At 37.6% G+C, this 72089-nt stretch overlaps 1 protein-coding gene across 3 annotated transcripts; it reads right to left on the minus strand.

The window, feature by feature from the left end:
- Positions 1 to 7464: 7464 nt before the first annotated feature.
- Positions 7465 to 37776, minus strand: LOC147475620 (protein ACCELERATED CELL DEATH 6-like). Of its 3 annotated transcripts, none has more exons than XM_086584735.1 (3): positions 36677 to 37776; positions 8979 to 9391; positions 7465 to 8221 (listed from the first exon to the last, which is right to left on the minus strand). In XM_086584735.1, exons 1-3 carry the CDS (start codon positions 37395 to 37397, stop codon positions 7547 to 7549), a joined length of 1809 nt encoding a protein of 602 aa, XP_086440861.1. In that variant the 5' UTR covers positions 37398 to 37776; the 3' UTR covers positions 7465 to 7546. The 3 variants fall into 3 exon arrangements, with proteins under 3 accessions (XP_086440861.1, XP_086440860.1, XP_086440863.1); XM_086584734.1 differs by having other exon boundaries at positions 8865 to 9391; positions 36677 to 37771; XM_086584737.1 differs by having other exon boundaries at positions 8029 to 8186; positions 8865 to 9391; positions 36677 to 37684.
- Positions 37777 to 72089: the final 34313 nt, after the last annotated feature.

Below are 72089 nucleotides of genomic sequence, written 5' to 3' on the forward strand. Positions count from 1 at the left end.
TAGGGATTAGGAAGAACCAATTGTTCTGCGTAGCAGTTCAATTTGGATTACGACGATTCGTCGTTATTGAGTTAAGTTGAGTTAAGGTGGAATCAATCCCCCCTAATTCCTTATTATAGAATCAACGTAGTATTTCCGTAGTTGAATCAATTATAGTATGTATCTTGTGGGTAGTTGCATCGTAGTATAATTCCCCCTCGTAAAACTCTCATTAGACTTAAGACCGATTAATTAGACTAGAAAACATTCCATGCTAGAGAACTAGGAGTGGAACGAACTTGTTACTCCACTTTATTTCAATAGAATTGAGAGTAGAAACTTTAATAAACATAGACACGTAAAAAAGTTTTAGTTTACTTACGTTTTGAGTTTCATCGTTCATTTCGTAGGTAAACTATTCATTTTATGTTTTATCATTAAATGCATGAATAACAAGAGTGGATTGAACACGATTAATCCCTAGTCAACAACATGTTTAGAGAGTAGTTTATTAAGTAATAATGGTAGGATAAGTACTATTTTTACATCTTCCTATTTATAATTTATCAGTGTATATCCATGAGAACCTTAAGAAAACAAAACTAAATTCAGAAGTGGTGTGAATAATGGGAACAAAAATCTATATATTTGGAAAGCTAAATAACCTATGTTGGGATCATTGTGTGTTTTGTACTTTTGTGGTGTTTTGGAGTGAAATTCTATATAATTCAAAAGTTGGACAACTTGTGTTGTGTTGTGTATATGATATAAAGTTAAGGGGGATTATGGGTGACGGTTGCGCCAAGGTGTTGTTCCCTTACCTCTTCGCTTAGGACGAATAGAGCTACTCCCAAAATATACAAAGCCATATTTTATCCTTCCAGTTGAATTAAGGGATAATATTTTGTAGATATGATCTCCCCACCATGAATAACATGCCCACCAAATTTTGGTTCATTCCAATATGTCTACGCTAATCAAATGTTATTATAAAATTGGAAAATTATGTACCATTAGATAAACAGTCAAAATTATATTGAACACTAGTTTTCGCAAGGTTAAACATATCCAAATAGGATGAAATTTTGCGGGCATGCTATCCATTGTGAGAAGATCATATCCATAAAAAATCGGGTCTTAATGCTATTTGTAAGTCGATGAAGTGTCTCTATCTATATATATATATATATATATGTATACACACACACACACACCTTAATGTGTATTAGTCCCGCTTCTTCCCCCTCTTAGAAGTACATATTTTTTTAACTTAAAATAAACACATGAGTTAAAACTTCACTTAGAAAATGAATTCACACCTAATTATTTTTGTGAATACGATGTACTCACCATAAAGATCATCTTCACAAAATTTCAACCCATTTAGAAACATCTAACCGAGAAAAAAATTGTCGTTGTCGCTAAAAAGACATCTAACGGTCTAGAAATGTTGAGTTTTTGCAATCATCTTTTGCCTAGATTAGAGGATTCCAAATGAGATGAAATTTTGTGGAGATAATTTTTATGGTGAGTATATTATATCCACAAACAATTAGGTTTAAATTCATTTAAAAATAAGTATGTACTTCTAAGAGCGGGACTGTAATATATATATAGTCACTCTTGAGCCACTCCCAAAATGTACAAAGCCATATCTCATAATACCAGTTGAATTAAAGACTGATATTTTGTAGATATGATCTCCTCACTATGAATAGCATCTCACCAAATTTTGGCTCATTCAAATATGTCTAACCTAATCAAATGTTATTATGAAATCAGAAAATTCTAGACCGTTAGATAAACGTTCAAAATTGAGCACTAGTTTTCGCAAAATTAAACATATCCAAATAGGATGAAATTTTGTGGGCATACTACCCATTGTGAGAAGATCATATCCACAAAAAATTAGGTCTTAATTCGAGTTGTAAGTCGATGGAGTGGCTCTAATGGGAATGGCTCTATCCCTCCCCTTAATAATATTTTGTTTAAGTAAATTATGTGTATAATAAATATGGTTTTCACGTTTTTACAAGTTTTAGTGTTTAAATGAAGATAGATTAGAAAACTAGCATTCTAGCATGAAGTTATGGACAAAACATTGCTTGGAAATGAACCCATGAAGAAAAGCTCAAAAAGGCCTAATCAAAGGCCCACACTAAAGCCCATAAAGAAAAGCCTAAGCTAAAGCCCATGGAGGAAAGTCCAATTAGGTTGCTTCTCAACCAAGTAAAGTCCAAGACCAATGTAAACCATATATATAGAAACCTCAACCTAATAATTATCATTATCTAATTTTCTAGTCTAGTTCATTATTATTGAACCTAGTTAGTTTAGCTAACTTTTTCTTCCCCCATTAATGTCTTTAAAGATTTCTTTATTATCTTTTCATCTTCTTCTTAGTTTCATTTATTTCATACCTCAAGTACAACTAGTTACTAATGATGCTAAGTTAACTCTCCTTTATGAGGAGAGTTAATGAAGCCTAGTTGAAGTGTGTTGACTTAATTGGGTTTCTTTTACATATTGTATTAGCTTAATAATAACTTGTCCTCTCCTCCCAACTCCAAAATAGTTTTGAAGAAAATGATGAGTAGGAAATGAGTAGAACACTTAGAGGTGAGGTTCAACTCATCTCCTCATGCTTGCATGGAGACATGGAGCGGATTTAGATACCCTTTTAGACCACAAACCTTCTTGATTTGTCTATGAATCAAGAAGGGGTAGTCTATCTAGCAAGTAAAGATTCATCCTAAAATATCTAATTTATTTATATCAACCAACATCTTAGATAGATATGAGTAATTGTCCGTCAAAACTCAAATCTATTCTAATGTTTACTGAGGCCTTTTGAGTATGAAAACCTCACACCCATATTATGTAGGCTTTGGACCCTAGGCCTTTGGGTGATATAAGTGGCGGAGGACATCATTAACATAGGGTAGTAGGGTCGTTATAGAGGCAGATATTGTTATTATTATTATTATTAAGTTATAATTTTTGTATTTTTTTTTAAGAAAAAAATATTTTATTGAATATCAAAAGAAAAAACATATACAAAGGTAATAGGGGCAGGCACGCAACAAGTTACACAACTAGCCTTTATGAATAGAAAACCTTATTCTTCTAAATTCATACTCATTGAAGCTACCTGACATTTTCCATTACCTTCTACACCACCTTTCAAGAGTTCAACTACTTACGGTGCTAAAACCCAAATGTATCAAAAGCAAAAGGTATGAAGTTGTGTTGGTTAGCTTCACATGCACCCTCGTGTTTCTCCACCTTTGCTGACATTGATGGCTGCTTGTCCCACCTTAAAGATGACATTACCAAATCTGACCATTAGATATACTCTAGTAATGTCTTCGCATGTGTGTTTACCTTTGGACCAATTATAGATCAAGATATCCATTTGAGCGGGCGGTGTTGATCTACCTTCTCTATGGTCTAGGAAATTAACTATAGCCTCTTTCTTTACATGTATATATACCTACCCACCAAACCACAACATATAAATATATCACGCGTAGTCATGCCTTATTTGAAGCTAACCCTAGGAAGTGCTTGCAATGTCTTTAAGTGGTCCATAAAGGAGTCAAGTTGAACCTTCTTGCATATAGGACAAAGAACAATATATGTATACATTGGGATCATAAGAAGGTAACAAATGATAGCATGGTAATGAATTGGTGACATATGTTGCCCAAGACCTTCCATATGAATAGCTAGGAGAAAATCTTTGGAGTGTCCGTGATCAGAACAAATCTATCAATAACAGCTTTCTGACAAGCTGACAACTCAAATCCCCTTCAAGCTCTGTAATAATCCTGATATAGTAAGCTTCCGCTAAAACATGTATGATGTGGGTTACGGGGGCGACAGCCTCTAAAGCTAGAGTACTAAGGTCGAAATCAGGAAGATATAGAAGTAGTTCAATAGTGGCACTGTCAAAAACATCACTTATAAGAATGTGGTTCTAGAGCTCCTCACTTTGAATCTGTGAGGCTACAAAGAAAACAATGATATCATTGGTTGCATAACAGATGTTGAGGCTGTAGGAACCGTTATGGTTGCATGTCATTGTTTATAAACCGTGAAAACCCATGCGCGGCGGAATAAGGGTGTTCACAATTTTGATTAGGAATCATACCTTTTGATCAGCTGTGATATCTCTGAGAATCCAAGCTTTACGAATCAACAACCTCTTGATCTTCTGTTATATTTCTATCCTTGGAATGGACGTTGTGTGGGCAACGATCTACCAGCCCCTTCTTTCTCTCTTGGCCTCTCTCACTCACAAGGTTAGAACCGAATTTAGGAACTCATTTTGCTTGAGCAATAACTCAGTTTTTTTGCCAGGAAAGAAAGGTTTCCTTATATAGGCTACAACAGGGACCATGAGAAGAAATTAGGGTTAGGTCTCCTGACGGGCTTGGACTTCCCATGTTCGCCCAGAACACACGGCCCAAGTCTATCAACAAATAGCTTATTCCACTACCGCCCTAATCCCAAATTACGTGTATTACGTTTATGGGCTCAATATTATATGCTTGTTGATCTCCCCGTGTTAAGATATCGAATGCCCGTTGATTAAGTCAAGTTACTGACAACTACATTAATCAACTTCTTATGTCCTTTAGTAGTACCACTCAATCTCATTGTCATGTCAGATTAAATTTACCTGCAGGGTTTACATGACAATCCTTATGAGCTCCTCAAGGGGACATCATCAACCCGACTTCTTGCGGGTCACGGATTCCTTCTATAATCAACAGCACACCTTACATATAATGTCATTACCCAATCCATCGAGTTTGTTGATTCACAAATGAATCTCACTCATTGATGATTTTTATCTAGATTAAGAGGACAAACATCCATAATAACAGAGGTGTTTGTTTTCTTTTATAGTCAGTATAAAGAGAAACAACCTCACTTGGTCCTGTTCAATACACACAAAGTGTACTAGTGTAATAATGTAGTCAAGATAGACTAATACCAGATTATACGACAACCGTACCAATGGTTTGTCCAAATCCATCTAGGTTGTGAGTGTTTACTTATACTTTATAAGGTACTGATGATATGATCTTCAGTGTGTCACCACACACTATATCATCTACAACATAAAGTATTAGACGCATGCATATAACTAATAACATATATAATATGCATAGCATTTGCCCATATGATTCTCATTCAAAATATGAAGAATTAGAGTTAATACAAAAGTAATGCTTTTAGTATATAACCCTATCAGATGCCACCAAGATAGCGTGGGAGGTCACCAGACGCCATTGGAGATCACTACAATTCCTTGAAGAGTCGATCAAAGGCCGTGATAAAAAGAAATAAATTAAAGAAGAAGGAAGGTCAGCTGCTTCCATAAAATAAGATGGTGGGCAAGTACGTAGAGCATAAATCAGCTGTGGTAAGCCCCCACAGGCTTGTAAAAATGTCAGTTAACATTGTGGGTCCTTCAGCTGAGCTAGTGAATCCCACATCTTAAGGTTTTTATCAACACGCTTGTGAACAACTCCCTTGGTAAACAACGTGTCCATACTGACTACTCCTTCAAGCATCTTGACCCCAGCTGTGGGCGAGATATATTAGCTAGGAAGAGACGAGAGTGGGTTAGAGCAGCGTGGATCGACCTGATGGCCAAAAAAATTCAGTCTTACACTCTTAGCCACATTAAGAATAACTGATAGCTTCCGTAGGGTTGTCTTTTGGAATCAGGGCATAAAGGTGGCTTGGTGGTTATTTTCTATTACAAAATTACAATGTAGCACACGTCATTCATCAATATTCTAATATTGGTCTTAACAGCTTCTAATACTCTATCATAGCACCAATTCAAAGCCTTGAAATAAGATGTCACAATTTGGACTCTTTGTCATCTGCTTTCATTCTTGTTTCAAACAGAAAAGTGATGAATCATTCTCCTCTCCCAACATGGCAACCTATGTTTCTGGACGAACTAACCAACTTCATGGTCACTGTTGAACGAGCTCATCTTTGGTCTCACCCCTCCCACTATGATTATTGTTGTTCTGGCACTTATTCTTTCTATTCTTCTTCAGACAAGCAGAAATACAAGATGTCTAGCTTATACCGTCCATCGAAAGCCACAGTTGTTTATATACAAACGCCCACGCGATCCAAAGATTTGTAAGCATCGACAGTGGGCTTTCTTAAATCGGTTGCTTATATTTCAGGGTATCTTTCATTCTCGTGTACTGAAAGGAGTTCTGCATTTGAAGAAATGAATTATGTACGTATGTGACCTTCCTGATACTTCTTCTGTTGCCTAAAAATCACTATATATGCATAATCCTTGTTCATTTGTTAATACCTGCTTTCATTTAAGTTTTCCTAAGTTTTTGTTGTAGTGTTTTGATAGCACAATGTTGTACTCAAAATCCAATCCATATAGATTGATTTGAGAGGAAGAATGGTTAAGCAAGAAGTTGATTAGTCTAGCTTATACTTTTTCAAATCTACTATCATCATTCTGATATCTCCACGTCCTTTCCCAATAATTGTACATAATTAAGGCGATAAGCAAATGCATCCTCGGGCTGCAATTTCTTTTTCCAGTAGCCTATTATATTCAGGCTGCATTTGGCTGGCGTTGCATAAAATTTTACAAGCAGCTATATATTATCTTGATTCAAATGACATATGTACATATACTGTAGAGTCAATAGTCTATAACTCTATATGTGATGTGCGTTACTTGAAACCATGGCCATTCTAGCTTTACTACATGTCTGAATCATTGTAGAAGTGTCATTTAGAAACTCTTGCACTTGTTGCCTTCCAAGAAATTTTGGCATACCAAATTGAATATGTAAATTTTCTACGCCAAACAGTTCATTCAATAATTTATTTGGGCTCTGCATTTCCAGTAACTTCACTTTTTCTGTGTAAGCCCCAAGGCCCAATATAAAGTCCAATATGTTCTTTTGATAATTAACAAAAGGGTTAACCAATATTAACTCCCACTAGATGAGCCAATTAGGATTTCCTCTCCACTAGATGGGAAATTAGGGTCTTCTCCCTAAATACACAAAAAAAAAAAAGTCTAATTGGGTTGACCAAATTTTTTTTGTGTGTATTTAGAGGAAAGACCCTAATTTCCCATCTAGTAGGAGGAAATCCTAATTGGCTAATCTAGTAGGGGGTAACACTAGTTCACCCTTAACAAAAACAAAAACTTGGGAACAATCTCTCTTTCTTGTGTTTAGAGAGAAAATCATTGAGAGAAAACATTTTCGCTCAATAACGTTTTGGGAGCGAAGTTGTGCTCATTTCAAGCATGTTCCTCTACAGTTTACTTCCATACATGACGATTTTCGTTTCGTGATTATTTGAGTTTCTTTTACTGGTGAAACTGTGAAAGTCCTACATGTTGTTCATATTGTCTCTCATTTACATATATGCAGCATTTCCATTTTGTAGAGTGCATTACAATCGTAATTAAGCCAAATTCAACTTTAAGTATATTTACTGCGAAGAAAAGCTAGAATTTTTCAATGATACACATTTTGAGGCTCAATGACTAAGAAAATAAGAAAGACATATCATTTCGCCTGTGACCTTGCCTATTTGTATCGGATGATCTGAAAACCTCTCCAGAGATTTGGTTGACCCATGACCGGAAGCGAATGAATCCTGGAAAAATATACATTGCTGTAGGTAGGAACTGAATGACAGTGGCTAAACCGATAAAGTAAAATGTGTATCCGAGTCTTGACATGCTTTGGCTCAGACTGCTATTTTCTACCAGCGTCAAGCTTAGTCCTGAAACAAATGCTAGTGCCATGCACTCAAGTGCGAAAACAGTAAGAACTTGTGAGCAATGCAACAAAAGGAATGTTGGTGGCAGATGCTGGACGAACTGTACCCAGACAAGGAAAATCACGGCAACCATGGAGAAAAACAAGGCCATTGCATCCCACCAGACAAATTCTTCAAACTTTTGATGATTCACTAGAGTAGGCATTCCTTGGCGTGAACCATCACTTTGGTATCCCCCTGGCATTGTGAATCCTGCCGCAAACGCAACTGTAGTTACAAGGGTTGCGACCACCATGAGTGTGTTGGCTCTATCTTTGTACCAGTCAACTGACATTATTCTTTGATTCATGCCGCAGCGTAACATTTCAATTCTGACTCTTCCCCAGCTACACCACGGTGACCTATCAAAATACAGCAGTGTTGCTAATACTAATTGCTGCAAATAAAGTCAGAAAATCAAACTACGGATAGACATGAAATCAAATTATCAAAAAATAAAAAATAAAATAATAATAGTAGTGTCTTTTTGTAATTCAATCAAACGGATTTGAAGTAAGAAATGATGTTTTAACACTCGTGTCTTTTTGTAATTTCTTTATATTGTTTAACACATTGGACATATATTATCATCCTCTTTGTCTAAATCTCATTTCCGACACAATGAACTAAGGGCTGACCTATTGTGCACATGATCTGATGATCTATCCGCCCACCTTGTAGATCCTCCTTACTATCAGGTTATTCGGAAAGTTTTAACTTGGTTAAAAGAAGTTGCAGATTTTGAGAAACATTGGACTACCTCTCATCATTTATCTTCTTACTATGTGATAAATTAGAAATCTTCTCTGTCTATAAATCGGTATGGGCCTAAAGAAAGAATTTTCTCCAGAAATAATCAGGCCTTAATTCGTTGTGTTGTACGTCACCTTTAATTATGCGATGTACAAAGATCAATCCTAGAACTTAGGAAATGATCGATGTTTCCAAGTTAAGGATGTATTCATAAAGAAAGGAGATACGTACATGACAGCAGATAGACAAATAGGAAGTTTCTTATTCTTCACTGAAAGGGTACATACCTTTTGGTCTTCCTTACTTTCATAACTTTGCGACCTTGCGATATCTAATGCTGTCACCAATTTTCTATTTAACATGGTGATATCTACTCTCTTATCTCTGACCTGAAGATTTACCATGTGAGGGTAACTATTGATAGATGCACAGTGCAAAGGAGTATTCCCCTCTTTATCGGTTCCATTTATAAGGTTCTCAAGCTTCTTCTCTTGTAATATGTATCTAATCACATGTACTTGCCGAAATTCAATCGCAATATGAAGTATATTTTGGCCTTTTCTATTGACCAAATCTTTTAGATCTGGGAAGCACCTTAATGCCAATTTTATTACGCTAATCTGGCCAAAATGAACTGACATGTGAATTGGAGCACATCCATCTTTGTCAAAGGAATAGGCTGTGGAAGAATCAGACTCCAATAGCATCTCTACCAACTTAAGGAACCCAAATGTTGATGCGAAGTGAAGAGGGGTTCTTCTAAAGTTGTCCGCCTTTTTCACGAGCTCTGGCTTTAGCAACAATTTGGCTATACCTGAATTGTAGTGAACATGGAGCAGGATTAATTAACAAGCTCGTAATATACATTCTTATCAAAATTAAAGCGAGTAATATGTGATAAGTATTTGTATTTGCATCGACACCATAGGTTTCTATGGCCTTCAACCAATAGACCTTTTTTTTTTCGGTAAACTAACCAACCAATAGAGCTCTAGTATACAGATCAATGACGGATGACAGAGACAAAGTGTGATAGTACAACACAAAGTCACAAACTATCAGTACGTAGTTAGTAGTTACTTAATTAATATATATAAATCTGAACTTAAATAGCATATATGCTTTGAGGTTTCAATGAATTTGAAAAAACTGACATGTACTCATCCGTTGGTCGTCTAATGCGCACTTGGGCAGGAATCTCACTAGGAACAAGGTGTGGGATTCTATCTGGCATGGCATGGCATGGAAAAGCCCCAGTGCTACTTTGATCGAGGGAGGTTCAATTCACTATAAAATGTGACTACTTCATATCTTCGTGAAGTGGCATAACTGTAGTGGGCAAATATCGTACCTATAAACATGTTCATTTCAGTATTTTAAAACTCGAGATATTGGCATAAAGGCCAATATCTCGGTAAATCTCGTGGGTGTTTAAATTGTGTTGTAGGTAGAATGCGGGAAATGAGAAAGAAAGACAAGGGAGACGCGTTAAAGATTTACTGGGTCAAAGCCAAATCATGACACTATACAAAGACTGGAAGAGCATCAGAAAGGGATTCATGTATTCAATCGATCCAGATGACAAAAAACTGTAAAAACAGGAGAGATAAATAGAGAGACAGAGAGATTGTAAACATCTATCGCCAATCAATAAAACTTTGGTTCAATTCATCTTCTTCATTCTTTTCATTCATTCTGATTCATTATTAAAATTGTGTGATCTTAGAATACTTAAGAAAGATGTTCTTAGACATCATATTGGCGCTGTCTGTGGGGATCTAGAACAAGAAAATTTTCGATTTTCTTCTTCTAAGATCAAGAATCCATATGATTTCTACAGATTTGAGTGAAGGGAGTGTGTTAGAAGAATCTAAGTTCGGTCACAATGGCTCCGAGGAAGAAAGCAAATAGTAAGAGAATGGATAATGATAATCAATCACATACAAGGAATACAATAGCTTCAGTAAGTCGGAGATATCAGGAAGAAAATATTGAGGTTGAAGTTTCACTTCAGGAAGTATTGAAAAGATTGAAGGAGGTGGAAAGACAGAATGTTGTTTTACGTAAGGAGAACCAAGAGATGAAGAAGGGATGTCCAAGTAATACAGTAAGGGATCTTCATGAGGAAGAGGAGGAGTGTAGTTCGAGGTCAGGTAGTCATTATACTGGAAAGGCATCAGCAAGAAAGGAAAGAGCTGCAGAAGTATCACCAATATCGGAAATTCCAATACCACAACCCATCACCAAGGAGATGATACAAGAAATGATGATAAAGCAACTGGGAAATCAAGTGCTCGAAAGGACTTCAGTGTCAATAAGAAAATTGGCGGATGATGTTAGTAAAAATCCGATACATCAAAGTATCGAGATGATGCCTGTTCCACCGAAATTCAAACTGCCTAAGTTCACTCAATATGATGGGTCATCGGATCCGATGGACCATCTATTCGCATATCGGCATCAGTTTTCGATATATAAGGGAACTGCGTATATGGATTCATTCTTATGCAAATCCTTTTCTTCAAGTCTGAAGGGGAAGGCTTTAAAGTGGTTTTGTTCTTTTTAAGAGGGATCAATATCAGGTTATAGGGAGATTGAAGAAAAATTTCTGACCAATTATGGGCATCAGCGAGTGAAACCAAAGCAGGTGTCGACTTTGTGCAAAGAACCTTTGAAAGGTTTTTTATCCCGATTCAAAGCAGAAGCGCAGTTAGTAGAACATCTGGATGAGTTAGAAATGACAGCTGATAACAGTAAAATGTATAGTCTACCTACGAAATGAACGATGAATTCAATCCGTAAGTAAACTAAAACTATATTTTACTATCTCAATTATCAAAGCTTCTACTCTCGATGCGATTGCACTAAGTGGAGTAAGAAGTTCGTTCCACTCCTAGTTCCCTAGCATGGATTGTCTTCTAAGTCTAAGAAATCAGTCTTAAGTCAATGAGAGCTTTACGAAATGTTATGCTAACAAGACGCGTTATTTTAAATAACAAGATATAATAAATAACAAGATAAAATATAAACTAAAGTTAATCTACGGCTACGAAATCTGATTGTTGACTCTAGATAAAGAAATAGAGGGAATTAAATCCACCTCGAATCCAACTTAATAACCTAGTATAGATTGTCGTATCTCGATTCTTACGTTTTCACGGCAAGAATTTCGAGTCTAATCCCTAGTGTTCATGGCATTCCTACCGGATACTAACTAGCATGTGAGGTCGTCCACCCATTCTCATGGCGAAACACGACATTCTAGAGTGGAATAGATTCTACTACCAATTCTATACTAACCACTAAGTTTTCATCAAGGCTTCATCAACCCCTCTAATGGAGGTTTTAGCCTTGAGTCATCAAACTAACATTTTCCATTGAATCTAAACTAAACATAATGTAAGAAATTGAGATTTACTTAATTCAACAATAATGAATCTAATTTAATGGCTGGAATGGAATAAGAATAAGAATTTAAATTAGATCTAGAATGGAAATGACAAGAACGAAATTGAATAATAACTATTTTATTTATCTAATCAATCAAGAACAATCATTCAAGAATTTAATCTAAAACAAGAATTGTAATGGAACTAAAACTTAATTAATTAATTAAAACAGATCTAGAATTCTATATATTAATTTAGGTCTAACTAGCTACCATTAACAAATAGCTAAGCTTTTGTTTTTATACATTCAGATCCAAAAATCGTGCATGGGCTTGGAGCCATGTTTTGGGCCAGAGAATCAGGCCCAAAACCCAATTCTTTCAGTCCAAAAAGGCCTCTTCAGCTACAGTTGGCTTCCACAGACTTTTCGTCCACTTCTGCTACTCTGATTGGGTCAAGGCTAGGACCATTGGAAAGCTCTTTCCGAGCCGGTCGCTTTGACATAAGGTAGGCCCAATTCCGAGGTCTGAGTCTAAAGATATGGTCTTCGGAAGTTCTGTTGACTTTGTGCACTGTTTCTGCCTGCGTAGACTTTGACTTTTCATCTTTTGACCAGGCTTTACAAAGGCTTCGTCTTCTTGAATCTTGGCCTTTAATCACCGAACTCCTTAGTAACCAACCATTGCTCCTTTATCTCATCAAAGTGGCACATTCCTGCACATAATTGACTTTGAAGCCTGAAATACATGAAAACACGTAATCAGTATTAACTCTTACTTATTACTCACATAATTGGTCTAAAAGTATGACTGCTAAGGGGTTAAAACTACAGTTTTTGGCTCTTATCAAACCACCCCCAAACAGCATTTTGCTTGTCCTCAAGCAAAGATGAGAAATTAGAATAAGTGACCAAAAATGGAGTTCTAACTACTCTCGTTTAAGCTAAGTCGCGATTGCATTGACCATATGCAACAAGGCCTTAAACCACTAGGAATTCCCTAGTGGACGAAGTTATAGCCTCGTGAGAGTTTTCCAGTGAAGGTACTCACAAACTTCATCTATACTACAAATCGACTAAGAAATAAAACTATTGTTTTCTCGTTCATGTCTCAACTATCTATACATCTCACTAGCAAATACATAAGAATAACCCAGTCAGAACCCTAAGCTAATATATGCATAATAATCAATCATCTAAAATAAACATATAACAATGAGTAATACTATGAAATGTAATAGCAGGTCCGTTTCTGAAAACTCGGAATAGCGTCCTTAAGTAGGTCCTCACATAAATGTCAAGACAAAAACCACTCTGATTTTTCCACTCAAGTTTCGCTGCTCCAGTGTGCAGTGGGCACACTTTACCTTACAATCTCAATGACAACAAGGAAGCCGGAGTCGATCAAACACATCTGCCACTTACTATCACACTAACCTATTCCTAATTGAGCTAGAGGTCTTTATTAGGTGTTGCGGGGATTAGGAGATGGTTTAAGAAGGAAGGAAATGGATATTCAAAAAGGACAAGTCTGAGATAATAGAGTCTTCATATTATGTAACTAGAGAAACCTTGTTATTTACTTTTGCTTCTACACTTTGTTTCCATCCTTAGCCATATTTTTTTTTTTTCTTTCTTTGGCTTTTGACTCCCTTTATTCTATTTTTGGAGTTTTGATTTATTTCTATTTTTTTTTTTTTTTTTGGATGGAAACTTCTTTTCTTTATTTTTCTGAAGCAACTAACTAATTTTTGTTTACACAATGTTTTTCTCTTTTTCTTTCTTCCTCATTCTATTCTCAGACTTATTCTAAAATGGGTAGGTTGATTTATTCTCTTTTCTTTTTTTATTTTGTTTTTGTTTTGTAACAGGGTAAAGGAATTGTGGTTTATGGAAGGCTAAAGGAAGGCTCTCGAGGGGCTAATTAGCGGAAAATAATTCATAGGTTTGAATTTCTGGCTATATCGATCCAAAGAGGGCCTAAATTCTCGCTTAGGATATGGCATAGTGATCAAGCAAGTGGACGTGTGATTTCTCTATCCGGATTTTACTTCTCCCTTGTGTCATTTCTCGAATGTTTCGCTCATATAAGGCTTTAGGCTATATTCTCACAGGATTTGTAGAATAAGTACTCTAGCCTAGATTTCAGAAACTTACTGCTAACAATCATAGATACTCATGTAATAAATTTATAGATAGATGCAAAGATTATTACCTACATATTAACCTAAGTTTCTAACATTTATTCTGATGCAAAAGCTATGTGAGCGAGACTTCTAAATTGTTAAGAGCATAGAGAAAGAAAACAATACCAATATTCCTAAGTGTATAGCATACTTTTTTTTTATTTATATTTTTGAATTTTTGAAATTTTAACTAGAAAACAAGTGCATATTATACATATCTATATCCTAACAGATGCCTTAATTACACGTGTTTCTATGCCCCCCCCCCCCAAACAAGAAGCATGCTTTGTCCTCAAAGCATTTAAATAAGGAGGGTAGGAAAAATACCATTGAAGTCGCGGAAATTCGGAACATCTGCAAAACAAAGTTAAAACATACAAATATAGTAATAAAAAAAACGAACTCTATAAAGAGTTCCACCCATTATGGGGTTAACAATTAAATTGCTTGGGACATAAGCAAACACTAACTTAACTAAAACTTACCTGCACCCCAAAGATTTACTCGTCATCCTCCTCTTCTATATGAGGTTCTTTTCGCATCCCCGCCATGCCATAACAACTTGCCACGCCTTCCGTGTATCATCAACTAGTGCTAACCTCTCTAGTGTTATTTGGTCCGATGGGGTGTAAGGGGCAACCAAATGTGGTTGCAGACTGCCATCCCGCCAAGTCATGGCTCGGAATGATCTTACCACCGCGATTGGTGGGTCTCATGATTTCGACCCTTTCCCAATCTGGTAATCGCGGTACGCAATATGGGTAGGCAAGCCAAGATAATGCGGCAAACCAAGACAGGCATAAGAAGGTACTTATGCCTCAAGGTATGGCCTCGCTTCAGAGTAGCAACTAAAACTCGGGGAATGTCATACCGACGACGTCCCTCAGCTAAAGCAAGGAAAACGTCACCAGCGATATTATTGGCGTATAAACCGCCGTTCCCTAGAATGTTCATCATGATGAACAACATGGTTGTGCCTACATTCAGCGATAGGCTACTCAGGGCGATGTTATATTGGTCTTGGTCCATGATACGAAACACCCCTCCCCCATAATACTCATGGAAATAGGCATATTCATATAGGTATGAGTTATCTGTCATATATCCCCACGTGTGCATAGGGTCAGGTAATGGCAACCCCGAAACCAAAGCTATCAATTGCTTCAATTTCATAGTCGTGCCATCAATAGCAAGGGAAAATTTTTGTTCTCCTTCTTGGGTACAATAAAAAGTAATATTATTATAGAAGAATTCAGTTAGCTTAGGTGAAAAAGAATCGTCATCACTTACCAGAAAATGCCGCCATCCTAACTGCACGATCCGGCCATGAACGATGCTCCATAGGTATCGGTTCCCATCAAGTCTTCAAATGACTGTTCAGGAATCACTATAGGAAGTGTCATCTCAAAACTACTCTGTAGAACAGGTGCGAAAACCTGGAAGAAACCTAAGAAAATCGGAATTTCCCGGTATTTATTACGGAAGGAGGCGGGCTGGCGATATAGATAGGCGCGTCGGTCTCGTTTTAGGTTTTTGAATTACGATGTTTGAGCGCTGGTCGCTGCTTGAAGCGCCTTGGCGCTTTTTTGAGTTTTCGATTTACAGTGTTTTAGGGCGAAGTCGCTGCTCTGCTTGCTGGCGCTCTCTGAACAAAATTCGACAAAAGTGTAAAAGCAGCGCTCCTCTGCAGAACGCTCGCCAAAGTTCGTAAACGAGTTTACAAGAAAAACAAGTTGAAAAAAGCTTGGAGTGAAAGGTGAGAGATGATTGTGGGGTGTAGTGTGGGTTGTGAGTGTAGAATGATGGAAGTTTAAATAGGTTCCGGTTTCCAAAACGAATCGGCAAGTTGCCAAATTGTTTTAAGGCAATTTCGAAAATAGAAAAACTGCCAAACCCGAAAACGAAACTAACCATAGTTTTGATTTCCTAACAACCCCGGTATCTTTTAAACTTGGTTTAGAATAGTAACTTCTAAACTCTCCTACATATCATGCTATCACTACAAAAATCATAGATATGCCGATATCGGCCTAATTTTCAACTTTGACTCCAAGACAACCTTACGAAAAGATGATCAAAATAAATTATATTAAAATAATATGAAATCCAAGCAATCTAAAACAAACAACTTAATATTTAAATCTAACTACTGAAATAAAATTCCACTAACAAAACAATAAAAACAATGAAATAACAGGACACAACCGATGGTGAACACCTAGGCGTGTGAAGAAGATGGTCCCCGAGATGGAGATCGGTTCTATGGTGAAGAATGGCTTGAGCCATCCGTCAGTGGGCGACGACGCCATGCCTCTCGGACTCACCGAGACGGACTCATCCACGAAGTGGCATACGTCAGAGCATCTCTATCCCGAACAAAGCCACCGCTTCCATCTCGATCTTGAGTAATCGCGATATCGGGCTTGGTGATTCTCGGTGGATAATCTTCAAGTTAGACAAGATATCTTCCCCGACTTTCGAAAGCATTTCAACTCGCCGAAAGTTCGTTTGCTTATTTCGAATTACAATTTGTCTATGTCGGATATCTTCACGATACGATAACTGCGATCGCAAAACCAGTTTGCAAAAGATTATCATTCGCTTCTAAATTAGAAGTATGACTATCGAAATTATCCTCAACCAACCATGTCATATCTTAGCCTTCATTATTCGACTCAACTTTATTCTCTGCAGACAACGGCCAAGTCTCTTGGATGCATTCCTTATAAATACTTGCATTAGAATGCAATTTGATCTTAATAGGAACAGATTTAGCGACGGCTCTAAATGAGAGCATAATCTTAGTGATCAATACGGGAAGAGGCCATGCTCTTTCCCACCCTCTAATCACATTCAAAATTACATCGAGGATGCAGAAATTACACTCATTCGCTTGCAAAATCCAGAGAACGCGTCGCATTAATCAAGTCCGATGTCGCCGACTTTGTCTTTGCCGAGGGCGTTCCTACCAATCCACCGAAGCTGCCCGGTTTGATTGGTTCTCGTGGTCGTCCGCGGACGAATGAGATATCGTATTGTATTCTATGACCGTATCTTTCATCAAAGCAGGAACTGCGATAATCTTTGGGATTCCTGAATGGTCGTATCTAGGTTGGTTACTGGCGTGATTCCTAATAGCTCACCAACAACCGTCTCGTTACTTCCCTCCTCGCCCTGCTATCCTAATGAAAATCCTATTTCCCTCCAATTCGTTTCTTATAAAACTGTTCTACCAAATCATAGTGATAGAACTCCTCTGTCGAATACCACACCGTTCTAATCCCTCTTAATCATATTGGCCGTAAAATGGTGCGAAATGGTCGGCCTCAAACGCGTGCTCGGCAACATTCTTCGTCGTAAATACCATTGAAGTTTCAACCGATTTGGGGTTTGTAGATGGAGGTGGATGCAAGTTTGATGAAAAACAACGAGAAACAATGGTGGTGGCGGTGGTGGTTACGGTGGCGTGTTTGAAAACTTGAATTGGTGGGTGTTTTCTTGGTGGAAACGGTTGGAGATTGTGTTGGTGTTTCACAAAGGGTGGGTGGTGTTTCTATTTTGATGTATTCTATTTTTTTTTATTATTATTTTTTTATTTTGGTTGCTAGGGTTTGAATTTAAATTTGTGACAAGCGGTTGGAGAAGATGAACTTCGCGATTGGGTTTTGGAAAGGGCGCTGGCTAGGTGGTGATGAGTTGGGCCCAAAGCCCAATTCGATTTTTCGACTTTTCGTCGATTTTTAAGCAGAACTTCAAACTAAATTTTCCGCCGTTATCGGTCCGATTTTCTCGAATGAGATATGGAAATGATCAGAGAGAATTTCCAATCCATTGATCCATAAACTACTCTATTCCGACCGTGGGTGACATATAAGATAGTGGAAAACGCCTCGAAGTGCGTGCATGACGTAAGTTATGCGAACGAATGAACACTAAATTAGATGACGTCAACCCCAATGAACTATACTAATGGACCTAAGCAACACAAATAGAAAGTTCGAGCAATCCGGATGGAAAGATCGAAGTTCCACCCCAAACAAATTTTTAAACACAAAATTTGTTTTAACATGGGTCGTTTAAAGTCAGATTCCCAAGACTTGTTGGATTGCTAGTTCTATGGGTTTAGATATATATCTATATCTAAAAATGAAAACAATTATTATTATTATTATTATTATTATTTTTTTTTTTTTTATTTATTATTATTTTTTTTTTATTTTTTTTTTTTTTAATAAGCAAAAACATTAAGCAAATAAAGACATAATTCACACCATAGAGAAGCATGACTAAAAAATCCGAGAAAACATGCAAGAGTGGAAAACGTGAAATATGTGAACCGTGGACTTAGGATCCGGTACTTACAGCCACACACTCCATAGGGAGGGCCCGGTTACCTTAATGGTGTACTTACCATTAAATGGAAGTGAAAGGAAGTACACCAATGACAAGGGTCATTCCTCATATATAGGGTCCCCGTAAAAGGACTTCCTCTATATCGTGGGACGTAAGTTTCGTGAAAATGTTTTAATCGTTGACCGTTAACTTGAAAGGTACTTGTTGTCCTTGGGATTTACCAAGGTAATTGCCCCGTAAGGGTGACTTCATAACGAAAAAGGACCGCACTAACGGGTTTTAGTTTCCACAAAATATGTAGACGGAGTTGTAAAGCAAAACCTTTTGTCCCGACCACAAACTCTTTTGCGCCAAGATATGTTTATCATGAACACGTTTCATGTTAGCTTTATAATCCTTCGCGAGATCGTAAGAATCGCTACGGATTTCTTCAAGCTCATTTAATTGTAACTTGCGTTTGACACCCGCCTCATCAATATTGAAGTTAAGGCTTTTTATAGCCCACAGAGCACGGTGCTCTAATTCAACGGGCAAATGACATGGTTTCCCAAATACAAGTCTAAAGGGAGACATACCTATAGGAGTTTTGAAAGCAGTTCTATACGCCCATAAGGCATCCGATAGACGCTTCGACCAGTCTTTCCTATCAGGGTTTACTGTTGTTTCTAAAAATCTTTTGATTTCCTATTAGAAACTTCTACTTGGCCGCTAGTTTGTGGATGATAAGGAGTTGCAACTTTGTGTGTAACTCCATACTTTTTCACTAGGGATGCAACAACTCTGTTGCAAAAATGTGTTCCACCATCACTAATGATGGCTTTAGGAATGCCAAACCCGAGAAAATATATTCTTTAATAAAAAATACAACGGTTTTATGGTCATTGCTACGGCAAGCTAGGGCCTCTATCCATTTAGACACGTAGTCCACGGCAACTAGAATATAAATATAACCGTGGGAAACAGGGAAAGGGCCCATGAAATTAATACCCCAAACATCAAAAATTTCTACTATCAAGATTGGATTTAATGGCATCATATTACGCTTCGTGATTCGCCCAAGTTGTTGGCAACGAATACACGTCTTGCAATGCACTTGGGCATCCTTCAAAAGCAGGTTAGTTAAAGGCCTAGCTATTTTCGAAAAATCTTTAATGAAACGCCTATAAAACCCTGCATGGCCTAGAAAGGCTTTAATCTCACGGACAGTCCGTGGTTTAGGTAGGGTCGTTATCTTATCTAGTTTGGCTTTATCTACTTCGATGCCATCACTAGATACAATATGACCTAGTACTATGCCTTTTTTGACCATGAAATGACACTTTTCCCAATTTAAAACGAGGCTCTTTTCTTCACACCGTGTCAAGATCTTAGACAGGTTAGACAAACATTCTATAAAGGAGTCTCCATAGATAGAAAAATCATCCATGAACACTTCCATAAAGCACTCTACCATGTCACTAAATATATGAAGCATACATCGCTGGAAGGTACCAGGGGCATTACAAAGGCCAAAAGGCATTCGTTTATAGGCATATGTTCCGAAGGGACATGTGAAGGTTGTCTTTTCTTGGTCATCAATATCAATAATAATCTGAAAATAGCCGAGTAGCCATCCAGAAAACAATAAAAAGCATGAACAACCTAGACCTTCTAGCATCTGATCTATAAATGGTAAGGGAAAGTGATCCTTTCGTGTCATAGCATTTAAACGTCCTCAGAATCAATACAGATTCTCCATTTCATAGGACCTTGAGTGACAACATAGTCACCCTTCCCGCTACGCACCATGGTAACTCCCGATTTCTTAGGAACTATATGAATGGGACTTACCCATTCGCTATCGGAGATTGGGTATATAATACCCAAGATCGAAGTAATCGCAAAGACTTCTTCCCTAACCACCTCTTTCATGGCGGGGTTCAAGCGACGCCGAGGTTCGCGAAGTCTTCGCGTTATCCTCCAAATGGATACGATGAGTGCAAACATTGGGGTCAATTCCCCTTAATGTCGGCTAGGGACCAACCAATCGCAGACCGATGTTCCCTAATCACCCTTATTAAACATGTCTCTTCATCCTTAGTTAACAGAGAAGATATAATTATCGGTGACTACCATCCGGATCAAGTTGAATATATTTTAACTCCGGGGAAGAGGTTTAAGCTTCGGTGGACCGGAATGTCCATTGATGTTTCATAAGTGTCCTTATCTTGCGAATGAAGACTTGCTTAGGTAGCAAGTCTTCGTAATCGATATATGGAGCAACCGACGGTCTACAATTGGTGTGGACTCCGGGATGGTGTTGACTTCCTCTAAGTAGAGTCATTTACAAAATCTGAAGTTCCAAAAGAAAGGAATTTGTACATATTGTTTTCGGAAACGTGTTGTTAAAATAATCTTGAGCTAAACTCTCGATCATGCTAACCTCCCCATCTACGCATCGAATCTGGTAACTGTTTCATAATTTTAAAACATTTACCTCGACGAAAAAGATGGCCAAAAGATAAGGACATCTTTCCATCGCGACAATTTATAAGCGCGTTGGCGGTTGCCAAGAAGGGGCGCCCTAAAATGATCGGTGAGAGTCATTAGCTTACTTTCAGATCGAGGATAACAAAATCAGCGGGATAGTAGAAATCCTGAACCTTAACAAGCACGCTTCCACTACACCTTTAGGATACTTAATTGACTCGTCCGCTAATTGCAACGTTATTTTTGTAGGTTGCATTTCCTATATACCTATTTGTTTATACAAGTAATACGGGGAGTAAGGTAACACTCGCCCGTGTCTAATAAGGCGGTCGTCGTGTAGGAATCTCCTAAGGTGCATTTTACAATGGGGATCTAACCGTGGTCCTTGTACTTAACAATTCCATTATTTTCGGATAAAGTTGGGAACCGCTCAGCTTAAAGAAAGCCTTTTAGGTATATTGGTCTTATACTTAGTAGTGCACAACTCTTTAAGAAACTTAAGCGTGGTTAGGTAGCTTTTAATAGCTTCGAAAAAAGGAAGGTTTATCGTTAGATTCTTGAAAACGCTCCTAATTTCCTCAAAGTTTGTATCCCCGGTTAGCATGGCTAATTTTTTAGGGAACGGTGGTTTCGCTTCTATATTTCGTGATATGGCTCTACTTGGTCGTGTAACCTTGGCTTTCGGTTTCTTTGGTTGTGATTTAACCGGTACCTCTACCGTGGTAGGCTCCTCGGTTCTATTGTATCTAGTTCGATGTCCGGTGTAGAGAGTAATGATGGGGTAACTATAGGCGTAGTTACTTTGTTATCAACCACTCTTCCGTAATCCAGAGTGGTGATGGCATTTAGGTCACCTACGATTGTAGTTTCCGTACTAGAATTACCGCTTACCTCAAAGGTCGTGGTTTGCTGTTTTAGGGTTTGGTATTGCTTGTCCCGAAACACGCCTTTTGGTTGGGCTTTCGCTTGGGCTAACCGTTGTATGCCCCGATTTATGGATTGTAAAATCTGTTGGTTTGATTGAGTCATTGTCCGAAAAGTTGTTGGGTAACTTGTATAAAGGCGATACAATCCGGTTGTGTAGGTGTAGTAGTCACGGGTGGTGTGATCGAACTATCTCTCGCTTGATTATTTATGGGTGGGTTGTGATAGTTATTATTATTAACCTAACGATACCTTATTGGTATTATAATTATTATAATTATTCGACCTTGTGCTTGACCTTGTCGTGGTTGGGCGCTTTGGTTGTTATAATTATTATAATTCCCTTGACCTTGTCCTTGTCCTTGTCTAGGTGGAGCTTGGTTATAATTGTTTGCTTGCCTAACGCTTTGATTATTGTACCACGGAGGTGTTACTTGTTGATTATTTCTCCAACCGAAGTTGGGATGTTGTCTCCAAGGGGCGTTAGGAATAGGATAGTTATTAATAGAGTAAACATTATCTTGTTCCGTGGTTGTTGTTCATAAGCTAGAGGACAATAATCGCCGTGGTGCTCTGACTCAAACAAAATTACATGGGTTGGAGTTTACATTCATGACGGGATAGGCTTTTGTTGAGCGAAATAGCCTCTACTTTTTAGTTAGAGATTCGATTAAATTTTTAAGTTCGATCGGTTTTCGCCTCAAACATACCGCGCCTTTACCGCTGAAGAAGAACTAGTTGAAATGGGATATATCACACTACCCCAATTATTATTCCGCTTAGTTTGGTCTTCTAAAATTTGTAAGCCTCCTCGGCTCCTTTACTTAGGAAACTACCCCCATTCATTATGTCAAGGACTTCTTTATGATGGTGTAGAAGACCTTTGAAAAAGGCACGAACTAACGTGTCTTTAAGCTAAGTTATGATGTGGACACTCTATAAGGAGATCGGTGAAACGATTCCATGCCTCGAAAATGATTCATGAGGATTCCGCCGGAAAAAAAATGAATCTTGGAAAGCATTTCATCCGTCTTTTAGGGGTGGGTAAAATGTTCCATAAACAACTCAACAAGTTTAGCCCACGAAGTCCACGCAATTAGGCCCAGGCAGTTAACCAAGACGCCGCCTTTATCGGCTAATGTGAAAGGGAATACCCTCGGTTTAATTTGTTTCGCACCTACCGTAGGATGATGGAATGTTGTAATGACTTGTTCAATCCTACGATGTAGCGATAAGGTTTTTCATGGTCTAACCCATGAAAAGCGGGTAACAAATTAAATATGTTTGGGGATTCAAAATCCCCACCGGGTCCGCTAGAACGATGCACGATTTAGGGCTATCGCCAAGGCTTTGTAAAAGCCGGAGAGAGGAGTCTCTCTTTCTTCGCCCATTATGTCGGTATGGTGTGTGTGATAGTAGTTAGAGGTGTCGGGGTGGTGTACTAGATAGACTTGTTTGTTGTCGGTAATTACGCTTTGTTGTTTTTGTTCGACCGCACCTTAATCTCATGCAAGACTAAGTTGAGCTTAACTAAACATGCAACACTCCAAACAATTCGATATACTAGTAGAAAACCTCTAACCGGAAATGCGAGGTATGGAAGAAAGGAATACCTGATTAAGGCCCTTGCTTCGCTTTATGAATAGCGCCTTGTTTACGCTTTGTTCGTATATATAGCGAGTTAGAACACTGAAAAATATGAAAGATCAAAGTTCGAATCAAACCTGTGGAAATCGGAAATTTTAACACCGGCGCCAAGGCTCGAGTATTTTCAGATTACGTTGTTTTTAGGGCTGGTCACGCCGTAATGGGCGGTCGCTTCGGAAGTCGAAGTTCCAGTGTTTGAGCTGGTCGCGCTTTGGTATGGCGCTGGCGCTTCAGGGTAGACGAAATTCCAAGAACTTAGCTGGTCGCCTCCTTGCTGGCGCCCGTATTTTCTCGCCCGAATTTGTCACGCTGAAATGGGCAACCACAAGATGAAACAAACAAGGGTGGGTGGGTTTAATGGGACTTAAAATGACTACTTCTACTATGAAAACAATGCTAAAGTGTAACTAAGATGGCAAATACCATTTGATAACAAGAAAATATATAGTCTACCTACGAAATGAACGATGAATTCAATCCGTAAGTAAACTAAAACTATCTTTTACTATCTCAATTATCAAAGCTTCTACTCTCGATGCGATTGCACTAAGTGGAGTAAGAAGTTCGTTCCACTCCTAGTTCCCTAGCATGGAATGTTTTCTAAGTCTAAGAAATCAGTCTTAAGTCAATGAGAGCTTTACGAAATGTTATGCTAACAAGACGCGTTATTTTAAATAACAAGATAAAATATAAACTAAAGTTAATCTACGAAGCTACGGAAATACGATTGTTGACTCTAGATAAAGAAATAGAGGGGAATTAAATCCACCTCGAATCCAACTTAATAACCTAGTATAGATTGTCGTGATCTCGATTCTTACGCTTTCACCACGGCAAGAATTTCGAGTCTAATCCCTAGTGTTCATGGCATTCCTACCGGATACTAACTAGCATGTGAGGTCGCCCACCCATTCTCATGGCTAAACACACGACCTTCTAGAGTGGAATAGATTCTACTACCAATTCTATACTAACCACTAAGTTTTCATCAAGGCTTCATCAACCCCTCTAATTGAGGTTTTAGCCTTGAGTCATCAAACTAACATTTTCCATTGAATCTAAACTAAACATAATGTAAGAAATTGAGATTTACTTAATTCAACAATAATGAATCTAATTTAATGGCTGGAATGGAATAAGAACAAGAATTTAAATTAGATCTAGAATGGAAATGACAAGAACGAAATTGAATAATAACTATTTTATTTATCTAATCAATCAAGAACAATCATTCAAGAATTTAATCTAAAACAAGAATTGTAATGGAACTAAAACTTAATTAATTAATTAAAACAGATCTAGAATTCTATATATTAATTTAGGTCTAACTAGCTACCATTAACAAAGAGCTAAGCTTTTGTTTTTATACATTCAGATCCAAAAATCGTGCATGGGCTTGGAGCCATGTTTTGGGCCAGAGAATCAGGCCCAAAACCCAATTCTTTCGAAATCAAAAGGCCTCTTCAGCTGCAGTTGGCTTCCACAGACTTTTCGTCCACTTCTGCTCCTCTGATTGGGTCAAGGCTTGGACCATTGGAAAGTTCTTTCCGAGCCGGTCGTGTTGACATAAGGTAGGCCCAATTCCGAGGTCTGAGTCTAAAGATATGGTCTTTCGAAGTTCTGTTGACTTTGTGCAATCAAGCTTACCTCTGCGTGGACTTTGACTTTTCATCTTTTGACCAGGCTTTACAAAGGCTTCGCCTTCTTGAATCTTGGCCTTTAATCACCTAACTCCTTAGTAACCAACCATTGCTCCTTTATCTCATCAAAGTGGCACATTCCTCGCATTATAATTGACTTTGAAGCCCGAAATACATGAAAACACGTAATCAGTATTAACTCTTACTTATTACTCACATAATTGGTCTAAAAGTATGACTGCTAAGGGGTTAAAACTACAGTTTTGGGCTCTTATCAACAGCAGTAATGGCATTTCAAACAGGACTCATTCCTGCGTCTGATATGCACAAATATATACTTCGGAAGGATATTAAGACTTTGAGAGAGCTCTATGATAAAGCCGAGAAAGATGTGCAAGTTGAAGAGGGGGTTATGTCAGCTTTAGTTCAACCTGTGTTACAAGTATCGGAGGCAAGTAATTCAGCCAAAGAAGAGACCCATCATAAATCCGATAAGCGAAAGGCGAATGATTCTTAGTTAAAATCTGACGGTCAACCTTCACAGAAGAAGAAATTCGATAGGTCATTAAGAGGGGAGTTAGATCCATCCAATTATATCGCTATTAATACTACATTGGAAGATATCTTGAGAAGGGTTGGGAAAGAGCCTTATTTCCAACATCCGACTCATAAGCCTCGGGAGATAGACGATAACCCTTTTGTAATTTTGACAAGGTGAAGAATCATGAGACAAACAAATGTCTTCAATTGCTCAGGGAAGTAGATCGATTAATGAGAGATGGAAAACTCAGGGAATTTAGAGCTGATGCCAGACCATAGGTTGCGGCGGTGATGAATGATAAACCTTTAGGGGTGATCAATATGATATACAAGGGGGTTATTCCACAGAAGAAAATCATAAAGGATAAAATTCGAAAGATATCAACAGTCAAGGAGGTGCTGGAAGTAAATGTGAAACTGATACCAGTAGACCCGGCTCTCATATCGGCAAGTATACCTAGAGCTATTATGTTTGTACCTGACGATCTGTCAAAGGTAATGTTTTTTTTTAAAAGATAAGCTAGGGTTAGGCTGACCCTCACCTGCATTAATTAACCATATCTTACATAGATAGTACCTCGTGCATCCTCCTCTCTATTAGTTTTTGCAATTCTCTATCTAAAGGAGGAATAAACACTGATAACTCATTACATAAAGATGGGTTTAGCCCAGCAAGTAAGTCTGCCGGCTGGTTAACTTCCCTAAATACATGCGAGAAGGAACAAAAAGTAAAATGTTCAGTCAAAGGTAATGTTGCCTCATGATAATGCTCTGTTGATTACATTAAGAATATCAGGTTATAATGTGCAAAAGATATTGGTGGATTGTGGTATTTTCGTCAATATTTTGTTTTGGAAAGAGTACACAGGCATCGGATTTGATGAGACCCATTTAAATGAACCACAATTTAATTTGTATGGTTTTAATGGGACCTCAACAAGACCGGCTGGGGAAATCAAGTTCCCAGTAAGGGCAGGCCCACAGAATATTATGACTAAGTTTATAGTCAGAAAGCATCATTCAGATCATAATGCTATTTTGGGAAGAAAATGGATACATGCTATGAGAGTAGTTCCGAGTACTTTTTATCAAGTTATCAGATTTCCGACAGCGTATGGGCCACATGAGATAATAGGCGACCAGTCGAAATCCGAGAAGTGTAATTTTGTTACCATGATGGGTATGAAGAAAAAGAAGAAAGTGGAAACTAGGGGCGTCTCGGAAGTCGCTAAACAGCAATTAATAGAAAGTTCATCTCCAAGGTCCGATAGTAAAAATTGTCAGGAGGATGTTAGATTTACATTGGAGATGAAAATAGAGCCCGAGATAATCCTAACTAAGACAATGGAAGAAGTGCAAAAGATCAATATCGGACAAGACAATGAAAGTTGCTTCACTTTCATTGGAACAAAGTTGAGTTCAGAAATCAAGAGTGATTTAATTGAGTTTCTAAAGAGGAATAAAGATGTATTTGCTTGGTAGATGGCTGATCTTCCTGGTATCGACCCTCAGATGTGTTCCCATAAATTAAATATGCGAGAAGGAGCAACCCCAATTTATCAGCATCATAGAAGGGTCAGGCTGATATATGCGCAAGCAGTACAAAATGAAATTCAGAAAATGCTAGAATGTGGAATCATCAAAGAGATCGATAATTCAGAATGGGTTGCAAACATTGTGGTTGTCCCAAAAAATAATGGAAAAGTTCGGATATATGTTAATTTCACAGATGTTAACAAACAATGCCCGAAGGACTACTATCCGATGCCTATAATTGATGAACTGGTGGATAGAACAGCTGGATTCGAATTGTTGAGTTTTTGCGATGGTCATTCTGGGTATTTTCAGATTGTTATGTCAATATTAGATCAATTGAAGACAACATTTGTTGTTGAAAGGGGTTTTTTTGTTTCATTAGAATGTCATTCGGTTTGAAAAATGTAGGGGCAACTTATCAGCGATTGGTGGAAAAGATGTTCAAGCTTCTGATTAAACATATTGTGGAAGTTTATATAGATGATATGGTCATCAAATCAAAGAAGGCGTCTAACCATGTTCAAGATTTGGATACGGTGTTCCGAATATTTCGACAGTTTAATATGAAGCTTAACCCGAAGAAATGTACTTTCGGGGTAAGTTCAAGGAAATTCCTCGGATATATCGTTACAAAGCGAGAAATTGATGTTAACCCAGATCAGATTTGAGTTATCCAACAGATGCCTTCACCCAGTACAAGGAAGCAAATTCAAAAGCTTACCGGTAAAATTGCAGCATCGAATAGGTTTATATCTCGAACTTCTGATAGATGTAAACCTTTATTCAAACTGTTGAAGAAGAATACAAAATTTATATGGGGTGAGGAATGCGAACTCGCGTTTATCGAGTTAAAAAAGTATCTGCAAGAAGTACCAACTCTGATAAAACCAGAAGAAGGCGATACGTTATTCTTATACCTTGTCGTCTCGGATTTCGCTATAAGTTCAGTACTTGTCAAAGTAAAAGATGGAGCTGAGCGACCTGTGTATTTTCAATCTAAAACAATGCTCGAAGCTGAAACTCGATACTCAATGTTAGAAAAATATGCATTAGCTCTCCTATATTCTACTCAAAGGTTAAAGCCTTATTTTCAATCTCATTCAGTAGTAGTAATGACAAATCTTCCTTTGAAGCAAACCTTAGCTACGACAGCTAAATCAGGCAGAATGACGAAGTGGTCAGTTCCTATTGATGAATTTGGGATTGAATATAAGAATAGAGTATCGGAGAAAAGCCAAGTTCTAGCCGACTTCATGGCATATTTTCCTGCTGAAGATGAAGATTGGAAAGCTGAAGAAGATAATCTTCTATTGTTACAAGAACCTGATAATGCAATGGATGAGGATGATCCTTGGGTTGGTACAAATGGATGGAGGCTTTTGTAGATGGATCATCAGGGCAAAAGGGATGTGGTATTGGTGTTGTTCTGATAACTCCAGAAAACCAAAGACTCGAGACAGCAGTTACTTTAGGTTTTTATGCTTCTAATAATGAAGCTGAATATGAGGCTCTAATAACAGGCTTAGAGATGGCTAAATCATTAAATGTCAAAGACTTATCAGTCTTCAGTCATTCACAATTGGTCATAAGCCAGATCAATGGAGGATATGCTGCAAAATATGATAACATGATAGATTATCTAAATTTGGTGAAAATGAAGCTCAAGGATTTCAGGAAGATTATTTTTCAGCATCTCGACAGGGGAGAAAACCGACATGCCGATGCATTGGTATATGTAGCTGCAATGCTGGAAAATGAGGAAGGTCGTCTGTTGCATATCGGTGTTCAGCAAACTCCAAGTATTAATACAAAACATACAGAAGTGATGGAAATAGACACATTGGGGGCGTCATGGGTGAACGATTATGTGTTGTTTTTGTTAGAAGGAAAATTGCCATCAGATAAGAATGAGGCTAGAAGGATAAAAGGAGGAGCTGAAAGATATCTATTAATTGATGATCAACTCTATCAGAAAAATTCAGGTGGACCACATTTAAAATGTATATCGGCAGAAGACTCTCAGAAAATTATTGCAGAAATGCATGAAGGGAAATGTGGGAATCATTCGGCAGGAAGATCGTTGGCAAGCAAGATTGCAAGGCAGGGATATTTCTGGCCACAAATGTGGCAGGACTGCAATATGCAAAGAAGTGTATCCAATGTCAGAAGCATGGACATGCCATTCATGTGCCAGCAGAGGAGTTACATTGTGTCTCAAACCCGTGGCCATTTGCATTATGGGGGATGGACATAGTGGGCCTTTTAGTGCCGGGAAAAGGGAAGAAAAGATTTATGTTGGCAGTAACTAACTACTTTACTAAGTGGGTAGACATAGTGGGCCCTTTAGTGCCAGGAAAAGGGAAGAAAAGATTTATGTTGGCAGTAACTAACTACTTCACTAAGTGGGTAGAAGCGATAGCCTTGCAACATATCAAAGAGCAAGACATCATCAACTTCTATTTGATAGAGTGGTTTGCCAATATGGATTGCCATATGCTATTATATCGGATAATGGTCCTCAATTTATTCGTAGTAAAGTGAAATATTTTTTAGAATCATAGAAGATTAAGCATTTTACATCGGCACCTTACTACGCTCAAGGAAATGGGCAAGCCGAAGCAACAAATAAGACCATTATGGACAACATTAAAAAGAAGCTGGAGGATACGAAAAGTTTATGGGTTGATGAGTTAAATAACATGTTATGGGCATACAAAACAACTCCAAGAATAGCAATGGGGGAATTACCATTTACCCTAGCTTATGGCATGGAAGCAGTGACTCCAGCTGAGATGGTAGTATTGATATCAAGAACAATGCTTGTAGAAAAAGGGTTGAATGACCAGGGGATGCAGGCAGAAGTCTTGAATTTGGAAGAGAGAAGGGAGCAAGCAAGAATGAAGCTTGATTCTTATCATAGGCAACTTAGAAAAGCATTCAATAAGAAAGTTAAAGAAAGAAATTTTCAAGAAGGTAACCTAGTGTTAAAAGAGGTTACACAGTCGACAAAAGGAAAGGGAGATGGCAAGTTATCGGCAAATTGGGAAGGTCCATACATTGTTCACAAGGTGGGGATAAATGGAGCGTATTATCTAAAGAAAGTTGATGGGGAGTTCCTAGCGAAGCCTCAAAATGTCAATAATCTGAAGGTATTCTATCAATAATGTATTTTTCAAATTTTATGAGAAACTAAGATGTGTAGTATGAATTTTCAATTCAATATAAATGGATTCAAGTTTCAAATTTCAATTTTCGTGTAAAAATTTTTGGTGTGATAGTCTGACAAAAAGTCCTGGTATTGATAGAAATATTGATATCAGGCATATCGGCAAAAAGTCCTGATATCATAAATAGGGGTAGATAGCAGGCATAAAAAGTCCTAGTATCGATAGAAATGTTGATGTTAGGCATATCGACAAAAAGTCCTGATATCAGATACAGGGACAGATATTAGGCATAAAAAGTCTTGATATTGACAACAATGTTGATATCAGGCGTAAGAAGTCCTGGTGTCGATAGAAATATTGATATTAGGCGTAAGAAGTCCTGGTATCAACAAATGTGTTGGTATTAGACATATTGTCAAAAGTCCTAGTATTGACAGAAATGTTGATATTAGGCGAAAGAAGTCCTGATATCGACAGATGTGTTGGTATCGGGCATATTATCAAAAAAAACCTGATATCAAAAACAGTGGCAGATATCAGGCATAAAAAAGTCCTGAGATTGGCAGAAATATTGATTTCAGGCGTATTGTCAAAAAGTCCTTATATAAAAAATAGGGGCAGATATCAGGCATGAAAAGTTCATAGATATCAAGCAAGATATCAGCAAAGGATGAGGCATTAAAGATCATTCGATAATAAAGGTATGTTGTAATGCTTTAGGTAAAATTAAATTGTCTTTTTGATACAAGTCTAAGTATCGCCAATACTCTCTTTTTGATTGAGGATATCAAAAATTATATTTTCTTTTTTATACAAGTCTAACTATTGCCAATACTCTCTTTTAGATTGAGGATATCGAAAATTATATTTTCTTTTTTGATACAAGTCTAAGTATCGCTGATACTCTCTTTTTGATTGAGGATATCGAAAATTATATTTTCTTTCCAATACAAGTCTAAGTATTGTCAATACTCTCTTTTTGATTGAGGATATCGAAAATTATATTTTCTTTTTTGATACAAGTCTAAGTATCGCCGATACTCTCTTTTTTATTAAGGATATCGAAAATTATATTTTCTTTTTGATACAAGTCTAATTATCGCCGATACTCTCTTTTTGGTTGAGGATATCAAAAATTATATTTTCTTTTTTATACATGTCTAAGTATCGCCGATACTCTCTTTTTGGTTGAGGATATCGAAAATTATATTTTCTTTTTTATAAAAATCTAAGTATCGCCGATATTCTCTTTTTTGTTGAGGATATCGAAAATTATATTTTCTTTTTAATACAAGGTTAAGTATCAGCGATACTCTTTCCGGGTTGAGGATATCGAAAAATTTGATTTTTGATGGTTGTGAGTGCAAATAAGGGAAAAATACAAATAATGGCCAATAGTCATAGCAAAAAACCAATGCAAATTAGAATTTATAGCAATCAAAAAGTATATCTTGTTCCGAAATTACAATTTTGGAGTAAAAAGATGATAGTTTAAAGAGGAGGATTGTTGAGAAGGGCATCAACATCAGATAGGGTAGCCTCAGTATTTTGAGTAGCATCGAGGAAAGTCATGAGGTGGTATCAGCCACAGTAGCTGTATCTCCTTCTTTATCATCAGAAATCATATTGTTTTCCACAAGGATGTTACATGGAACAAAAGGCTTGCAGATATCCAACTTATCACCTAGAGAATTTACAGCTACCATGACAGTATTGAATTCAGCATCGGCAACTTCAGAGGCTTCTACACTTTTCTGTCTTTCGGCAGCAAAATCTTCAAGCATCTTCTTCACGAGTTCGGCATGTTCAGCCTCTTTATCCGATAAAGTCTTCTCGGCTTTCTAAGATTGTTGCTTCATATCAGTTTTCAATTGATGGATTTCCTTCTTGAAACCACTATTTTCTCGGGTTAGTTTGTCGAATTCTGATTGCTGAGTGGTTAGAGTTTTTCTAATACGCCCGATCTCGCATTCTTGCTTATGAAGCAGATCGAATTGAGCCATGGCAAGTACTTTTGCCTATAAAAATGTCAAAAGCAAATAAGCACAAAAAAGACGAAAGTGATATGAAAGGAGAAAAGACAAGACATGAGTACCTTCTCCATATGATCGTAAAACTCGGTAAGACGCTCAGTGATGTTGAGAGCAGCAATTTTGTCTTTAGGAAGAACACAGCTACTAGCTAAGGAAACACCTAACTCATCTTTATGAGTATCTTCGAAAAGCGAGGCTATTAAAGGGATATCGCTGCCATCAGTAAGGCGAAACTCAGGTCTGAAGATTTCATTGGCATTGGCTGACGAGATGGAGTTAAGGTTTTGACCATCGGGAAGGCCACTTTCACCCCATGAGTGAGTTTTTCTTCTTTTAGAGGGGACAATAGTAGTTGGAGGGGAAATGGTGGTATTGTGCTGAGAAGCAGAAGGAGGCTTATCTTTAGAAGCATTAGGAGGATTAGTAGGAATGGAAGAAGGAGTAGGTGTTATCAGCAACAGTGGGTGTTGAAGAGGGATTCAATGCTTTCTTTTTCCCTTTCTCAGATAAGTAGCGACCAGCGTTGGCATTCATCGGCATTCGAGGAGCCATATTGTATACAATAAAAGATGTTCATTAAATATATTTTGCAACATCGGATATTCATAAAAGTCAGGAACCTCTTCTTTAATCTCTGGGAAAAGATTGGGAGTCATGGTACAATTGTTATCTAGATAATCATATAAACTTTTGGGGAGTTTAGGAGGCAAGCCATGAGAGGCAAAGGAAGATATGAAAAAGGAAAGATCGTTTGAGGAATTGTTTAAAAGAGATTGAGGGGGAGTTGGTGACTGACCCATTTTTTGAAGAGCTCGATGTTTGAGTACATAAAGAGGTGCGCGATAGTTTGAGATATCGGGAAGGGGAACAGTATTTTGGGATTCCCTTCTTTATCAGCACCAGTTTTAATATTGACAGTTTCCTCAGTCCCTTCCAGAAGTCTGAGCACTCTCTCGGAATTTGCACGAGCCTTGGAAAAATGAGGGAGAAGTACTGAAAAGACGTAAAGAAGAGTGAATCAGATATGGGATTTCCGATATATAACGAGTGAGAACAAATCAAAGGGAGGATGTACCTATGGAGTTGAAGACTTGATGTTTCAAAGGAGGATTTGCTGGGCTATCGGCACTTTCCTAATTACCCATAACAACAATCGGATACTGGGTCCACTGTTTGTCGCTGTTATGGTTTTTTCTAAGAATACCCCTAATGTTTCGGTGGGTATGTTTTTTGGGATAAAAGTATCCAATAATCTTTTCACAAAATCTATAGTGCAGAAGAATATCGGATAGCCTAATACAATCAGCTGCATATCTATCGAGAAAGAGGTGGCTATTATAGTAATTACAGACAAACATTAACCTCCAGAAGTTACTCGTACCCTGACCAGGGAAAATGTCCAAATGGTTCAGTACTTCACAATCGAGGGTGGATAAAGAAAATCTCAGTCCAGCAGCGAGTTAGCCGACAGTAACAATGATTCCGTTCTTGGTACCACTCTGACATTGAGTAAAATCCCGAGAACCAGCATAATGTTGTAAGTAAAAGGTGGAGGGGATTTGATAGGCGGTTTGAACCAAAGCTAGGTTTGGTCGCTTAATGAAAAAACCACAAAGACCGTCGCTCCATCGGCTGGTATCTTCTATAGTATCGCGCTCATATTTTGAATTAGTGGTTTCAAAGGGATGGCAGGGAACACCTTCTACAACATAAGATAGAGCCCATGACATCTGCGGCCGAGATTTATTGGTGGAAGTGGAAGCAAAGTTTTGGCTATAAGGTATATCATCAGGGAGTATATCGTCAGAAAGGATATCATCCGATATGGTGTCCTCAGAAGGGAGACTAGCACCAGAAATTGTATCTTCACTGGCCATTGAAACGACTATACACAAAGAAGGAATGACAAAGGTATTTTAAATATTGTCAATTCATAATTTACAAAGTGTTATTGGTAGCATGATATTATAGTATCGGCAGTGTCGATATAAGAGGTTTATTATCGGAAATACCGATGTATAGATTTATATCAGAATACAATAGTGTCGGAAATATTGTGATACATGCCGATAGTAAAGCCAGAACAAACAAAAAGATCAAAACATGGTTATGAATAAAAGGTTTCGAACTTTTACATGTTTTAAAGGTTAAAGTAGTAATGTATGTCAGTATATAAGCATTAGCACACACGTACATGCAGAATTAAGGGATTCAGATATCAAAAACTAAAGTTAAAATAAATTGTCATATCTATTATTACTAAAGCAAATATATCAATGCATATTTTAGAAAGGTTAATGAAGAGTAGGGTGAAAGAACATACCTTATGGGTTGCAAGAGTGATGAATTCTGGAAAGTTGAAGAAGAAGAAAACTAGAGTTTTGGGTGTTTGGAAGCGTACTACGGAAGCTAAAGAGTTTTTGTGTTTTGAAGCGTACTGAAGAAGCTAAAGAGGTTTAAATTTATATTTTTGAAATATTGGACCGGGTGGTTATTTGGGCCTGATAGTTTTCATATCCCTTAGTTGATATAATTGCTTCTCGAAAAGTTAAAATTTCAAAGAAAATTTCAAAATTTTGAGAGGGGGCGATGTAGTGGGCAAATATCGTACCTATAAACATGTTCATTTAAGTATTTTAAAACTCGAGATATTGGCATAAATCTCATGGGTGTTTAAATTGTGTTGCAGGTAGAAGGTGGGAAATGAGAAAGAAAGACAAGCAGTGGCGGAGCCAGGAGTTTATCCCAGGGTGAGCCGATTAGCACTACAAATTTTCAGCATAACTCAATTAGAGTGTACACGTGTTTTTCTTGCTTTTCTCTTTAGTTTAGTATTTGTCAATCTATTGCTTTCTTTTAAATGCAAACAGACAATTATTATTTTATTTTGTCAATTTTTCAAAATCAAAATTATTTATAGTTCAGATAACGAAATTTTTTAATATGAAAGAATAGTCATAACTCAAACCTACTGTACTTCATGGGAGTAAACAAGATCATGAATTGCAAAGAATAGTTCATTAAGTTGTTTGTTTTGTTAATTAATAACTTCTATAATTAAGGTGTACTATCTAATTGTCTATACTCTATTTTTTTTTTCTCTCATTTATGTTCTTCTTTTGTCAAGCCCCCATATATGTTGAACAAACTTATAGAAGCACACCATCAAGTACCATATTTAGTTGAAGGGTATGTGTGATAACCCATGTGCCGTGTTTTCAAATGCTAACTAATAAAGGACGGAATTACTTTTAGACCCTTAGCATATCTAACTAGAGACACTCATTCTATTTTACATTTGATATGCAAAATTGACAATACAAAGAATAATTGTATGCTCAAGCCCGCAAGGAAAGGGAAATTCTCAAATTTACCAAGACTAATCACTTTTTATACCAAAACTCAGGGTGAGCCAGGGCGTACCCTGGGCCCCCTTGGCTCCGCCACTAAAGACAAGAGACGCGTGTCAAAGATTGACTGGGTCAAAGCCAAATTAGGATATTATATAAAGACTGGAAGAGCATCATAAAGGGATTCATGTATTCATTCGATCCAGATGACAAAAAACTGTAAAAACAGGAGAGAGAAATAGAGAGACAGAGAGATTGTAAACATCTATCGCCAATCAATAAAATTTTGGTTCAATTCATCTTCTTCATTCTTTCCATTCATTCTTTTCATTAACTCTGATTCATTATTAAGATTGTGTGGTATTAGAATACTTAAGAAAGATGTTCTTAGACATCACAATAACTACCAATTTCGATCCAAACACCCCACCATATTGCAGTTCGATCTACTAACAAGTACGCAGAATCCAAAGGTGCATGTCCAACTTAACTAATTAAAACTGTTTTGGCCTGAAATCTTGAATTTTCCACCTCAAACCCATTTCCCTCTTCTGGCTGAATGTACATGCGCGTGTTATCCTATATCCGTATGCTAAACACAGAAGAAAATTAATTAGACTCAGCGTTTCAGTTTAGTATTTCTTCACATTATGACTGGGCCTAATCAATTTCGAAGAGAAAGACTAGAATGCTTCGAGGAATGAAACACCAAATTCCCTTTGAACTACTGGGTGTAACTCCCCGACAAAGCAAGCCCCCTCTCGGCGCAGAGTTTTGAAATTGAATTTGGTGTCTACTCGTTCTGGTTTTTGGATTAACAGATCAACCCACTATTGTTATTTCTATGATAAATTAAGATAGCAATACCTGGCTTTTTATGAATAACGGCCGCGTGTAAAGCTGTTCGACCATTGGGTCCTTCATAAGAAATGTGTTTAGCTTTCAACATCTCAGTGATGATATCTAATTCCCCCTTTTCGACGGCAATATGCAATGGAGATTCACCAGCATCGTTATTCAAGCGTAGCAGTTCAGGGTCTTCTTTAATGAGCAATTTTACCATCTCAAGGTTACAGTTTCTCACAGCTTCATGCATTACGGTGTCCTTTTTCCCATTTCCGTTTCTTATAAGGTTGGTTTCAGTTGCTCCAGCTTGTCCTAATTCAACGTCCTGTGAACTGAAAAACGTTTTGGCACAATCTATTAGATACCTTACTATCGCGAAATGACCAGCTCTTGCAGCTACATGTAGTGTGGTATCGCCGACTGAGTTAGCTCGACTGAAAAGTATTGGGCATCGGCTATGGATACTCTTAATAGTTTCCAAGTGACCAAATCCTGCAGCAATGTGAATGGCTGTATCTTTGATGGGTGTGACTTGTTGGAGGATGTCCGTGTTTAGAGGCTCCAAAAGATCAGCTTTGCCGGAAGTCACTGCAATAAACAATTTGGGATCCATGCTCGAAGCCTCAAGTGCTAGACCATTCACATATCTTGGCAGAGTCAACGTTGGATCCATAACTGGAATCTCGGGTGCTAGACCATCTGAATACCCAGCGTTTTCCACCTCAAACAACATTGGATCCATGAGTATTACTACTGTCGCTTCCTGTCACTTAATAATCAATCCGAGTTTTTGCTACTAGATACTCAACGAACTGCTGCCAAATTCATCTATAAATCGAACAAGTTTATTTAATCCTTACAAATAAAATATGCATATGTAAAGCTGACTGGGAAAAAGACTTCCCAATTATTAATTACGGGCTCAAAGACGCATACAAAGGAGAAACAGAGACATAAATTTTATGAATATATATATATACATGGTGCTGATGATTAATTACTAATAAATATTTTGTTAACATAATTAACCAACGAACTTAGCTGTTTTTTTTACTGACGATGTAATGTATGTTAAGCAATTGACCAATTTTTCTGGAAAACTCGAGTTGTGAAAAGTAAGAATTCTAACATTCCACCACCAAAGTCCCGACACTTAATCCAGCCTCTAGGTCGCGTCTCAAACACTGGCTCCAATACCAAAAGTCAAGCAATCTACCACTATTTCTTGAAAACTCAAGTCGTCAAGAAATGAAAATTACTTAACCAAAATCTTAACAATGTGCCTTTTTTCTTATCTGAAGATATAGGGTTAACCAGTGTTACCCTTCCCCACTAGATGAGCCAATTAAAAAAACACCGTCAACTCAATTTGACTTTTTTTTTTGTATGTATTTGGGAGGGAAGAAACCTAATCTCCCGACTACTGGAGAAAATCCTAATTAGATTCTAATTGGCTCATCTAGTGGGAGTAATACTAGTTAACCCCAATATATATTGTAATTTCAACTTTTTACAATCGATACAATCTGTTTGGTGTGATTAGAGGGCATGTCAATTTACCGTTAAAACCAGTGACGTGATGCAGCCCCTCTCATTTCCCCATTTGGCGATGAACTGGACTCTCAGCAACAACTCATGGACAACACACAATCACCACGTTGGATCCAATTCCTCGCTCTAATAGTCACTTGAATTGTTGGTTTAGAAATTTCACTTTCAGGCAAGAAAAAAACAATTTTTTAATGTTAAAAACCAAAAAGCTTGATGCATTTTTAGGTCGTTATGTTTAACACATGTACTAAATGTTTTATACCATTGGAAGTTATTACTTATTAGTAGGACCGTGTGAATGGGAATCAAGTTGTTAAGAGGATACCTTATATCATACATATCATGTACTAAATTTTATAAAACAACAAACTCTAGGTTGGTAAGAATTTTTTAATGTGTGCACTACAACAAAATTGCCACAAAATGACAGTTTCAAAGCGTTTTTTTATAGAGAAAAACCACATTTTTTGAGCGTTGGATGGTTACCCTTATATAGACATGTCTTATTTTTTAAATGATGCTAACCAAAGTGTCTTTTGCCTAAGAAAACACACTTGCCACTTGAAGAAAGAACTACTCCTAAAATAACGTGGCTTTTTTAATAGATAGTTATGAGGCGTGGCTTTTTTTTTTTTTTTTAAAAGAAATTTGACCTCGACATTCAGGCTCAGCAGAGCTTTCCAGTGAGCCCCATATAATATTTCAAAAGGACTCAAGCTTAACCCAACTGAGGCCCTATTTGACCCACTGAATTTGCATCACAATTCAACTAACAAGGAGAAAAAATCAACAAACACAGATGCAGATCTGCCACTTTAAAAAAGAACCTACTAGGAAATTTAATATTTCAAACCATTAGTCACTCAACAAACAACAAACTAATTGTATATCAGTGTACATCATTGACTAATAAATATGAAACCTTGTATATCCTTGTGTGAGTATAAGATGTCAAACTAGAGTTGGGAGAAACAACTAGAAAGTGCCTCAAAGTCTTGCAAGACATAAAAATATACACAAAAGTTAGACACAGTACAAAACACACACGAAGTTTGGATAATTCTTACTTATTTAGAAAAAGAAAATTTCAAAGAAAACTTATCATATTGCTAAAAAAACCAAAGGAAAATATAATGAAGTTCCTTAAAATTCAGACAAAAGTAAACAAACAAAACTTAATAACACAGTAAACAAAAATAATAAATTCCAATCAATAACAACATGCACTTCATTTCTCAAATCATCTCAAATACTAAAAACATCACATTAATCGATAAAATTCGAAATAAAAGTGAGGATATCAGATTTTTTTTTACCCATTAGGAAGAGTGTCGATATAAGTGAGAAGTTTTTTGAGATTACTAAGGAAGCCAAACCAGCATGCATTTCAACAGTGGAAAAAATGAATTTTTGGGCATCAAACTATGGCCAATTTCACATAGTGGGCAACCAACTTTTTCTGTTAACACTTTGGGCATCCAACTTTTCAATTTTAATAATGTGGAGATTCTGTCAGTTTTCCATCCAAATACACTTAACAGTTGTATTTTTTTTTTTAAAAAAAAAAATCATCAAAAAAGTGAGGCTGCAAGTTTGGATAATATTTGATGATTTCTTAATTTTTGATTTTATTTTTTAAAAAAATGCAACTATTAAGTGTATTTTGATGGAAAACTGACGGAATCCCCACATTGTTAAAATTGAAAAGTTGGATGTCTAAAGTGTTAACAAAAAAAGTTGGTTGCCCACTATGTGAAATTGGCCATAGTTTGATGCCCAGAAATTCATTTTTTCCTTTCAACAACCATAGCATCAACAACTTGTCTTAATCTCCCTATAGATGTTGAACACCCTTCTTCTAATTCTTTCAAAACACCTACAACTCTATTCCACTTTCTCCTACTCTTCACTTTTCTACTTACAAATACCAATGTGATCGCACACGTGGCAACTACAAAATTCACTACTATACCAAAACCCAACTCCCCCATTAAAAAACACCACTTTAACGTCTACATGACCCAAAAACTTCACTCACCCTAATCTTTTATTTTCATTTAAGTATGCCCAACTTGTTTTTCCGTCGAAAAATGATAAAAGTTTGAGGAAGATGAAAAATGAATACAACCAAGGCAGTGAGCTTTATCTCTTCTCGAATGTTAATCACCACTGACCAGTAGTAACATCAAACCTAACTCCTCATGCTCAGTTCTCTCTATTATCATGTCGCTAAGGTTATGTTTTCTCTCATAAGCCTTAATCCAACACCACATAGTGTTATGTTATTTGAATAAAAAATGGTTTTGGAAAACCCTCTATTAACATAATAGATCCCGTTTTGGAATTTGAAACTACCAAACCTTGTGGGCTCCTTTCTAAACGGGTAACTGTATCAATTAACCCAATAAAATAGGATCCACTAGAGTTTGAGTAGGACTCTTGTTCTCCAAGTTTTGTACTCTATAAAAACCCCTCTTTGATCATCCAAAATTTAATCTGAAAAGTTAAAGAAAACTTTATTTTCTATACTATTTGTGGGCAATCAAATCAGTTTTGCATTCGTCTTCTTTTCTTCTTTGTTTAAGTGCAGTTAACATTGAAGATTGATCTATTGTGGATGTTGTATCCTAGAGGTTGGCGTGGTCTGTCTGCACAAGAAAGAACAGACGCGAAACAAGCTTAAAGAGAGCGTACCGATTCGTGCGTCAGCCTTCTTATATTCACAGCATAGTGAATAGCAACACGATGCGATCGATAAGACAAACATTACTGACTGAAAATTGCTTCCTTAACAGACACAGAGAGAATGCATAAAGATTCAAGAGGAACTATGATAATATTAAAAAGTGACTCGCACAAAACAAAACTTTGAATATTATAAATTCTCCATGCCCCTCCCTCTATCAAATTTTGTAGAGGGTGGATAATTTACTTTGAATCCCACTTCTTTTTACTCAGGTGAACTCAGGTAATTCTAGAATTCGACGAAGGGGAACAAGGACTTCCTTCCTGAGTATATCACAAATTCTGTAAGTGTAATGGGCATCTTCAACCCCTTCATATTATGGGTACAGATTACGCGGAAACACCTTCCTAGCAATTCTTTCAAAAAGTAAAGTAGGCTTATCGAAAGTAAAGTAGCATTAAAATGTTCTCACCCTGTATCTCCTATCGGTTCTATCACTCTCCTCAAGTCTTGATAATTAAGAGGAGAAATAATCGGAAATAATCGTATAAAAAAATCACAAAACTATTAACTATCCAAGCTTCTACATAATCAACCATGCCGGACACCCAACCGAAATCGAGAAAACTTAAAATTCGTACCTAAACAAAACAAGTAAAGATTGTTGGCCATTTCAGTGTTGTGAGCAGCTGAAACTCTCCAAATGTCCTTTTGGACCCAAACTGATGTGAGGACACATGATGATTAGCATGTGCAACACACATGCTTACATATTTCTATTATTTAGACTAGTTGTTTCTTTAGCTTGGTTTCTATTTCGATTATTAGTAGCTTCTAATTAGGATTTAGGAATAAAGTTTGGTTTCTATTTAGGTTTCATTGATTGTTTATAAATACCATTGTAAAAAAGAGATGATGAGACTTGATTTATTATTAAATTGAATTTATGAAATTCATTTTTATTCATTAGACCCTAGTTTTGGATATTTTTATACATTGTGTATATATTGTTCTTGCTTCCGTGACAAAGATACATTAAATTGGTATCAGATTTCAGCAAACTTTCTTGGTTATTTTGCTATGGAAAATCAAGAACGAGGTAATGGTAGACCTCTCACAGTTAACACAAGGTTGAATCAGATAGAAGACACAATCTTGGATATGCAAAAGATGATGCAGAATCAAAAAGGAAAAGGAACAACAATTGACGTTGAGCAGACTTTAGAGGTTGAGAAGGATGCAGAAGACAAATTACTTGCCCAAGAATCCAATCCCAATGCTGACTCAGAAAATTCGTCAAGTTCCCCACTTCCTGAACTCTCGCGTCGTCACCATCATGCACCTACACGTCATAACTCTTCAGCTTCCACTTTGCAGTCTAACAACACAGAGTTGGGTGTCACTCAAATCCCCAAACAGCAACAAGTGGACTCACAGCAAAGAGGAATCAAATTCGACCCATCATCTCCTATTCGGAAAGATCGGCGTCATTTTCCTCCCATTAATCCTTTTCAAGGAAAGGCCTTGGAAACTTAGATCTACTATCAACAAAGAGGTGGTGATATGCTTCCTCACTCACCACTTCGAGTTCGTAAACAACAACAAAGAGATGATTCCCAACCAGAAAATAATCATCTACCTCACCGCCAAAGCAAAAATCAGCAAGGGAGACAAAGAAGACAGCAAGCAAAAGAGAAACTAGGAAGAGATGTTCGGCGGGAAAAAGATGAACTCTTTCCTAGTCGTGCACTTCCCCATCGGGCCCAAAAACAAAATACTAATGGGCCAGCAGGCCAACCCCATGTTTTTAATAACAGGCCATACCACTAGCACCATAGACATCCCAACCATGGTCCAACCCAAGACTATGATTCGTCTGATTCTCCACCAAGTACACTGCGAAGAAATCACCGCTAGCCATGCCATAAGGCCCCTGATTTTGATCCGCCAGATCCTTCAGATTCTTCATCTGGTCCTTCTCCACCACGTTATGGTAACCACAATAATCAAAACCAAAGGCGCGGGCAACACCACAATTGGCAAAATAATGTAGGTAATTTTGATATTAATCGTTGACACTGCCTCTTTTTGTGTGTGTAGATGAGATGATGGGTGATGTAGATAGATGATGGTTGATGTAGATAGATGATGGTCGTTGAACAAAAAGAAGCGTATCAAAACCTAATTATCCCTCAATAAGTAAAGGATGAGTAGGGTATCGTTCCACTTTTAAGTGTATGTTTATATGAAGGACAGGACTGGAAAGGGGGTTTGAGGGATTAAAAACTATAATTGTAGAGATTTTAGATTCTAATGCTAAACTAAACTAAACTAACTAAACTTATACTAAAGCTAAGAATTGGAAATATTGTAGAGATTTTAGATTCTAATGCTAAACTAAACTAAACTAACTAAACTTATACTAAAGCTAAGAATTGGAAATAGGGAGAGAATATGAGAGAGATAGATTCAAGAGATTCAAATCCACCAATGCTTTTGATTCAATGACTTTTGCTTCATGTTGTTCTCCAAGTACACTACAATCGGGCAATCGAGTCGCGGATGCCTTTTTAGTGAAACATCGTTAAACAATTAACTCTACTTAAGGTTATTCCTATGTTCATGTTACTAGTATCTTCTTTCCTTTTATGTGAGCTTGGCAGGTATTGAATGAATCACCATCTAAAGGCAAACACAAGGAATACTTCCCTTACTCTAAAACACTACACAATTAGAAGAAAAGTAGAGAATAATAGTATAATATTCAATTACAATAAATAAAACTCTATTCTAGCATTATATTCAATTGCAATAAATAAAAGCATGTTACTAACAAATATTCAATTGCAATAAATAAAACCCTAAACTAGCATGATATTCAATTGTAATAAATAAAAACCTTAATCTATACTTTCATCCCCTGGTGTGGGCAATGGAACTAATAACTAAAAACATAAAGAACTAACCTGATTGAAGAACACCATAAACCAGAAGAATCATTAAACCTTAAGCACCGGCTTCATTTCCTCCCTTGAAGGAGAAGATTACCCTTCCATAAAAAAGGAAGAACACGAAGAACGAGAAGAAGAAGAGTTGAAGAACATAAGACTAGAAAGACTAATTTATTAAGACTCAGCTAGTTAAAACCGATCTTTTATTATTAATCTCTCTCTGCCTCAAGTTCCGGAGACAAGAATATAAGTGAATTGGCAAATTACATGAGGCACTTAGGTCCTCTATTTATAGGGGTTACAATGAGCTCTAGAAGCATTCCAAACCGTCATTTGTTTCCTAATACAAATAGACTTCTTCCAGAGTCCGACTTCGTCTTCAAAACTGAGAAGGAATTGGCTACAATGTCAATTCATGCGTCACGGGCGCGTATTTTTATCGTCCCGACTTAATAAATGCATCTGGATGCTCGATCTATGCGTCCCAGACTTGATCAATGCATCTGGACGCTCGATCCATGCGTCCCAGACGCATAAGCCTATTTTCTCTCTTCTACTCTATCCTTCTATCCTCTTTTGCGGGCTTTGGCCCAAGCAACGAATCCTTTGGCCTTGGGCTTCCAAATAGGCTTAAAATAGGTCCAAGTCGCATCTTTAATAACTCCAATTCCTTGGCCTTCTCCATGATTGTCTACGGGCTTCCCATGTGATTCTTAATGCTCCGAATTGTTCCATTTTACCCATTTTTCTCTAATATTCTACAAAACTCTCTTTTCCACCTGTAGAATCTTAAAACACAACTTATAAACATTATTAGTCCACTAAGATGGCTAAACAAGAGGCATAGTCGAGGGTTAAATAGCACTTTTTGAGCACTTATCAATCGTCTTTTGCGAATTTTGGGGAAAATTCAAATGGGTGATATACGTTTAGATGTGCTTGAATTTGATGGCAAATTAAAGCTTAATGGTTTTGTGGATTAGTTGAATAAGATTGAGAAAGTCTTTGATTATAATAACATGACGGATCTTAAGTGTGTTAAATTGGTGGCTACTAAATTAACGGGTTAGACACTTGTTTGGTGGGATGAATTACAATTAGCTCATGAACAAGCAGGCCGTCACAAATTTACTACATGGAACAAAATGTAAAACCTCGTATTTTTGGATTTGGTATTAAACTTCTGGTGGGCTTTGAGGAGTTAAAGCAGGCCCATTAAATAAGAGGTTGGGTTAGTGAACATCCCATGGTCTAGTTTGACCCGTGAAACCATCTAGTGCAACCCGATAAACTTTGAGATGGAATATCCCAGATTTATCTCGCTCTTTATAAGACCATATATGGCGATGGTGAAAGACAAATATTGATGGGAAGACTTGAGATAATCAGGGAGATTCTTCACCTTCTTTGAATGACCAAGATTTAAGAGATGTTATCATTTTCTTTCTACCAACAATACTCACCGATCATCTGATCATAAAAGAGGAGAGGAGGACAGGGTTATGGCTATTCAATGTAGGACCACACATTTAATTTAATATATACTAGAAAGAAGAAATAGAAGAACAAATTCGGTTTTTGATCAGTTTTGGCGTCTTTCACCAAAATAGTTGTATCTTTCTCTATAGTGATTGGATTTTGACACCGTTTGGACCGTTGGAAAATAGATTCAAAGAGATTTCTAAAGGTATATGGTCCAGTGGGTGATTTTTATTAGGATTGCTTATGAATTTCAGTTCTTTTTGGGTAAAATTCTGCCACCTTCTTGTGATAAAAAGAGATGAAATTGGCGATTTATGACCAGGTTGTTGGATGCTTAATTGTGACCTGTTATTACTCAATTCAGTGTGTATATTGCTGATTTGGAGTTACTAGCTAAGGTGGAGGAAGAACCAATCATCATTGTTGGGTTGATGAAACCCAATACCGAGTACCAAGAGGTTTACTTTAAATCGGCGAGCAAGCAAGTATATCTATCATACTTGCTTTTCTTTTTATTTCAAATAAATTGATAATAAGTATGGTGGTTTTGAAGTCACTCCTGAATATTGTATTTGATTATTTTTAGTATCTTGTTAATGATTATTGTTTTGAATTAGAAGTTGATACTATTAATATTCGAATCGTAATAGGTTGAAGGCATGACTAAGTTAATTATTATGTGATGCTTGATTGTTAAGTTTGAGATGTCGAGTTGTTATGTTGGATTCCGACTTTGATTAGTCTATCGTGTTTGTGGCTATGTCCTCTATTGTTATTGATGGTTGGATTATTATGTTTGATGCCAATATATTTATACGGTAGTAATTACCCGCTAAATATTTGGTAATATATGTCATGTCTAAGAATATGAAATATGGTTGGCTTGCTGATTTGTTTTAACTAGATGTTAGGTTTATTTGTATGTGAAGTGCTATGAAATATAAAATGTTTATTATGCTATGTGTGCAACTTTTTTTATTTGGATGTAAAAGATTAGTTTATAGGTGATACTTGTTGGGCGCGTGGTTTTTACGCCCTTATAGATTTTGTAGGTGTTTGATACTTGATCACGCGGAGAGATGAGTTGAGACATTATTTGGTTAGAGCTTAAACTCTTTGTTTTTATTTATTTACTAGTTATCACCCATATTTGACTTATTGTAATGGTTTCATTTTGTAAACCGGTTACTTGACTGCTCTGGCATGTGTCGAGACGGTTAAGTAGCTGGGTTCTCTAACTCATTATATCTTGGGCAGGTTAGCTAGGATATAGAAGGTTTGGGGCATGACAAAGTGGTATCAGAGCATTAGGTTCAAGTGTCCTCATAGGCAGGGTACCTCTAAAATGTTTTCAAAAACACACTTAGGTTTCATTTTGAGGTGTACTAGCTGAGTGAGGGGTGCTTATTTAATGTTTAGAATGTTTGTTTGAATGTCTTTGGACACGTGTTTGCATATGCAAATCTTTGTCGTGCTCGCGTTTCAAATTGGGTTTTGATAGGTGTTGTTACCAACTTAGGCTCGGTGAAATGAGTTTGTCTTTTTGAATTATTATTGTATGTAGGTTATGATAAATTCATTCCTTGTTGATTTGTCAGAAAGAAATGGTTTGTTTTCTGTCGAGTGATTAAAATGCTTTATTATTTTGTCGGGTGAATTGGTGTTTTGAAAAAGAATTTGGTAGCATATATTGTGATGTGAATGATGACTGTAGTGTTTATACTGTGTCTGTGTATTGTTGCTCATTGAATCTCGGGTAGTTTATAACGATTGTTTTTGAGATATTGATTTTTGTGTTAGTCATTTGTGGAATTAGAACTTGATTGAAGAGTATATTTGTTTTTGGGTGATCGTTTTATACTTTTTGTTATTGTGGTGAATTTGATAGTAGTGGATACTTGGTGTTGGTATGATTGATGTGTTGTTGGGTGTGTAGTAGCAACCATGTGGCAGTTGTTAACTGGATGTATTTAGTTAACTCTTTTTCATATATGTGTTATGTGAATATATGATAAGTTGAATGATGATATAGTGATTATATATGATTAGTGGTTAGTGGGAGGTATGTGTATACGCCTTTGGGGCCGTACCTCTCAACTTTTAGGGGGAAAATGACCGCTTGTGATTTGTAATTGTTATATATGCATGTTTAGTAGGGGTGTATGTGTATGCGGATTTGGGGCCCGTACCTCTCAACTTTCAGGGGGAAGATGACCACTTGTGAGGCCATAGGGCGCAAGTAACCCTGAAAGCTTTGTGATTGTTATATATGCATGTTTAGTGGGAGGTATGTGTTCGCATGGTACCTCTCAACTTTCAGGGGGGAAGATGACCGCTTGTGCACAAGTGACCCCTGAAAGCTTTGTAATATTTCTAGGAAGGTGTATATTATTTTTAGCCACTTGCGAGGCGCCATAGGGCTTTACCTCAATGGAGGGCTGCAGGTGTGGTCCCTGGAAATATCTATATATATATATGGTTTGATATCGATGTTTACAATATGTGTGATTGATATATATAATTTTGTGGTTAGTCAGGAGGAAGATATGTCACTTGTGAGTGAGGTCTTTGTGTTAGTCCTCCTGAACAAGAGGGAGTTATACAGTTTGTGAGGCCTTCGTTGGAAGGAGTTTACCACAAGTGAGGTCCTATGGGGACGGTACCTCTTGTGAAAGATTATTAAGTTATTAATGTTGTAAAATATTTTTTTTAAGTGAAAAATTATTGTTTCGGAATTTTATTTTATTAGATATTCTCCAATTTCAGTATGTTGTTTTGAAAATTATGTAGTTACATTTTATTTTATTATGTACTTGCGTCATTTTATTTTTGGTGTGGTTGTACTTGCCATATAGTGTTACGAACTATGTGTATATAGTGTCTGTGATATCATTGGTTATCTTCTACATAAAACCTGAACAACATGTATGATGGAACCCCATATATGGTTGATTCTTACACGTGATTAAGAGGGAGGGGGTGGAAGAGAACTTGGAGATCAAACACTTTGGCAGTGAAAATGAGTTTACTAAAGATTTTGTGAATGTTAGTTTGTGGTTGGATTTAAACTTTACTTAAAGGATTGACCCGAGGAGTTTTGTTTCATTCCATATTGTGGTAAATTTTCACTTTTGAATTCAACACTACACCATAACAGCCTATTTGTAACGGATATACATCCGCTACAAAAAATATTAGTAACGGTTATTTTGCATTGACACAAAAGCGTGATAAATATTAGCAACGGATATCTATAACGCTTATTATCCGTTACAAAATTTACTAACGGTTATAAAGTGTCACTGAAATTAATTTTAGTAATGGATACCTAACCGTTAATTTTTTTTAGTAACGATTACCAAATTTGCTTATCCTTTGTCAGTAACGGATATAAGCGTCACTTTGGTTTTCTGTTGCTAACGGTTATGTATCCATTTCTAACGAATTTTCATTGTATAAAAAAAAAATCTGTTGCTAACGGTTCTGTATCCGTTACTAATGGTTGAGCACTTATCAAATGTTTTTTCTATTAGCCAATGATTTATACTTTGCTCTAGACACTTGAGCACTTGTTATTATACACTTTTTATGCATGATTTATAAGATGTTGTGTCACTTTGTCTAGTATAGTCATAAAGACATTTTAGACTTTGTTTCTCCATTGTACGATATTTGAGCCAATAATCTGTTTGCTTTTTTTAGGATATGGCATACCAGGAGAACACATAGGTATATCTTAGTGATTAAAGGTGTGTAAGTTTCATTAAATGTGCTATTTTCTAATGTATTATATTATATAAAGAGCCTAAAGAAAAAAATTGAAAAAGGCAAAGAAAGGAAAGGTTGTGATTCATGATGTTATGCCTATAAATACTTCGAGGGTTGAGGTAATTTCATGACCAAGGTGTATAACTTCCATTGTAATTTTTGTGTACTAATGATTTGTTTAAAAAGGCCAAGAAGGGAAAAGCTATGATGCATGATGTTTATGCCTACAAATACTTCGAGGGTTGAGGTAATTTCATGACTAAGCTAGGTATATAACTTTTATTGTAGTTTTTGTGTACTAATGATTTGTTTAAAAAGACCAAGAAGGTTAAAGCTGTGATGCATGATGTTATGCCCATAGCACAAAATATCCTGATATATCGTGATATTTGTCGATATCTATCCAGATTTCAAAGAAAGATATGTAAATATCACGATATGTTTAGAGATATATACGACTACAAATATCGGCGATATTTCGATGATATTTTCGATATTTGCAATATTTGGGGATATTTTGCGATATTTGGGATATTTGACTATATTTTGTGTATGTAACAATTTTATTTAATATTTACCATTATATTTCAAATAAATATAAATAATGTATTATGATATATTAAGAAATATCCACAATATCTACGATATTTGTCGATATTTTGGATATATCCACGATATTTGCATGTGAAATAACGTCAAATATCCCCAAAGAGGGGGATATATCCATGATACATATCGAGAAATTTAGTATCGATAAATACCCATATCCTGATATTTTGTACTATGGTTATGCCTACAAATACTTCAAGGGTAGAGGTAATTTTATTACTAAGGTTTATAACATTCATTGTAGTTTTTGTGTACTAATGATTTGTAAACATAAAGAGCCCAAGCTAGAGGGGAAAAAAGACTAAGAAGGATAAATTTGTTAACTTAAGGAGCCCAAGCTAGAGGTGAAAAAAGACTCAGAAGTTTGTGTTATTTTCAAGAGCTCAAAACAAAGGGAAGAAAAGGATTAAGAAAGAAAAGGATTCCATACATGTTGCGTTAACTAGAGATACAAATGGAGGAGTACATTTTGTTGATTCAAGAGTTGTTTGTGTTGATCCAGGTTAAAAAATGTTTTGTTTTGAACAGTTTACCTGCTACACTATATTATGTGTTAAATATGCATTTCCTTGTTCTTATGCTCAATTTCAGGATCAAGTGCTAGGGTGAGTCATCAAGGGTCAATGCCTTTGTTTATATTGCAATTCTTTGAGAATCTTGTTGGTAATGACTTTTGAGAAACATTGTAAGAAACAATATTAAGTTAGTGCAAGGATTTTTTATACGTGTTCCTGATTTCAGGGTCATCATCAAATGCGTCCCAAGGTTCTGAGCAACATGATGGAAACCCTTCTAGTAATACACTTTTGATTTATTATCTTATGTACTTTGTTTTTTTAGGATAATGTGTTTAGATATAAGTAGTTCATGGAGAGACAGTCCAATTAAAAGCATGCACTTTCATTTCCTTTAAGTTTTTACATTTTGTTTTAAGCCTCCATTTTATTTTATGGTTCATTAACTTATTTTTTTGTTGAATATAGGAAAGAAATTTATTGAATTTGACGCTGATGGACAACCAGTTGGAGATAATTCAAGTAGCTATTCCAGTACACTTGGTGGAATTGCGAAAACTCATTGTCCAATTTTCTATGAAAGTTTCACAGGCGTTCCTGATCAAACTAAGAAAGCAATTTGGAAGAGTATCAAGGTTAGTGTTGAAAATACATCAAAATGAATTTTTATTTATTTGTAAGTATATAAGATATGATTAACATTGATCTGACTTCATTCTTATACAGAAAGAGTACCATGTTTCCAATACATATAGGAATGTCAACTCAAGAAGGCTGGTAAGTCTTTCAGGGAGTACAAGCATCGCCTTAGAGTTAAACACTATGACAAGTACAAAAAAGATGACAAAAGGAAGAGGAACTGTCCTAAAGGAGTAAAGTAGGAAGAGTGTGGGAGAGATTTGTAGACAATGAATCAAAACCTTTCAGGAAGCGAATGCGGTTGATTGGCAAGAAATCAAGACAAGCAGTAAAGTCTTTACATATATCAGGCAGAAGAGGATCAGAACAATCCATGAGTTGGTATGTTATTTTGCATCTCAATGTATGAGAAGTCAGGAAACAGTAAGTTGGTTCTTATAGCTTTTCTTCTATTATTTGTTTTTTTTAGAGAAAGAGGAATCCTGGTGCTAAGTTCACCTGAACGGATTCTTACATAGCTATCCATACACGCAAAGATGGTTTTTTCATTGCTCCTTAGAGGATGGTGACCAATTTAAATATTAAATTGGAATTAGTTATGACTTCGTAGTTATTTACTTCTATTGACTGGACTGGATCATCACATATCCTCACTATTATATGTTTTGCTTTTGTGCATGTATGCATAATTCATTTTGTTCTTTGTGTCATTGTAACAGGCTAAAATTAATATTATAATTGAAGTTGATTCATCTAGCGTTGACTTAGACTTGGATAATGATCTGGTTGCGCAAGTGTTTGGTCTCGATAAATATGGTCGGGTGCGTGGTATGAGTGTCGGTATCACGAAGACTTCTCTTATATCATTAGCTCCTGCCAAAGAGAAGCTTCACTAAGAGTACCAACAACATACTATGGTTGAAGAGTGGGTTAGGAGTTGATAAATGTAAAACGATAATTTTACCTATGAATAAGTAACGAGACTCTAGTGCAAGTACAACTAAAACTTACGTGTGATTTATCAAAGTTTCTACTCTCGAATGCTATCGCAATAGAGTTAGAGTAGAAGATTCCCCCTCCTAGTTCTTTAGTATTAGCGTTTTCTATGGTTATCAGTCCTATCCAAAGTTAATGAGAGTATTGCGGAATTTATAATACGATGCAATTTTTACTAACAAGATATGATAATTCAACTACGAAATGCTAAGGTTTGAATATAGATAAAGAATTAGGAGAATTTGAATCCACTCTGAATCCAACTTAATAAACTAGCATAGATTATTGTAATCCAATTCTTACGTTCTTACGATAAGAATTGGTCGTTCTAATCTCTAATCATTCATGGCAATCTCTACCAACTAATAATTAGCGTGTGACGAAGTTCAACCCATTCTCATGGCGAATCAACTACCTTCTAGAGTAGAATAGACTCTTACAACTATTTCTACACTACACAATCAAGTTTTCATCAAGGCTTCATCAAACCCCTCTAATGGCAGTTTAGCCTTGATTCATCAAACTATCATTTCCAATTGAATTTGAACAAGACATAATATAAAGATTCTAACTTTACTAATTTAAACTAATCAAAAATTCAAAACGAAACTAATAACTATGAAATGATTAACAACTAAGATCGAAATTAACTCTAATGAATAATAATCCAATGATTCCAAGACTCCTTGAATCTTGGGCTTTAATCACAGAACTCCTTAGCAACCAACCCTTGCTCCTTTATCTCGCAAAAGTGACACATTTCTACACATAATCAACTCCAATGCCTGAAATACATAAAAGCACATAATTAACATTAACTCATATTTATTACTTGCATAATTGGTCTAAAAGTATTATTGTTAAGGGGTTAAAACTACAGTTTTGGGATCTTATCAAACCACCCCCAAACAGCATTTTGCTTGTCCTCAAGCAAATATGAGAAATTAGCATAAGTGACCAAAAATAGAGTTCTACTAATCCCGTTTCGCCAGGTGTGATTGCATTGACCATATACAACTAAGAATTCCCTAGTGGACGAGTTATAGCCTCGTGAGAGTTTTCCAGTGAAGGTACTCATAAACTTTATCTATACTACAACGACTAAGAAAAAAAAAACTATTATTTCCTTCTTTATGTCTCAATTATCTATACATCTCACTAGCAATGAATACAGAATAATCAAGTCGAAACCTAAGCTAATATATGCATAATAATCAATCATCTACGAATAAACATATATACAATGGGTAATACTATGAAATGCATTAGCAGGTCCGTTTATGAAAACTCGGAATAGCGTCCTTAAGTATGTCCTTACATAAATGTCAAGACAAAAACCACTCTGATTTTTCCGCTCAAGTTTCGTTACTCCAGTGTGCAGTGGGCATACTTTACCTTACAATCTCAATGACACACAAGGAAGCCGGAGTCGATCAAATACATCTGCCACTTACTATCACACTAACCTATTCCTAATTGAGCTAGAAGTCTTTATTAGGTGTTGCGGGGATTAGGAGATGGTTTAAGAAGGAAGGAAATGGATATTCAAAAAGGACAAGTCTAAGATAATAGAGTCTTTATATTATGTAACTAGAGAAAACCTTGTTCTTTACTTTTGCTTCTACACTTTGTTTCCATCCTTAGCCATATTTTTTTTTCTTTTTCTTTGGCTTTTGACTCCTTTGATTCTATTTTTTTGGAGTTCTAACTCTTTATTTTCTTTTATTTATTTATTTATTTTTTCATTTGGATGGAAACTTTCATTTCTTATCTGAAGCGACTAACAAATTCTTGATTTCGAAGGTCTTTCTCTTTTCTATTCTTCATCTCTATTCTCAGACTCATTCAAACAATGGGTAGGTTTTTTTTTTTTTTTTTTTTAATTTAATTTAATTTAATTTAATTTTGTTTTGTTTTTGTAACAGGGTCAAGGATTTGCGGTTTATGAAAGGCTAAAGGAAGGCCCAGAGGGGCGACTAGCGAAAAATAATTTCATAAGGTTTGAATTTCTGGCTATATTGATCCAAAGAGGGCCTAAATTCTCACTTAGGATATGGTATATTGATCAAGCAAGTGGACGTGTGATTTCTCTATCCGGATTTTACTTTTCCATTGTGTCATTTCTCAAATGTTTCACTCATATAAGGCTTTAGGCTATATTCTCACAGATTTTTGTAGAATAAGTACTCTAGCCTAGATTTTAGAAACTTCTTTGCCGAAACAATCATAGATACTCATGTAATATATTTATAGATAGATGTAAAGATTATTACCTACATATTAACCTAAGTTTCTAAAAAATTATTCTAATGCAAAAACTACATTGAGACTTCTAGATTATTCGTGAGCATAGAGAAAGAAAACAATACCAATATTTCTAAGTGTATAGCATAACTTTTTATTTATATTTTTGAAATTTTTGAATTTTTACTAAAAAACAAGTGCATATTGTACATATCTATAACCTAACAGATGCCTTAATTACACGTGTTTCTATGCCCCCCCCCCCCAAACAAGAAGCATGCATGCTTTGTCCTCAAAGTATTTAAATAAAAAGGGTAGAGAAATACCATGGAAACGCTGCGGAAATTCGGAACATCTGCAAAACAAGGTTAAAACATACTAATATAGAAAAAGAAAAACAGATGCAACTCTATATGAGTTCCACCCGTTATGGGGTTAACAAGAATTAAATTGCTTGGGACAAAAGCAGACACTAACTGAAATAAAAATTTACCTTAACTCCCATTTAAGTGTCATCCTCCTTATCTTCCATCCCAAAGAGATGAGGTTCCTTCGCGTCCTACCATGCCATGATAACTTGCCAAGCCCGCTGCCGTGTGTCATTGATAAGCACCCAAAACTGTAATATTAAACCCCGAGAGACATAGCATTTTGGTCAATTATGTGTTTAATAATCATGTAATAATTATATTTTCGTACTTTTGTAGGATTCCGCAATTAAAATAAATATAGTGATAAAACATGCATCGAAGTACGGGAATACGGGAATAATTGAAGTTTCCCACTCGACCCCGTGAAGCCCAACAAAGCCCCGACTAAAGCCGGTTTCCAAAAGAATAAAACCCGATTGTGGAACGGGTCCACATATAAAGAAGCAAAGAAACTTCCGGCTCAAATCGGATAAATCTAGATGCCGACGTTGGCTAGTGAAGCCGCCAAGTAATGTGAATACGGAATATTTGGAATTCCCACTCAATTCCCCGTGAAGCCCAACAAAGACTGACTAGAGCCGGGTTTCCAAAAGAACAAAACCGGTCGTAAGCGGGCCCACATATAAAGAAGCGGGAAAATTCGAGCTCAAATCAGATAAATCTAGATGCCGACGTTGGCTAGTGAAGCTGCCATAGCAACCCGGGCGACGAACTCTGTGCAAGGATAAAAAGTCGTAAAAATGCCAAAATCGGCGCCGCCACTAGACACACTAAGTGGACACACTCTGCGGGCCCAGAAGGCATGATGAGTCAGCATAGGCAGGTGGCAAAGGATGGTTTCAAATTGATACCACCTGGCAAGAGAGAAGACACGTACTAATTCAAACCAGGTGGGTTGAATTGATATAAGCTAAAAACAAAACCTTAAATCAGCAAAAGGACAAAAATTAAAACAGTTAAAAACAAAGTTTTGTTTCGAACCATTCAATTAGCATAAAAACAAAATCTAAAACATTCACGGATCACTCCTCATCGACTATATATATATATGAAGGGGTCGCCTTCATTATTACCCCTTCAGCATATTAATGCTTTAGCTACGCCTAGTTAGATTTTCTTCTTCAGTACTTACATTTTGCCATTTCCATTTCAGCAGCTTAAATACTGTAAGTTATTTTTACCTTAATAACAGTCATTTCTTTTCTAGTTTAATTCTTGTCCTGCATTTATTTACTTAATGTATACAACAAGTTTTATTATTCCTTCTATGACCATGAGCTAATCCCCCCCCCCCCTCAGGAGGAGGGTTATGCTGCTCGTGTGAAAATCCGGATTGACTCGTTAATATTCTAGAATCACTACTTAGGAATTAGGCATATAATTGACATCCGGTCCCAAAATAACTGAGACCACAAAGTTGGATCTGGCGATGCTCTAGAAACAGTCTGTAGCGACAAAATGTCTCCATGTCGACGCTAATTTTTTGGTGTCGACAGACTCTCCAATTCGGCCCAATGTGATGTGAATCGAGCCAGGAGCTGAAATAATATACCAGAGATGCGGTATTATTAAAGCTCCTTATGCTAGTGAAATGCGACCTAGAGATGTGGGCATGCACTAAGGATCAATACTCAACGTCGTCTCCGAAAACGAGACGAAGTAGAGATGTAGTGACGCGGAAATATAAATTGTTGAAAAACGATTCTCGCATGAGTATGACTAACTCTCTCCCTGTTTCTCTATTTTTGTTTACCTACATCTATTCGCTGTAGTAATTTACATTATTTGCATTACCGTTATTTTAATTAAACCAACTAAAAAGAAACCTAAAAATCCTACTCACCAAAAGTTCTAATTCCAGTTGTGAACCTATCCGAGCCCTAAGGTTTGGACGATCCCTTACTCGACCTATCCTACCAAACCCACGTGAGTAAGGTAACTTGACTAAAACGTCATTTACTATACGGGACGTTGGACTTTGGACTTCGGACTTGGACTGTGGACCTCGGACTTTGACTTGTGGACCTTGGACTTAAGAAAATAAGTAACTGAAAACCAATAAACGTTCGAGAATAAATATGTGTTTAATCAAATGACTCTGAACTTAACGTAATAACTGGAATACATCCATAAAAACCCCCTCCCCTACCTCCTCATCTTTTTAATTTTCATTTCAGTTACAATACTAACTCTTTTCCGTAATTTTTTCTACTAACAAATATCTGTGAACCAAGTTGTTTATTTTCATTAGCACAGTCTAAGTACTCCGTAGGAATTTGAAGTACTGAACAGACAAAAGAGTCTCGGACGAGACTGAATTAGTAGCACACGAGACTAACCTGGAGTATCAACACTCCGGTTTTTTCAGTCTGAGCCACTTTCCTTTTCAATTACTCTTTTGGGGTCTTTGGTCCCGCTTTTGCTAGTAAGCATAAGCCCGGGAGTAGTCGATCGCTATCACGAGGAATCGCTGGGGGCCTTGGGTTTCAAACTCTTAAACTCCTCAAACTTTGTCGAGAATATTATTTGCTATAACCTGTTTTACCTCGTATATTTGTATGTTGGCATGAGAACTCCGTGCATGTAAAGGTGGTTCGTCATTACATATTCACGTAACACAATTAATATGATTCGAATATATTTTGATATATGCGTAGCGTCAAACCACCTGCTTAGAATATTTTTGTATGTGTATATTACATCAATTCACGTACACGGTATTCAATTGCATGAGTTCGTTCTCGACATCCCCCTAGCTCATTATAACTTACACATAGTTGCATTATAAGTAATATAGATTTGCATGGGTAGACTTTCTGCGTAAACTAGTATATGTTAGTTAGTTTCTATTTTGGCATCTATCGTTTTTAATTGCATATTTCGTAATAACGTCTCCATAATACACTAATTACGTAAATTAAAAAAAAATAATAATAAAAAAAAAAATCATCTAAATCATCTTAATAACATCTCGCATAATACACCATCATAAATTATCATCCTATTCCATCAGTGCCTAGGAAACTTGAAAAAAATTGAGGTTGCCTAATTAAGGAACGTGCTGGCACGAACAACCTCCCTCAATTCTCTCAGGTGACCTGGCTGCTAGAATATTCACACGTTATCCTATCTTCCCTGCTCAAGTTAGCAACAGCTCAGGAAAACGTGTTTCAACTCCCTCCTTCCTAACTTCTAAAACCTCCAGTCATTATTCGTTCCTTATGAGCACTAAATTAAAATTTATATTTGTATGAGACTACGGTCTGGTAAACATTAGGAATTAGAACTTACATATCATCGTCGAAAATACAAGAAACAACTGTTTATGTTATCTCCTAAGCATAGTTCCTCTTCCGTAAATCAACCTCGTCAAACATCTCCGTTTCCATTATCTCCTTTAATTATGGCTGAAGAAAATCTCACGCGTCGAAAACCCTTTCGGTTCTATCTTTGCCTTATAGGAAAGACCTGCTTCCTGCATTAAACTCGATGCGATTGTAGGTGATTTTCGTATTCCGCCAAACATTTTCAGTTTGTTACCTGTTTACCATGGTTTAGACCATGAAAAACCGTACAATCATCTTCGTCGGATGCAACAAGTAGTCACCACTTTCCGCCATCTGACCGTTACCAACGAATAAGTCTTGCTTAGGTTGTTTCCCTTCACCTTAGCTGATAAAGCTTCAGTTTGGCTCGCCGGACAAGCATCGCAATCCATTGACACATGGGCCAAACTTGTTCAAGCATTCATGATAAAGTTCTATACTCAGAAGAAAACTACAGAAATGCTTCAAAAGATTCAATTCTTTCGCCAGCAACCCTAGGAATCCTTTTCGGAAGCGTGGAGCAGATTTACTGATCTACTTCTCGAATGTCCCCATCATCAACTCGACACCGCTGTATTAGTCCGTTCATTCTTTAATGGTCTCTCTGACCATCAAAAGGAAACATTAGATATCATGAACGGTGGTGGTTTCATGGACAAGGGCGCTACTGATGCATACACTTTTCTTGAGAAACAGGCCTCACGAAGCACCCATTGGGGAAACACTGATTCTTCTAGATCTTCTAAAGACACTCCTACCAAAGTTACGTCTATGTTCGAGGTCAAACCCGATCCGGAATTAAAAACTCTAATCGAGTCCCTAAACAAAAAGGTCGATGCTCTTTCGTACAAGTAAATGAACAAAACCCAAACAGTCATGGTCATGCCAACGCTTCCCCATGCCCTCTTTGTTTAAATCCCGAAAGCGCCCGATTCTTATTGTCCTTTGGTATACGAGTGTCCTCCCCCAACCTTCGAAGAGGCTTTGTGCTTTCAACATCCCTAATGCACCTTGGCGACAACATCCGAATTTAGCTTGGGCACCCCCTGTCCAACAACAAAATCCTTCAGGTGGCAACAACGTTCCTGTACGACCACCCGCAAACTACAATTCCTATCGTCAAGGAAATCTTCCACAATTCCAGCAAGGGCAAAGTAATTTTCCCAACAACGCAAATATAGGGTACCAAAACAACCGCAACCTTGTTCCCGCTAATCAAGGATATGGCTACCAAAATCAACCCGTGAATAATAACCGTGAACTAGTTCCTGCTACTCCCTTGGTACAATCCACAGCCGATAAAACGGCTGAAACTTTCCTGACATACATGAATCAACAGAATCAAATCCTAGCTTCTATCTAACAGTCTCTTCAGCATTAGCTCAGGATAAAAGTCAAAAGGGCGTGTTCCCTGGCCAAGCAGTTCCAAACCCTAAGTCTACAAACACTGCCTTTGAACTCAACAATGCACCAGGACCTAGTAATCCAAGCCAGGGTGAGGTAAATGCCATTACCACTCTTCGTTCTGGCCGAACCATCGACAATGATATACGAATGCCAGACGAGGAATCGACGGAAGTCACGACTGACGTCCTTCCAACTCCTACCTCGCAACCTATAACGGACGAAGTTGTACCTTCAAAATCTACACCTACGTCCCTAGGGAAAGACGCCACTGATCCTTATACGCGATTCCGTCCAAAAGCTCCGTTCCCTGCCCGTTTGGTAAAGAACAAACATGATGAACATTTTGATGAGATCCGTGAAACCTTCAAAAATTTGACCATAAACTTACCTTTCCTAGATGCGCTAAAGCATTTGCCCAAGCATGCCAAGTTTTTGAAGGACATGTGCACCACCAAACGGCGTCTGATGTACCTCAACAAGCGTTCCTCATCGAAAGCATTTTCCTCGATTACCACTACCAATGGTGTAAAGTAAAGTACCCGGACCAATTAACCGTATTCACCATGCGTTGGCTTAAAAGTACACCACTACTGTACTTTTAGACCTAGGTGCCAGTGTTAACCTACTTCCCTACTACTTATTTAAGTAGTTAGGTCTTCATGAATTAAAACCTACCAATATGACTCTGCAACTCAGCGGATCGCTCCATCAAGTACCCAAAAGGCATAGTAGAGAACGTTATAGTAAAGGTCCAAGATTTTTACTACCCGATTGGATTTTGTCATCCTAGATCTTGAAGTAGCACGTGACTCCATCCCTATTATCTTGGGGCGTCCATTTCTTGCAACAACTAACGCTCTCATAAATTGTCGGAACCCGGTTCAATGACATTATCTTTCGGGGAACCTTTTCATGTCCGAACTCAACGCGTGTTCAAATTAATGAAACAGTTTCGATCCTATAATGGAGGCGAGATTAACTTGGTTGATAGTCCGAACATGATTATTTCACAAACTCTTTTCCCCGACGAGATACACCAATTTCTTTCTTTCGATAATCCGAGTTTGACGATGACTTCGTACATAAGGGGATGTCCATGCATTATTAGAGTCGCATTACCATTTTACCCTAATGCTTCGTGCAAACCGATTGAAAGAACCGGTTTGCTCTTTTCCATTGAAGAAATGATCCCTCACGAATCCTTGATCCCCAATCCTCCAACTCCGGTTTAAAACTCTACCCTGATTTGAAAATCACGTTGCATCTCGATCCCAATGGTAGTCACCCTATAATAATTTCTGCTCACTTAACTACGAGGGCGAAGAGGCACATTTGATTCATGTCATTAAATGAACACCGCTCGCTTATCGGATGGTCCTTAGATGATATCAAGGGAATAGACCCTAGCATATGCACGCATCGTATACATCTTGATGACGGCACAAAGACATCGCGAGAACCACAACGCCGCGCCTTTAATCCCGCCATGAAGGAAGTGGTGAGAGGGAGTTTTACGTTTACTTGATCGCGGGTATCATATACCCTATCTCGATATAGTGATGGTTAGTCCCATCCCACGTTGTTCCCAAAAGTCCGGCATTCAAGTTGTGCAAAATGAAAATGGTGAGTGCATCTCCACTCGTATTCCTTTGAAATGGAGAATTTGCATTGACTATCGCCAAACTTAATGCGGAACCCGAAAGATCACTTCCCTCTCCCATTCATTGACCAGATGCTAGAACGTTTAGCGGTCATGCTTACTACTTTTTCTTGATGGCTATTCGGATACTTCCAAATTGTCATCGATCCCACGATCAAGAAAAAGACAACTTTCACGTCCCTTTGGAACCTTTGCATACAAGCGAATGCCTTTTGGTCTTTGTAATGCCCCGTGCACTTTCAACGCTGCATGCTTCACATTTTTAGTGATATGGTGGAACGTTATATGGAAGTCTTCATGGACGACTTTTCCATTTACGGAAATTCCTTTAACGATTGTTTATCTAACCTTTCCAAAGTATTAACGCGTTGCGAAGAAAAATCTGGTACTTTCAATTGGGAGAAGTGTCATTTAATGGTTACCAAAGGACTTGTTCTAGGTCATATTGTTTTTTGAAGACGGGATAGAGGGTTGATAAAGCTAAAATTGTTAAAATTTCTTCGCTACCCTTCCCACGCATACCGGGCTATCCGTGCCTTTTAGGCCACTCACGGGTTTTACAGGAGATTCATTCAGGATTTTTCTAAAGTTGCTCGACCCTTAACTAATCTCCTGCTTAAGGATGCAGTATTCGACTTCAATTTCAATTGCAAACAAGCTTTTGATACTCTAAAAACTGCTCTGACTACCGCTCCTATTATTCAACCACCTGATTGGTCTCAACCATTCGAACTGATGTGTGACGCTAGCGACTTTGCTATTGGTGCCGTGCTAGGCCAACGACGTGATGACAAACCCATTGTCATTTACTACGCTAGTAAAACCCTTAACGACGCTCAACGTAATTATACCACAACTGAGAAAGAGTTCCTAGCTGTTGTCTATGCTTTGGATAAGATTCGCCCCTACCTAGTTGGAACATCGACCATCGTATATATTGACCATGCTGCAATTAAATTTACTTACTGCGAAAAGGGCCGCGAAACAACGATTGTTCCATTTGGATCCTTCTCTTACAAGAATTCACCACGAAATCAAAGACAAGAAAGGAACCGAAAATGTAAGTAGGTGACCATTTATCAAGGCTGGTTGGTGACATCGATAGTGATTCTGAAGCTATCGGTGATTCCTTCAGCACGAATATTTGTACTCTATTTTCTCATCTCCATGGTACGCGGATATCATTAACTACCTAGTTCTTGAAGAAGTCCCTCCTTTTGGTCACGTCCCGATCATAAAAGTTCTTATCCACCAGAAATATTATTTACGGGATGAACCCTACCTCTTTAAGTATTGTTCCGACCAACTCATTCGTGCTACATTCCGGACCGGGAACACACCGACGTATTATCCTTTAGCCATGAACAATCTTGCGGAGGTCATTTCGATGGAAAACTGCGGCCAAAGGTGTTACAATGTGGTTTTACCGGGCCTACCCTTTTTCGCGATGCACATGAACATTGCGTAGCTTGCATTTATTGTCAACACCTAGGTCGAATTACCAAACGAAATATGATGCCCCTAAATCCTATCTTAATTGTGGAAATTTTTGATGTTTGGGGCATTGATTTTATGGGACCCTTCCCTATTTCTCAAGGTTTTCTATACATTTTAGTCGCTGTAGACTATGTGTCCAAATGGATTGAGGCACTCGCATGTCGCTCAAATGACCATAAGACTGTCGTGAGATTTGTAAAAGAAAATATTTTCTCTCGTTTTGGTGTTCCCAAAACTATCATCAGTGATGGGGGTACACATTTTTGTAACAAAATTTTTGGGTTTTTAATGAAGAAATATGGAGTTACTCACAAGGTTGGTACTCCATACCACCCACAAACGAGTGGCCAAGTGGAAGTCTCCAACGAGAGAGATAAAGTCTATTCGGAAAAACCGCAATCCATCAAGAAAGGGTCTCTCTCTTATCCGGATGCCTTGTGGGCATACCGAGCGACATTTAAGACACCTATAGGGATGTCTCCTTACCGCGTTGTTTTTGGAAAACCTTGTCATCTGCCGGTTGAACTTGAGCATCGTGCCTTTCGGGCCATCAAAAGCCTCAATTACAATATCATCGAGGCAGGAAGCTGCAATTAAATGAGTGGAGGAGATTCGAATTGATGCTTATGATCTCGAAATCCTACAAAGCTAATATGAAAAAGTGCCGCGACAAGCACATTTTGCGTAAGGATTTCAAAATTGGCCAAAAGTTTTCTTGTCTGACTCGGGATTACACATCTTTCACGTAAATTGAAAACACGATGGTGCGGTCCTTTCATTGCGTCGGTATGAAACATTATGGGGCAATCTCTTTGCTTAATCCAAAAGATAATAGCGAATTTCAAGTCAATGGACAACGCCTAAAACATTACCACAATTAAAATCACCGGATGTTGAACGGACTCTTTTCTTCGAATCCGGTTTACACCGACTAGATGTTTAGTTTGGCGTGCTCAATCTTGTTTCTATAGGAGTGCGCCATGTTGGTAGCCGGGCCATCTTCTATCTTATGATCTCCAAAGTTCTTTGAAGTGTGTGGTTGCAAGCCAGGAACCTTAGTCCACGAAAACTCTTTTTCTACGTGAACGAGTATAAATGTTACGCAACACGAGCAAACATACCTTTTGTTAAACGATGGGTACCTAAAATTTCACCTCCTTCCTTCTCTTCCCTTTTCTACTCTCTACCTCGCGAACTTCAAATTAATCATTTGGTGTAAGTCTCACTCATCCGCGAATAGGGAATGGTCATAGTTCTTTTGCTCGTAAACGACGTGCGCGAAGAATGGGCTGGTGTATGCATTGCCAAACACCCTTTTGTCTAGGCCCTGACTTCCTATCCGATACTAGCCAGTTTAAGGTATACTTTTGTCTAACACCAGCTGCGCAGGATAATCTTCGTCGCCCTACGCCCGTTTCTCCCCGCAGGTTGGGATTCGTCTTGAGGATCTGACGTTAAAAGACTCACCTTGTAAATATGTTTATTTTGTTACCTTTTCCCTTTGCATTAAGTTTTGCACATGGGATTCGTGTCAAACCTCAGATGTTGCATACTTGGAACACAAACGGGCAATGGGTTCCACCAGACCAACCCTAGAATTGGTTACTTTGAGTCCCTTGGGGCGGTTTGAGGATAGCCGTATGTAAAAAGGGTAATTTTATTAGACCAGAAGCGCCGCCGCGGTCGGGGATGGTGCCGCCCTGCCCCTAACCCCATAATACATAGAGGTGAAGCCACGATGCATTTGGATTGGGTTAAGCTCGAGGCCGACATGACGGTTGTCTATGATTTAAGATGGTGACTCCCACGGACATCTAGTGTTTTCACGTATATCTCCCCTTGTATGTAAATAAAACCTTTACACTCTCCTTTTCTAGTTTAAAAAAAAAAAAAAAAAAAATTCTAGAAATTCGACAGACATATTAATTAATAGCCATCCTCTCTCTACGACCCGGTGATAATGGGAACAGGGATTTGTTTGAAATTTTTTGGGAATTTGTTTGAAAACGGATGTTTGCTCCATTCTTTGATCCGCGAAATTCACACTAGAGGATGGGAGAGTTTGTTATATGCCAATGGAGGGCTTTATTCCAAGGATTTGGTGATGAAATTCTCGACAATGGAAGCTTTAATGGCGACCATTTTTGGGTCACCGTCGAGGGTGTCGCCCGCGAAGTCACACGGTGTTGCTCTCGGGGATCACGGGCATTCTCTTGATGCGACCCGCGTCTTGATCGGTAGCGATCCGTGTACCCACGGACTTATGACCTAATGCTCGACATGCTAATCGAGGGAGAGTACAACATCGGCGGAAATCGCGGCGTATCGGCCCAGGTCGCGGCGGAACCAGCTAGCAGTGACTCAATGGCTGGGACTGAACGTCATTGGCACCTCGAAGCCTTCCGACATTAACAAGACCTTCCTCCATCTTCTCTAGATCCTCCAGGGGTCACATTTTTTCACATAATGGAAGCTCCAAAGATGATCCCAGAACAATCTTTCCATTCATTGCTGAATTCTCCGGCATATGGACATCTTTTGAGAGACTACATCACTCAAGTTGGTTGGAACTCTCTCATTCTACACCCGGCGGACATACTCCCGTGTTTGGCGGTTTATTTTTATGATAACATGGAAGATCTACCGGTGTCCGGGGTTTCCCTTTGAATGGGTTTACACTACGTGTGGTAACACCGACACGCTTTTTATGAGCCAACCGTGGCTATGGCTCTAGACCTTCCTCCTCTTCAGCTAGATCTCCCCATTCAATACATGATAGAGAATGACCTTAATGACTATTCTAGGGAAGATTTTGCTTGCCGGTATGGCGATGGCCTTGCCCGTCAAAGAACATGCGAAGGCGGCGATGGCAAGAATTCACTATTCCACTAGCCCGATATGACCATGAATGTTGGAACTGCCATGTTATTTATTCTTACGAACATCGGGGGAGATTGGCATTTTCCACGGCATCAAAGGCGTGTAAGACATTCCATGCATTGGCCCGACAGCGTACCACCTTCGACATTCTGAGAACTAGTAATTGAGAATCTTAAGAAGGCTCGGTCTTTTCGGCAACACTATATATCACCACCGCGATTCTGATGCGAGGATAGCGAGGGCGTACTTCCTGGAAGTTTGCACCACCTTTCGGGACTTGGGTAAAGGTCGACTCTATGTGTCCAACAAACAAGATAATTTGTTCTTTGCGATTTGGGACATGGACCGCATACGCAAGGTATCTTAAGAAAGTTTGTTCTTTCCCTAACGATGATAAAATGATAGCTCATCTAGACAATGCAAAGAAGAGGAAGTGGAGTGAAGTCCGGAAAGCTATGATAGATTGGCGGGATGCAAAGGAATGGCATTTCTCTGAGGGGCCGAGACAAGGAGGGACTATCCCCCAGTTCAAGGTTGGGGCAATGTGAGTTGATGCATGTACATATTTGTTTTATGTTTTGATGTGAAATAAATAAATAACCTAACGGTGTGCTACTCTAACAGTGTGCTTCTACTTTTATGATGTATAATATATAGTGTGTTACAATAAATTTCTGTGGAAGATGTCAGCTTTATTTTTGCTCAAAGCCTCTCAGGTATACTCTTTCTTCCTCTTAACACTTTGAGGACACAGTGTCCGACTGTTTGGGGGGTGGTGAGAACCTTTTGCAAAAATTAGGCATGCATAGTTATATATAGTTTACTTAATGTCTAAATAAACGTATTTAGTGACAAATTCTCGTTTCTCTTTCTATGATGAAAAATATTTAGAAATCTCACCCTAGCATCAGAATTAGGACTTGTTCTTAGAAACTTAATTTAATACATATGCAATAGTTTTTACATCTTTTCATGAGCATTCATGCACTGATTATCATTAAATGTACACAGCAGTAAGTTTCTGGGACCCACGGTTAGATAACTTAGTTTCCATATCCTGTAAGAATCTAACCAAAAGCCTCAAAATGTGTGATATATGAGTAATGACATAGAGGAGTAGTTCTTCCGAATAGAGAAGTTCACACGTCTACTTACTTGATCACTACCCAAATTCTAGAATTTAGGCCTTCTTTGGATCGATATAGCCAAAAATTCACACAATAAAAAAATTTTACCGCTAGTAAGCCACATTGCACCTTTCATTAATCCTTCACAAAAAAAAAAAATTACCCATCTATTAACCACAAATAAATAAGCCTACCTAGATGATGAGTATGAGAAATAGGATGAAGTCTGAAAAAATGAAGAGAAAAACCTTGTCACAAATCAAAATCGGTTTACTGTTTTTGAAAAGAAAAAAAAAAAATATGTTTCCAAAAATCAAAAGAAATGCCAAGGTTAGAATTCCCCAAAAAAAATCAAATCAAAAGGGAATACAAAAGCTTGAAAAATCAAGTATGGAAACCCATGTTAGAAGCGAGGGAAAGAAAATAAGGATTCTCTAGTATAAATATCTAGAAGACCTTATTCTCTCATACTTATCATTTTGAACTTTCCATTCCATTTTCTTCTACACTACCACCTAAGCCCCATAACACCTAATAAAGACCTCTAGCTCAATTAGGAATAGGATAGTGTGATAATAAGTAGTAGTTGTGACTTCTCGACCTCGGCTCCTCCGATTGTCATTGAGTATGTGAGGAAACGTGTGCCATTTTGCTGCTTGGAGATAGCAAAGCTTGAGTGGAAAAATAAGAGAAAATTGTGTTTAGACACATACCTGTGAGAACCTACTTAAGGCGCTATCCAAAGGATCCGAGAAAGCGACCCTCTTTCATTACATTTCATTATTAGATCATTGCATGCATGCTCATGCGTAGATGTTTGATTATTGTATGTATATTAACTTGAATTTCGAAGAATAAAATCCTTGTTTCCCACCGCTGAGTGAGATGTCTAGATACGAGATTAATTAAGGAAACAAGCCTTTATTCTTGAAATGTTGTAGTATAAATGAAGTTTGTGAGTATCTTCTCTGGGAAAACTCTCTCGAGGCTATAACTTCGTCCACTAGGGAATTCCTAGTGGTTCAAGGCCTTGTTGCATCACGGTCAATGCAACCGCTCTCTGCTGAAAATGAGATTTAGCATAGGACAACACATTTTTGACCACTTATCGTTTTAATGTCTCTTCTTTGCTTGAGAGGACAAGCAAAGTCTTTGTTTTGGGGGTGGTGTGATAAGCACCCAAAACTGTAATATTAAACCAGAGACATAGCATTTTGGTCGATTATGTGTTTAATAATCATGTAATAATTATATTTTCATACTTTTGCGAGGATTCCGCAATTAAAATAAATATAGTGATAAAACATGCATCGATGCGGGAATCACGGGAATAATTGAAGTTTCCCACTCGACCCCTGTGAAGCCCAACAAAGCCGACTAAAGCCAAAGTTTCCAAAAGAGAAGAACCGGTCGCGGAACGGGTCCACATATAAAGAAGCGACAAACTTCCGCTCAAATCGGATAAATCTAGATGCCGGCGTTAGCTAGTGATCTTTTGCCAAGTACAGGATCTGGGAATATTTGGAATTCCTACTCAATTCCGTGAAGCCCAACAAAGCGACTAGAGCGAAGTTTCCAAAAGAACAAAACCGGTCGCGAGCGGGCCCACATATAAAGAAGCAGGAAACTTCCGAAGCTCAAATCGGATAAATCTAGATGCCGACGTTGGTTAGTGAAGCTGCCATAGCAACCCGGGCGATGAACTCTGCGCAAGGACAAAAATTCGTAAAAATGACAAAATTGGCGCCGCCACTGGACACACTAAGTGGACACACTCTGCGGGCCCAGAAGGCATGATGAGTCAGCATAGGCAGGTGGCAAAGGATGGTTTCAAATTGATACCACCTGGCAAGAGAGAAGACACGTACTAATTCAAACCAGGTGGGTTGAATTGACATAAACTAAAAACAAAACCTTAAATCAGCAAAAGGACAAAAATTAAAACAGTTAAAAACAAAGTTTTGTTTCGAACCATTCAATTAGCATAAAAACAAAATCTAAAACATTCACGGATCACTCCTATATTAGCCTATATATATGAAGGGGTCGCCTTCATTATTACCCCTTCAGCATATTAATGCTTTAGCTACGCCTAGTTAGATTTTCTTCTTCAGTACTTACATTTTGCCATTTCCATTTCAGCAGCTTAAATACTGTAAGTTATTTTTACCTTAATAACAGTCATTTCTTTTCTAGTTTAATTCTTGTCCTGCATTTATTTATTTAATTTCAAACATACGTATGGCTGATGAAGAAGAATAAGCCCAGTGAGATGTCGTCCACTACACGATTATTATTTAACTTAGTTTGGTCCTCTAAATTTATAAGCCTCGAGGCTCCTTTGTAGAAACTACCCCATTCATTATATCCAAAGGGGCTTCTTTATGGTGGTGTAGAAGTCCTTTGAAAAAGGCACAAACTAACGTGTCTTTACAGCTAAGTTATGGTGTGGACAACTACATAAACAGATCGATTGAAAGCGATTCGACCCACGAAATGATTCGCAGGGATTTTTGTCGAAAAAATGAATCTTGAAAGCATCTCATCCGTCTTTAGGGAGGTGGGTAAATGTTCCATAAGCTTGGTGAACAAGTTTAGCCCACGAGTCCTGATTAAGTGACAGGCGGTTAACGAGAGCCTTATTGAGCTAAGGTGAAAGGGAATACCGCTTAATTTAATTTGTTCGTACCAACGTAGGATGGTGGAATGTTGTTAGGACTTGTTCAATCCTATGCATTAATGTGATAAGGTTTTCATGGGTCTAAACCATGGCGGGTAATAAATTAAAAATGTTGGAGGGATTAAAATCCCCATTTGAATTGCCTAGAGCGATGCAAGATTTGGGGCTATCGCTCGAGGCTTTGTAGAGAAGTCGAGAGTCTCTCTTTCTTCCCTGATATTATATCGGTGGTGTGTGTGAAATAGTAGTTAGAGGTGTAGTGGGTAGTATACTAGATAGATTTGATTGTTGATGTTGTTGTGTATTTCGTTCGGTGTTTTTGTTGGCGGACCTTAATCTCATGCAAGACTAAGTCGAACTTAACTAAACATCTGCAACCTCCAAACAATTACGATATACTAGTAGAAACCTCTAAGCGGAGATCACGAGGTGTGGAAGAAAGGGAATACGATTGACGTCCTTGCGTTTCGCTTATGAATGAAAGCGTCTTGTTTCACATTGATTATATAGAGGCGGTTAGAACACTGAAAATATGAAAGATCAAAGTTGAATCAAAGCCGAAATCCGATAAATTTAACACAAAGGTATTTCGGCCTTCGCATAGGCCTTCGCTTCGCTCGAGTAATTTTCAAATTACGGTGTTTTTAGCTGGGTCGCTCCACATGGGGCGTGGTCACTTCGGTGTAAAGTCAAATTCCGGTAACTTAAGCGCTGGTCGCGCTTGGTTAAGCGTGTAGTCGCTTCGGTGTAAAGAATCAAATTCCAGTAACTTAAGCGCTGGCGCTCTCCTTGAAGCGTCAGGCCCGCGTGTATTTTCTCGCGGCGGAATTTGTCAAAGCTGAAATGGGCAACCCAATATGAAACAAACAAGGGTGGGTGGGTTTAATGGGACTTAAAATGATTACTTCTACAAGGAAAACAATGCTAAAGTGCAACTAAGATGGCGTGGCGCCATTTGATAATCAGAATGAATAGTTTACCTACACTAAATGAAGCGATGAATTCAAACGTAAGTAAACTAAAACTAATCTTTTACTATCTCATTATCAAAGCTTCTACACTCGATCGCGAATTGCACTAAGTGGAGTAGGAAGTTCGTTCCACTCCTAGTTCCTAGCATGGATTGTTTTCTAAGTTTAAGAAATCAGTCTTAAGTCAATGAGAGCTTCTGGTGGGGAATTAGACTACGATGCAACTACCACCGAAATGTAACTAGTCGACTATCGACAACTAAGGGAATGCTACGTTGATTCGATGTTAAAGGAGTTTAGGGGATTGATTCCACCTTAACTCAACTTAATCCACTAGCTTGAAGTAAAAGTCGTAATCAATTGAAGCGCCACGCTGTGAACAATCGGTTCTTCCTAATCCCTAATACACATGGCATTCCTACCAATTAATAATTAGCATGTGAGCGATTAAACCCATTCTCATGGTGAACTAAACGTTTCTAGAGTGGAAAGGGAATTAAAACGATTCTACGATAGTCGGAATCAAGCTTTCATCAAGGCTTCTCACCCCCTCTAATGGAGGTTTAGCCTTGAATCATTCAGAATCATTTCAATTTAGATTAAAACTAAACATAATATAAAGCATTGAAATTTACTAATTTAAACAATAATGAAATCTAAATTAATGACTAAAATGAAATAAGAACAAGAATTGAAATTAGATCTAGAAATGGAAATGACAAAATCAAAATTGATAAAAATACTACTTTATTGATCTAATCAAATGAAGAACAAGATTCAAAGGTTTAATCTAATACAATGAATTGAAACTAATTAAACTAAGTTCTAAAACTAATTAATGGAGGCTAACTAATCTAGTTCTAACTATCTACCTAACCTAACTGCCATTAACAATGAGTCAAGCTTTTGTTTTTATACATCCAGATCCAAAAATCGTGCATGGGCTTGGAGCCATGTTTTGGGCGCAGAATCGGGCCCAAAACCCAATTCTTTCCAAATTCAAAAAGGCCTCTTGGCTAGATTCGGCTTCAACAGACTTTTCGTCCACTTCTGCTCCCTCTGTTTGGGTCAAGGCTTGGACCATTGCAAAGCTCTTTCGAGCGGTCGTTTTGACATAAGGTAGGCCCAATTCAAGGTCTGAGTCCAAAGATATGGCATTCAGAAGTTCTCGCTGACTTTTGCTCCTTTATCTCGCTAAAGTGGCACATTTCTGCACATAATGGACTTTGAAGCCAGAAAATGCATAAAACACGTGAATCAGTATTAACTCTTACTTATTATTCACATAATTGGTCTATAAGTATGATTATTAAGGGGTTAAAACTACAGTTTTGGGCTCTTATCGCAAGTTAGGGCCTCTATCCATTTAGACCGTAGTCCACGGCAACTAGAATATAAATATAACCGTGGGAAACAGGAAAAGGGCCCATGAAATCAATACCCCAAACATCAAAAAATTTCTACTATCAAGATTGGATTTAATGGCATCATATTACGCCGTGATTCGCCCAAGTTGTTGCAACGAATACACGTCTTGCAATGCACTCTCAGGCATCCTTAAAGAGGGTAGGCCAATAAAATCCACATTGGAGAACCTTAGCGGCTGTTTTCATACCACTAAAATGGCCACCACATTCTTTGTCATGGCAGAACGATAGTACTTCATTATATTCCCACCGGGAATACAATGACGAATAATCGATCCGCCGACAATACTTAAAAAGGTATGGCTCATCCCAAAGAGGTAACTTAACCCGGCCAAGAACTTTACGCGTTCATTTCTTGACCAATTATAAGGCATAACATCAGCTGCTAAATAATTGACAATGTCAAAGATACCATGGTCTTTGAAAAAAAAAATAGCATAAAGATGCTCATCGGGGAAAAAGAGTCCGGTATGGACTCGAGAATCACTACTATCGTCATTTGTAAGTCTAGATAAGTGGTCGGCAACTACATTTTCGACCCTCTTTTTGTCCTTTATTTCTAATGTGAACTCTTTGCGGAGAAGAAT

This window comes from Coptis chinensis, chromosome 9, assembly GCF_015680905.1.
Source record: "Coptis chinensis isolate HL-2020 chromosome 9, ASM1568090v1, whole genome shotgun sequence".
Taxonomy (NCBI): Eukaryota; Viridiplantae; Streptophyta; class Magnoliopsida; order Ranunculales; family Ranunculaceae; genus Coptis; species Coptis chinensis.

What these genes read in the sequence shown, in the direction of transcription:
- LOC147475620 (XM_086584734.1), bottom strand. Translation starts at nt 37,397, where the DNA reads ATGGATCCAATGTTGTTTGAGGTGGAAAACGCTGGGTATTCAGATGGT. An exon ending in CGTTATTCATAAAAAGCCAG is followed by an intron (nt 9,392 to 36,676) that starts GTATTGCTATCT and finishes ACTACAATTCAG; the next exon opens with GTATAGCCAAATTGTTGCTA. An exon ending in AAAGTAAGGAAGACCAAAAG is followed by an intron (nt 8,222 to 8,864) that starts GTATGTACCCTT and finishes CTTTATTTGCAG; the next exon opens with CAATTAGTATTAGCAACACT.